Raw genomic sequence first — 72,089 nt, forward strand, 5'->3', positions numbered from 1 at the left:
GCTGAAGCCCCAAGAGGGCGGACCAGACGTGTCGAGGCTCGGAGAGCGAACCAAGCAGACTGAAGGCCTGGTGTGGGCAGACCAGTCATACTATAGAGTCAGAGAGTGGACCAGGTGGATTGAAGGGACTGAGATCTAACACCTCTAACTCCTAGAATTGCCCAACTCACAAAGAGAACCCATGGGACCAAATAAAGCTCATAACCAAGCCTTAAACTGTAACTAACAAATGAATCATCAAGGTAAGAACTTTATACCTTCAAAAGCTCCCAAAGTTGATGAAGACTCTGGACCCCTATGGGTTCGATATGCCCTTTGGGATGACTCGAACTCGGGTCTCCTTCTGAAATAACGGAGGAAAGGCTTGTGTTGCACCAACCGCCGGTTCCAAAAAAAATTAACAAAATCAAACCTTGATATATTACTATATAAAACAATATGATATATGTGCGTGATGTAAAAAAAATTAAAAATATCGATACCCCATCTATCAAATTTTGATATCCTCCTTTGGGATGACTGGAACAACACGGGTCTCCTTCTCAAATCACGGAGGAGAGGCTTCCGTTGGCGAGTTCCAAAAAAAAATAACAAAATAAAACCTTCATATATTACCATATAAAACAAATAGATATAGGTGTGATGTAAAGAAAAAAAAGACAAAACTATACAAATGGTCCATGTGGTTTGCTGAAAATTATCACTTTGGTCCAAAAAGTTTTGGACTAACACCACAAGTCCAAACTTTTCGTTTTGTTGCGAGTTTGGTCCAATTTACTTTAAAAGATTTTGTAATGACGATTTCACCCTTCTTTTTGTTTTTTTTTCAGTTTTTTTTTTATTTAAATATTTTAATAATTAAAAAAATAAAAAAGAAAATAATTATCTCTCTCTATCTCTTTCTCATCTCCTTTCTTCCTTTCATCCCTGTTTCACAAACAAAGAATGGAGCACCAGTGGTTTTGACACCGGTGGTGTTGTTGTGGTGACCACCATGAACATCCACCACCTCTTCGCCTGTCACAGAACCACCACGACCACCATAAACTCCATCGTACATGACCTCACCACCTCTTCGCCGGCATGAAAGAAAAACAGGAGGCACCAAGTGTAGTGATTTATTTCATATCCAAAATCAATGGTGGGTTTTCGTTTCAAGTAAGGTTTTGTGTGTGGATTTTGTTTCGGATCTACCCATCTTCATCTTTGTTTCAAATTTAGTACCAAGAACATACCTACCTTCAACTTTTGGATTTGGGTTTTATTTTAGATCTAAAATCAATAAAGAAGAACACCCATTGTGGATTTTGATTTGGGATGTTGGATGGTGGTGGGTCGTGACAGGGGGAGGCGGAGTAGCTGCCACAATCAACTGTGGTGGCTCTCCCGTGGGTTGGTCGAATGCTCACAAGTTTTTCTCAGTAAATAGAGAAGAGACGGGGGAGGTTGTCTTAACTAGATCTTGCTTCTTATTCTTTGCTAGAGGTCTACATGAGAGAGATGGTTGGAGATCGGGTATAGCAGTGACGAGGGGGTGTTTGGGTGATGCTCTTCGACTGGAGGAGGGGAAAAATCGGAGGTCCGATGGAAGAGAGCAAGCTACAATAGTGGCAGTCAGTGGGGTTTTGGGGTTGCATTTCTCGCCGGTATCTTTGTCGATCGAAGAAGGAGAACAACGGAAGATAATGTTTTGGGGTTATTGGGTTGCGTATCTCGACAACCCCATGTATGTTCGGCAGCTCTAGTCAACACAGGAAGAAGATGAAAGCAAGGTTTGTTGCTCCCTTTTGACCACGTCGGAATAAGCAACCACTCTGGAGAGAGAGAGAGAGAGAGAGAGAGAGAGAATTATTTTTTTCTTTTAATAATGAAAATATTTAAATAAATAAAAAAACTAAAAATACAAAAAAAAGGGTAAAATCATCATTACAAAATTTTTTAAAGTAAATTGGACCAAACTCGCAACAAAACGAAAAGTTTGGACCTGTGGTGCTAATCTAAAACTTTTTGGACCAAAATGACAATTTTCAGCAAACCACAGTACTTTGTGCAGTTTTGTCATGAAAAAATAGTTTTTCGATACCCCGCCAATCAAATTTTGATATCCCGCCATCAATTTTTGGTGTCCTTCCTATAAAATTTTGATATCCCACCATTTGTCCTAGTATACGATTTCAAAGCTACTCTCTGCGACCACTACTAGTGAAGATTAGAAATCACCAATCGAAGACCCTAATACTTGAAAGAACGTGAATCGAAACTTTATTGGGGCTATTTTCACTAGAGCCAGAGGTACAATTTCGACTGAAAAATGAAAATCATTCATTATGTATATCAAAATCTGGAAACAATTTAGATGACTTGAGTAATCGATCCCTTTTGCTTTATTATGTGCAAGTTCTGATTTGGGACTCATTATTTGTTTGATGGTTGTTGCTGTTTTCTATCTCTTCATCTCTAAATGAATCAACAATGATTGTGGATCTGATTTGTTGTTCAGCACCTACCATTTTTTGGGGCTTTTGACGATTGTACCCCTGTGATTACCCTTTCGATTTTTCACACTTTTAGGTGCTATCGGGGATGGTTGTGGTTTCAAAGTCTGAAATCTTAGAATTTAACGATTGTTTGGAGCTTTTGGACCTTCGCCTTGTCAAGTGTCTGGCTGCCTTTGTTGAAGTTCTGCTTTAGTCATATGGCTTGAATGTTCTTTTAATATTCCATGTTTGCATCTTGCTGGATGATGTTGCTTTTGGGGTTATTGACGTTTTTACCCCTGGGTTTGGTGTATGGCTTCTGTTGAGTTTGCTCTGTTCTGTTGGTGTGTTGCTGCATTGGGGGTCTTGACTATTTTCCCCTGACTGCCCTGCTTATTGATTGATGTGGCTCGTTCCTTTTTTTAACATTTCTAAGCCTTGTTTGCTTATGTTTTATTGATGGCGCTGGTCTTGATTTCTAGGCGTTGGTTTCTTGTGAGTTCGTCTTTTTCATGCTGTCGGGGTGTGATGCTGTCAAGGTTTAAGACTTAGTTTTTTCTTCCTGTTGTTTGCATTGTTATTTTTGTGGGTTTGCTTGGAGTCCCTGTCTTGGTTGTTGGTTGTTGGTTTTGCCTAAGTTTCATTGATTAGTTTTTTTGCATTATTTTTTCCTTTTTGTTAGCACCCTTTATTCTAATGATATTGAAGCCATTTAAATTTGTTGAGAGAGGGATTGCTCAAGAGTTTGCAGGAAGGGAATATTGTGAATACTACTGATCAGGTAATGTTTCATTGCCATTTCTTTTAGTTACTTATTTATTATTGCATTGTACTTTCATTTTCCTTTAACATAGCATTCAATGTTGTCTGAATAAATGATGACTGGTTCTATTTTATTAGCAATTAATCCATTCACATATGTCTTAATTTCTAGAATTGATGTTATCAAGGTTTACAAAGAAAAGATTCTAAATAGCCCCCATGTGTGTGGAATTGCTGATGCTATTTATAATGACATGATGAGAAGTGCTTTGAAAGTGATATTGTGATGTTGAAGAATCAAGATAAGTAAAATAAGGGTGTCTAAGTAAGTTTATTATATTTTGCATATGGTGTAAATGTTAATATATATCCTTATCAGGTTTGTACTAAATCATTTCTATATTATTATTATTATTATTATTATTATTATTATTAGTATTTTTGTAAAATGGAATTTTTGTTTGATGTAATTTGGAAACTGGAGTTGGAAAGTGTGACAACAAAATTAGCTAGGGATCATATGATAGAAGATGAAATGACAGTCAAAATAGTTCAAACTAGATGTGTACTATAAGGTTTTGGTAATGCAAAACATCCATGAATAAATTTTTTAGCTTGTTAATATATTTTTTAATAACTAATTAGTTGGAATATTTGCATGTTTGACTTTGATTTTTAAACTTTTGATATTGTGCAGGGGAAATTAACTCATATTCATTAGAGAATTGTTTGGTATCATGGAAAAAGTACTTGCATCCTTTCTTATGTTTAAGGTAACTATTTATGAATTTTGTGTAGTATGTTATTGGAAATATTTAAGTGAAACTTGAAATAGTGATTTATACTTTGGACTTTGATTTAGAGTATGCTAACTTATTAGTGAAATAATTGTTGTATCTCATGACTTTCAGGACCAACACCTCCATCTTTTCAATTTTAGCAGCATGTATGTCTATGTCATAGGAGGTTCACACTTGAATCACAAATGAATGCAACCATATTGATATTTGTCAGAAATGGAAAAGAAGTTGGTGTCTCTGTTAGGTACATTTGAGAATTGAGATATCTTTAGATGCATTTGAGAATTGAGATATCTTTAGATGCTTTGTAAGATTGGTTCTTAGTGATATTAATATGTAAAAATTCATTTAGAAATTAAGTTGGTGACTTTTTATTTGTTAAATTCAAAAGCTACTATATTATATAGTTGTTGTATCCTGTACAATTTGTTGATAATGGTATTTATATTCTAAATATATATGCTTTTTAAATAAATTAGTATACTAAAGGAACTAGTTGTTTATCAAGTAACCAGACTTTGATTTGCATATCAAAACAATGTTGAGAGTTCTTATAAGACCCGGTTTTTTACATGGAAACCGAGTTATAATCCATTTAAGGAAGTGGCATTGAAATTGTTATATGACCCGGTTTGGGGATTGGAACCGGGCTCTTTTAGCCATATATGACCCGGTTTTGTATGGTTGGGCCGCGTCCTAATCTGCATATATGATAAAGTATTAGTCGTTATGTTCCTCTTATATGTTCCGGTTTTATGAACAACCGGGTTCTTTTGTGTTAGATAGGAGCCGGTTTTAAAACCGGGTTCTATTCCTTTTTTCACATAGGTCTCGCCGGCTTTAGGACCCGGTTCAAAACTGGGTTATATAAATGAAATAACCGGGTCCTATAAGCTTTTTTGTAGTAGTGAGGTACCTGTTAATTTCTTGATTGACCCGACAGAAGGAAGGTCAACCCTCAGACCTGCTGCCATTTTGATTTTTGGATGGGTCGAAGGGAAACACGCATGTATGGATCTTACAGGGGTATCCCCTCTCGTGGGCCTGGGGGCTGGGGGTTTCACGGTGGGACATGCTGCTTGAAAAGAAACTACAAGCAAAGTCATCAAGTATGAGAAATCATACATGGAAAATCAACATGTGTTCATACCATTTGCATTTGATACGTTTGGTTTCCTCGCACCGGATACAATAGAGCTTCTTAAAAGAGTACAACGAATCATGCATAGTAATGTAATATCCCCTAGATCTTCGGATGTAGTCTTTAAAAGTATTAGCTTTACCATTCAAAAAGGCTTGCGGCGCATCTTGTTTCCCGTTTGCCATCTCACTCATTGTACGATGACAATTAAAATATATGAATAGTAACATTGCATAATAAAAAAAATTATGTGCCTAAAAAAAATTAGTATGACATCAGGGGTAAAATGGTCCTTATTTCACTTATATCTCAAAAAAGGTAGCAAGGTAGAAGGGGTTGTATGTTTTACAAAACAAAAATGAACTCATGGATTTAAGGGGATAATATTTTTAATTAGAAGTTTCTAGAATAAACTTGATACTCATTTGCTGAGGTATGCAGATTAATAAAAAGAAAGAAATCATTTAACTTCAAGAATTATTAATTTATTTATATCACTTAAAGGATATGCTTACATTTCACAAAACAAATTATTGGAATGGACGTTGGTTATCAAGAACTAAATAGGAATTAGAAATAAAAACTATTAAACTAAACAAATAAGCAATGGAGAAATCACAATGATTTTCATGGAATTGCTTTCAACAAAAAGATTTTACTTCTTTGTAACCTAGTCAACTACCTACACTCATTACACATATAAACATTCACATTGGAAATCAGATTTCAAATCAAATCAGAAATAGAAAATGAAGTCTAAAACTGAGGCGTGATATGTCACAACTAGGAATTTTGATGCATTGTAAACATTGAACAATGATAACAAATGTGAACCAACAATGTGAAAGCATGTATGATGCTTACTCAATAACAACAAAACTTCCATCAAACACTTTATACAAGCACATCAAATAGTCAACAAAGGATTGGAAACCCTAGAAATCCTGGTTTAAGTCCATTTTGGACTAGGATTTCCTTATTAGGCCTAATGGACTAATAAGCTTCCAATTTGACTACTTTGGGCTTAGAACTCTTATATGGGCTCTAATTTGGACCCACTTTCATTTATTCTAACATTTTGGGCCATATTGGGCCTGGAATGAAAAAAATACACTGATGTACCTTATTGGGCCATAACAAAACTAAATAGCCCTAATGGGCCATAAAGCTCATACATTGATGAATTTTGGGCCGTGAATTATCCTAAAAGGGACAATGGGCCGAAAATCATTAACTTGGGCTCCATAATATAGGTTTAAACACAAAAGTCCCAAGCATTCTAATCTTCCTACTCTCTCGGCCCAACTACAAAAGAAAGGGGAGGAGTTGACTTTTGGTGCCACCTCTCAATTGTACATGGGGTATCCATGCACTCTTCTCATGTTCCCATGCATGGTCACTTTAACACTCTCTCTTATCTATCCTCAGCCGAGAGCAAGGGAAAACACACACACACAAAACACTTAAAACTCTCTCTAAGTCTTCAAGAACATCTTCTCACTTCTCCTTCAATACTTTCGAGATTTAAGAGCTTTTCAAGGAGGATTTTCCACAAAATTCATCATCTAAGGTAAGTTGATGTTTAATCTATGATCTAACAACTTCATTTAATCAAAATCCTCTTCCTAATCTATTCAAACTCATGATCACCATCTTAGAAGCCTCTAAGTTCGAGATCTTCCAAGAAGGCTTGCTAGGATCGAATCTTCTTGATTTCTCTCTTCAAAAACCGAACCCACAACTCAAGGTGAGCTTCATACCCCTCTCTTTTTCGTTTTTATATGTTTTATGGGGGAGAATACAAGAAAATGTGTAGATCTATGTGTATGTGTATGCTATGTATGATTTTATGCATGTATGTGTGATTTTATGTGTTTTTATGATGAATATGTAAGAAAAAGGGAAGATATCTCGAGATCTAAGTAATAAGAAGGAAATCGAACATGATCTAAGTTATTTTACGCTAAATAAGTCAAGAATGATAACTTATAAGATTGTGATAAACATATTTCACCACAAAACTCATTTTTGGGCTTAAATTGTCAAATATAAAAAAGTTGGGTTAAAAGTCACCAAATCACGGTTTCTTAAAGGTCAAAAGAGTCAAAACAGTTACAATAATTATTTTTATGAACATTATGATCTTCAAAGGACTAAAAATGTAAATAGTAGCTTAATGGGCTAAATTTTGGGCCTTACGACCCAATAAGCCCAAAATTGCGAAAATATAACATTTAAAAGGGTTGAAATGGTAAACTCTTCAAAACTGGGGATGAAAAGCGTAACAAAACTATTTCAAGGGTTAAAAATGATTTTCATTTCCAAAAAGGATAAAAAATGTAAAGTTTTTAGATTTTGGGCTAAAATTGTAAAAATAGCAAAAAGGTGAGCTTCAACTGGAAAATACCATTCTGAAAGGGGCTGAAACTGTCAACAAAACAAGTTTTAGTTAAAAATACCTTTTCGACAAATCTATGATGGTGGAGAAAATTGTTGCAGAGGAATCAAAGCCATCAAGCGATTGGTACATCCTCTTTCTTAACTGTTCAACCTCTCTAGTACTTGAGAAAGATTCGATAACAAGATACCAGTAATATTAGCGCATATTGAAGTTATAATCCATAAATGGGAAAGAAATTAGGGTTTGGGGGAAGAGAAGAAGACGAAGCTCACTACCTTGATAATTGAAGAACTAAAACAGGTCTGAACTCAGATTTCCAACGATTCCCATGGTTGACTCTCTTATTATTCTTCTCCAAGCAATCCAAAATCGAGACATAAGCATAAGTATCAAAGATACAGATTTCACCGCTTTAAACATAATTTTCGATACCAAGAAGAAAAAGGATGGACTCGTTTCTAAGGATTCACACATGTACACCGACACCACCATCGAAATTGATAACACCATCTCTGAAATTGACCAGAAAGCACCTCCGTTCATCATCACCGGCGGATCCATCCCAGTCTCCCTTCTTTCCGTCACTTCGCACAATAAAGAAACAAGAGGGGTGAGTCGATTGCAAAGATGAAAGATAGAAAGAAGGTAGAAAAGAACAACACTAGTTTTCAAAATTTTGGGCATTTCGTTTTCCCTCGAATCTACTAAATGCACGTTTCATTATAATTATAAAGCGACAATTATAGAGAACACGCGTCTAAGATAAAGCGCTCTTCGTGTTTTTAATTTTTTTTTTCTTGAGACACTAATTTAAGTTCATGCAATAATGTGTGGCCTAAATCCTTAAAATTTGTTGATAGATGACACTATTTTAAGGTCACTCCCTTTTGCGTTACATAAATCAATGTGTGTCGTGGTTTACGTGTCGTTAAAGACATATATTCTACTAATGCCTCTTGATATGGATGTTTGATTTGGATAATTTCCTGAATCACAAAGAAGTGGAAGCGTCTTCCATATGTATGTTTCATTATTTTTTACTTCCTTTTCTGTACTTTTATTTCGAATTTGCTTTTATTTGTTGCTTCCAACTTCTGTTATGTCATTTTCATCTTTTAGTGCTTTTTTAATTAATCTGAAGGAAACAATTATGTTCCAATAAAAAAATTATCAAGTTTGTTGTCATTATTTTAATTTGAATCTTCATTTTAATTATATTTTGAATCTTCTTCAACTTTTCACTTGAATATATTTTAATTTTACCTTAAACCTGATGTAATCTAAATTTATTTCTTAAACAAGAATTTAATTGCATGTGGTTGGTAGTGATTTCTCATTATTATCGTTTGTAGTTATAAAATTTTCTTAAATGTTTATGTGTAAGTTGATAAATCGTATTTAAAACTCTTACTATGTACAATTTTGTTTTTGTGATGTTCATTTTAGTCATTACTATTTTGTATATTTTGTTTCCGTATTGGTGTGGAGTTTGATGTACCTATTACCAATTCAATTACAAACATACCATTTAAGATGTGGCAATGACATATTTATTCATCATTCTCCTAATTTGATATCCTCCATGATACTTCCAAGGTTTCAACATATTTAGGCAAAGAGGATACTCATAATATACACCACTTTCAGAGTATTGTTATTCAAGTTTTGGAATGGAAATGTAATTATTACCAATTTAGTTTTTTATGTAATATATCTAATTTTCTATTAATAACTTTATGTAATATATCTACTTTTCTATTAATGACTCTATACGTCAATTAAATACAATTTTGCTTCCTCATCAAGCTTATTGAACTTTCATTTACCCATGAAACTCTTATAAATGTTGTAAATTATTCTGATCATTTTAACCTATTTTTATTATGTAATTTCATATCCCGTTTATAAAATTCCTTCTAAAAGAATGCGCAAGTACAATGCACCTATAGGGCCTCCTTCTAATGTGTATCGATATTGTAATGCTATGTATATCACGATGAGAATGCATTATCATGGGTTTTTCATAGGGTGTCCTAAGAGGATGTATGCCATAGAGCAAGTTACTTATGTGGATGTTGTAAACATTCATAAGGTAGCTCATCAAACACTCCAACACATTGCACGTGAACTTGAGACTAAAACATGGTAAATTGGTTCTCACTCATATGGGGTTAAACATGGATTTTGGTCTCATATCATTGCATGTTGTTGATACACAAAAGCGACCCTCGGTAGCTATGGAGTGTATCAGTAATGTGAAGACTTGAATGGCTATGTAGAAAAGTGTTTTGATGAGAAGTGATAGCGACGAGTTGTATCATCTTCACAGAAGACTAGTAGAGACCAGAGATAAGGGAGGAAGTAAGAAGCGTTTAAAAGAGTTTTTGTATTTTGGTATACCGCATTGTCAGAAAAGTAATGATTACATTTTCTAACTATATGTTTAGGTTCGTGTTGCCTGTCCCACGGATGTGAAACATGGTCATCTTAGTCAGGATAAATAGACAGTCTTGTTATCGTTAGAAAGTGTATCTAATTCCATTTTCGTTGTAACCTTATCAATTTGAAATACAAGTCTCCTTATCAGTTATAATTCTTTGTTCAACTTTTTTTGTTCTTCATCTAATAACTTGTGTTTGACTGCAAACTAGGTTATGATTCAACAAGTATCTCTTTAACTTGCTTATATTTAATGATGTATGATGTTGTAATGTTTCCTTTATAATCCCACTGTCTTTTATTGTTAAGCTTTAAGAAATATCCATGAGATTAACTTAAATTCCACACCATAATCTCTTTATCATTAACTTCTTCTCTCAAGTATTTATATTTCGGAGCTATAGTGGATTCTTTTTAACTTTCTTAGAAAATTCATAATCTTTTCTAAAGAAAAACTCAGATTTGAAAGGTATTCTATAGCACTTATCTCATCTTTTCCTAATAAAGGAAAATGGCACAAATTTACTTATTAAATGTATGTAAAAGCATTGGAGGTTCTAATCGAGCTCCAATAGTAGTTGCAAGTGAATATCATCACGAGTCTCAAAGAATGGAAAGATACTTAAGAAGACTTGGAAAGGAAGTTTGGAGATGTTTCAAAAAAGGACCACATGTACATGTCCTTACACCCATTGTCACTAATGGAACTCAAACCAGACTAGGATATGGTTTAGTTTCCATGACCAGACCTACCAATGATGACATAGACAATATGGAGAAATATGAAATTGCTTTCTTTGATATCTCTTGTTGAGTTACTCCTAGGAGCTTTTTTTGGGTTTTGTATACTACAACATCCTATGGTGCACATACAACCCTAAATTCCTTGGATCTATGTTTTTCTCTAATTATACATGTAATAGTGTTTCTAAAGAATTAAGCCTATAACTAGCATGCAAATAACATATGTATAATAAGAAAAGTTATAGACATACCTCTTGATGTTGTTGATGTTGCTAGAAAGACTTTAGGCTTTAAGAACTTAGTGCATCAAGTGTTGCACCTCAAATGGAATCTGTAACATCCCAAAATTCAAACCCGAAAATTTCATTTTTAAGTTATTAGTTTTTAAAACATTTTACCATAACATTGTCAATAAATCAACACATTACAAAATCATAATGTTATGTCCTAAACCATGACATCAAAAATAAGGAAAATCAGAGTACAATCCCAGAAAGTATGATGCCGAATCGTGTGTGTGTGTGATGCGATGCTACGCCGTCGACTCTTTCCCCTTAGACGAAGAGGTACCTGAAACCAGAATAGAAACCGTAAGCACAAAGCTTAGTGATTTCAACCGGTAACTTCCATCAGTATCTTTCAACTGGTAATCATCATCGGTATTTTTCAACCGACAATCATCATCAGTATCTTTCAACCGGTAATCATCATCAGTAACTTTCAACCGGTAATCATCATCGGTATCTTTCAACCAGTAACCATCATCGGTATCTTTCAACCGGTAATTGGGGACTATTCCACCCCTACCACTAGTATACAATGTCAAGATATAAACATACAGTCAGGCATATTCGGGTACTAACCTACCCTTCGGTCCCAAGGACCACTGTCAGGGAAATTGATCCCTACTATACACATAACATATCATACAAATAGATCTCATAACCAAGGCACATAACTAGACCAAGATAATTATCACAAAGACAATCATCTCCTAAATATTCCTCTTTGGTGTGCCAGCATTGTAGCATTAGACCCACCCCTACTGGAAGGTAACTCACCTCGTACGAGTAGTTGCTGATAATCTGTGCGGGAAACCTTTGTCTGCTGCTGCTCCGGAAATCCTCCGGGTATAATCCCCACAAAACACTCTGTCAGAATCAAATATCTACTCTTAGGGTAAAATGACTATTTTACCCCCAACCAAGTCCAAGTCAAAGTCAGCTTCCAGTTGACCCGACTCGCCAAGTTGGGCCGTCAACTCGTCGAGTCCCTACCCTTTACATGTCCTTATCCATGACTCAACTCGTCGAGTTTGGCAACGACTCAACGAGATCCCCTTCTTTACGAACATCAATGAACCTTCATACGACTCGCCGAGTCGTATGAACAACTCGTCGAGTTCACCTTCATATGATAAACAAGTTCTAACCTTGACTCGCCGGGTTGTAAGAGCAACTCGTTGAGTTCATCTTTAAACATAAGAAGATTGCCTTGCACTCGCCAAGTTTGATCTAGCAGTCGTCGAGTCCCATGAACTCCAGGTCTAAAACTAATTCCAATGCATTGGGTCACTCTTTCTGTCCAACTACAACACTTCTAACACCCAACTGAGTTCTTTTGACCATTAACAGATATGAGACTCAAAGACTTGGACTCATCGAGTCCCAAGAACGGACTCGCCGAGTCGATAACGTCCACACCCTAAATCCTCAATTTATGATGTACAACACTTGTCCGAATGATAGATCCAAGCCCCTAAGCTCGATCTAGCACGTAAAGTTATGAACTTTACATGCATGCATGGGACTTTTGAGCCAAAAAGGCTCTAGAATGGCTCTTTTATTGCATGGGGCCTTCCTTGGGTGCAAAAGCAACCCAAATCTGCCTTGTGACTCTGCCTAAGTGCTAGATCCGAAGTCTTGACCCCCAACCAGGTTTGCAAATCGTGGTTGGTCACCACATATGGCTTAAAAGCCCTAAATCCTCCCGAAAAAGGGATCTAACAAACAAGTAAGCAAGGTACAGACTTTATACCTTTCAAAGACTGCAAATGATGAACCAAACTCGAATTCGTCAGTTTCCTCTTGATCCTTCTATGCTCTTCCTTCTTCCTTGTGAACAAAACCACCAAAATCACCATAAATGCCTTTAGATCTTCACACACTCGGCTAGGGTTTTCTATGGAGGGTCTTTGGGAGCAATAGGGGTGAGTGGTGGCTGAAAGAGATGATTAAATAGGGTGCAAACCCTCAGATTAGTGTTTTGTCCAATCAGAGCCTACTCGTCGAGTCTGGCCACCGACTCGACGAGTCCATCACTTAAGTCTCGTGTCCAATCTTACTCCTACTCGACGAGTTGGGCCTTCAACTTGCCAAGTCCTAGGCCAAAATGCAAAATACAACAAAATAAATTACATACTAGGAACCGAGTGCTACAGAATCACAACTCACCTAGGATAAAGGTGACTCTTGAGAGATAATTTTCATGCACCAAAAACACCTTCATGAACTCCAAGAACTAGAAGTAGGGATTTTTAGGTTATGGAGCTTATATTTATATGTAGGACTCCAAGAGTCATGGGTATAAACCAAATCCATACCCATGGGTTTTATGATCAATGGTACATGTGGTCCAACTCATTATGTATTCATATATAATCTTAGTCCAACATGGACCATAAGCCCAACACATATAAAGATAACTATTTTACACAATTAGTCCCCATTTATTTAATTAGTCTCTTTTGATTACTAAATTAATTCCAAACTAATTCTTGATCAGTAGTAATTAAACCATATGATTTGATAGTAATATATTAGAACTTATAATATATTAATAAATCATATATAACCTCTTCTCAAAAGTCCATCCTAACAAATTGTTATGATGTTATGCAACCCAAATGGACCATGTTACTCTTGGGTCGAGTACATACCAATAATAGTTATGGGCTTACACATCTAATCCAAGAGTCTCCCACTTAAATAAGTCTAAACTCCAAAATCCCAACAAGCAATCATAACTTTTAAAAGCCGCTGTCGAACTCTGACCTAGTCAATGATGTGTCCATTACAAAAAGGGATCATATATTCCTCCATTCTAGATATCATATGGACTGATAAATGGATTATAATCATTATCTCTATCCATATGTTGTTTCCCGATTTCTGATTTATGACGACCGACTAAATGAACAAATCAAATAAGTCCAGGCCCGGTCGAGCACTTAGGGTTGTCATAACTAAATCATCGAGGGGCCCACATATATCGCTTTTATCCACATGGGGTAAAAGGAACGGATAAACTTCGACCCAAATGCTCGCTTGTACTCACTCATCAAATTACACACAACAATATGTTTTATAAAATCCAAGTTACTGGTGCGTTTACATATGTCAATGTGCAACCGACTCGCAACTACAGCTCACACGTCTTCATTTGAAGAATATAACATATTATCGTCTCATAATCACTCGTGATAAAAACCATGAAGTGATTCAAATGAGCATGGGTTTAGTCCAATACTTGAATCTTATTCCAGGAGTTCTCATGAATACTGCAACTATGTCTTAAACACTTAGACATACTACAGGCCCATTCATGGCAGTCTTGCCTCAATACCTACTTACAAAGTATGATCGACTGTGGACGGTCTGAATAACCTAGATATTCGGGAAGTCAAAACATGCAAATTGAAACACAAGAATCGACTTAATACTTGAAGTAAAACAATAGTTATCTCATGCTACAAGCATGCACACTATATTTACTTATGGTACTTTCTTTGTGGAAAAGATCAACTGAAAACATTTCAATGATACTCATTTCACAATTCCAAATCCTTATGAAAAATGTAAGAATACAAGATTCTTTGCCATTTACTGAAATCTGTTAGATTCTAAACTTATATGCAATGATCCTCTTGTAATGACTATGCACAAAAGTCACAAAGACTTGGCAACAAACATTACATAGTATTCCAATGGAGAGCAATTCCATGGAAACGAAGTCTCACATTCAAAGTACATTCCTTTGAACATCCTTCTTGCATTAAGTTTTCTAATATTACATAGATTTAATGAATAACTTCCACCAATGGAAACATTTCCATATTCCTATTTTGACTATCACTTCTGAACAAGAGTTGCCTCTTTTCAGAATATGTCAATATGGTCCTTCAAAAATTTACACCGTACTTTCAACTGTCCATGAGCAACAAATCTTTGGTATACCTCAGATTGTCCTCGACAAACGCTTAATCATTTTAGTCATATATAGTTATGGTCCTTTTTCCATCTTAATTGTGACAACCCGAAATTTATTTCGTCATTTTTAACCCCTCCTTCCGTTAATACTCCTCACTTTCTTAAATTGTCCGTTAACCTTTTGGATTGGTTAATTAATTTGAGACTTTTATTATGACTTCATAAGGGTTGGAACAAATTAGAAACACCTAAATATTCCCTTGAAAAGTTTTAGTTTCAACCAAGTCAAAATACGACCATTTAATCGGGTGCAACCAAAAGCACCGTTTAACGTCAGTATCGGGTAGATTTCCACTGAGCCCCAAATCAAACCCCTATATAAGGGTGAGTGGAGTCCATTTGAGAGTTTCCACTCTCTCTCTACACTCTCTCTCTACAACTTGATTTCGATCCAAAATGCCCGTTTTGAGCCCCAAACTAGTAAGTAATCTATCCTAACTTGTTGTGTAGCTTAGTTAACATACACCAAAGGAATGAGCATATAGGAGCTTACGGCTGTAAACTCCTTGTTTAGGGCCGTAAACTCCCTAAAATGGTCATTTTGAGGCCTTAAACCCTTCATAAGCCCTAGATTTGAGCCTAGCATAATTCCACAAGTGATAGAAGACTTTGAAACATCCTAGAACACCCCCACCATGAGTTTACAACCGTAAACTCATGGGGATATGGTAATAGGGCCGTAAACTCTATAAAGAGTTTACTCTTGAAGAGTAAACTCCCTAACTAGGCCATACACACCCTTAGATACTACCCGAGACACCCCTAACACTTAACCAAAGTGTTTTCTACACTTTAGGATGCGTATACGAGTTTAATTAGTATTATATTTACTAATTGTATGTAAACATATGTCATCATATGTTAATAGGTCACTAAGTGTGTTCAATTCTTTACTTGACACCGAGCACCCAACCGACACCTTCACCCGATCCATTTACAACAGGTGAGTTCATACCCCTGAATTAACCTTTTAAATATTTTTACATGCTGTTATGGGGGGGGGGGGAATACAAGTTAAAATATGCTAGTTATCATACCAATCATATGTGATTGATAACCCGCATGCAAAAGGATTTATTACACTTTCAACTATTTTACCAAGTATAATACTTTAGGTGGTTTTCCAAAACGTCATTACTTGTTTAAATCTTTTCTCAAATTATCTCTCATGCTGTATGTTTTACTTATAAATCAGTTACAGCAGTGTTTTAAACAAAGGTTTTCTTTACTTATATTGTGTTATCAAATTATATTCAAAACGTGTTTATGAACGGTTTTCAGAGCTTGTTTTACATAATGATATCAAGTCGTAACTTCTTATTTTTAATGATTTTCCAAAGGTTATACCAGAGTTTTCTTTTATACTTCTAGACTTCTACTTCGTTAAATGCATGCCTGTACCCGTATAGTTATATAAATAATGTTTAAAAGACTTAAGAAGGCTAGTTCGCCCTATTTCCTTTTCCTCCTTTGGATGTGGTCTAGTGGGTATCGGATATCCGTCTAAAGGTCTTTTAATCATTAATTATATATCATGTATACGTGTATAGACATAAAGGTGTCCATCGGCCAGTTCATTTCCATTGGGTAGCAAGGGCATTCGTCCATTCATCACTCATAGATCAGAGACACTAGTAACTATTATAGGAATAGTTAGGAAGCTCTATTTACTCTTTCTAGTACGAGAATTCCAAAGGAGTCAGTTCATTGTGAATCTCTATCATCAGTCCAGTACCTACATTAGAATTCACTATATCAGATGCATCTTCAAGACACGGATCTCCCCGTTGTCGAGTTGGTAACCAGAGTCTCCTGTAGGGAGAGCGGGCATTGTGTGTATAGATCTATACGGGAATGACACTCCCGCACCCTGACTGCTAGCTACAGTCCACGGCCTACCAAGCCAAGAGGTGACAAATGTTATATTTATTCCGACGCTTGTAGGGCGTCAAGTACTCTAGCGTCGATTAGTATGGTTACGAGTATCTCTATGTTTACTGTATAATTCATGGCCTTAAGGTAACGAGAATTAACACTGTATTCTTGAAACAACAATCTTAGGATTACTCTTTGTTTTAGACTTTGCTTACTGTATCTTTCATTTGATATTGTCTGGGGTCTGTGTCTCTTTGTTTTAGACCTTGCTAGCTCTATCTTTCATTTGATACTGTCTGGGGTCTGTGTCTCTTTGTTTTAGACCTTGGTAGCCGTATCACACATTTGATACTGTCTGGGGTCTATGTTCCCTTTTGTTAGACTGAGCCAGGCGTATCATTCATTCAATACTCTCCTGGAGTCTATGATTTCTTTTGCCTTAGTTAGCAGTATTTTCTGTTGAGGCATATGTTATTTTCCCTAATGTTTTACTAGTGGTATTCTCCTACTTTCTTTAAAGTCAAATACCTTATTTTGGTAATGACAGTATTTAAGGGAAAATTACTCTTTAAAACATAACTTTGTCGAGTCTTGGTAAAAGACTGCTTTTAATTAGAAAATATATGATTTTCTGGAAAGGACGCTAATACACCGTAGATTCTAAACTACTACTTTTTATAAAGTTATTTTGAATAAAATACTTACTTACATAAATGACACTAAATGCTTATGAACTCAAGACTATTGAAAGCACCAAGTGTCTATACCTTTTTAGGGACATGGTGGGAAATTCGCCTAAACTTCCGAGATTTCCAGTCATCCATCATGAAGTGATGACACCCAGAGTCAGAATCGGAAGTAAGATGAAGTAGAAATTCAATAGGTCTATAGGAGAAGAGAACCCTAGGTAACTACCCGAAGGAAACCAACGCCGGTCCCAGTCAAAGATACGAGGTAGACAGAGGGAGCCAGTACATGGAACCCGAGAGGTGTCTTTTCCTCGTGTTCGTCACGCTAATACACCTATAAAATAATACAATTTAATGAGTTAGTGATCACACTACTCACGCTATGTGTTAGTTAAATCGCCTTTTCCCATTGCAAGTAATACGATTAGAGCGGGTCCCCACACCTTTATTGAGAGTTGTTAGCCATAAGTCTTCATGAGCCTTTCTTCCCGCGGTCTTTGTTCCGAACTGTTCTCAGATTCTTTCCAAGCCGGAGAGTGAACCTTTCCCAGTATAAAGGTAACTTAGTAGGAACGACTCCCATCTTATGGCTTTTCCGATACTCATACTCCTACCTTGAATACCCAGACTACATCATAGGGATGTAGGTCAACACTCATGCAACCAATATCCGAGGCACGGGAAAAATTTATGCCTAATATAGTAAGGATAGATACGTCTAAGGGTTAACCATCGTCTCTCACCAGCTGTGTTCCTTTCCATGTAGGAAAACCATGCCACCGAAGAAGCGTAACCAATCCACTGGCAAGAAACCGACTCTCCTATTCGATGAAGCTACATTCCAGGCTGCAGTCTCGGCAGCCGTAGCAGCTGTCATGGCTCAACTGAATGCTAACAATGCCAATGTTAGCAAGAGCCCTATCGGGAATTCCGATCGACGTAATGGACAGCAGCAACCAACCTCTGTGTACCCAGCCACCCAAGAACCTCAACCAAATCCACTGAAGAGAAAGTTCAAGATCGAGGAGGGAAGTACCTCGGCTCAATGACCTTCCGAAGGGCAATGAGCTGAGACAGTCAATACCCCTGCCCGCCCTCCCGTCCCGACTTCAAGAAGACCATACCAAGGAAACCATCCCCACTACAGCAAGTGTAGCTACCATCATCATGGTATCTATCGAGAACTCTTTTGTGCTAGGGGCAACATGAAGGGGCATACCGCTCGCGTCTGCAGAACCCCGTTTGAGTTTATTACATCAACCACAAATGTGGGGTCCAGTCCAGTTTGCCGTCTATGTGGTGAGATTGGACAATTCAAGAAGGACTGTCCATCCGAAGGAAACAACAAAGACACAGGAGGAGTCTAACTCTAATGCTTAGGGAGAAGCATCAAGGAACCCGGTAGATTTTGGTACGTCTCTCAAATCTCAAATAACTAACCCAAAACATTAAAAGGCTAACTCTAAATGTAATTACTTCCCCGTTAAGGCGAAAGTCGCAGCACTGTTATAAAAATTAAAATTTCATCAGGTAGAGCTATAATGGCCCGACATATACATCAAAGCCATGTTTACTTAAGATGGATAGACCTAGAGTGAGTGATGCTGCCACATTTCCTGTTCCTTGTTTGGTTGTGGATTTAAGGCAGAGTCGCTCAGTCATCAGTCCTCCCCACCTTAATTATACATGACTAGTGTATGTTAAGCGATTATAGAAAGGCCTCGTGAGAATCCATACATGAAAGGTACCCTATTCAGAAACACTCAGGACCCTCTACAATTCCGCGTGAACTCTATCGGTCCAAGTATCCGCGACAGTGATACACGAGACGAAACTCGAGACGCCTAGAACATGTATGCCCGTTCAACACATGGCCCTATCGGCCCTCATTCTATATCATGTCGATGTATGCCAACCTCGACGCCTATATCAATCATGTTTTGACTTAGTGCAACCATGTGTATATCGCTAGTGCTGTGTAAAAAGAACTTTCACCATAGCCATTTTGGCAAATAAAAGTTCTTCCGAACCTAAAAAATAATAAAACCTAATGGGATCTGTTAGTCTTCCCTCTTATCTCAAACCTTCCAAAGTACCCAGGAGAAGGTTACCGCTCGCTGTTAAGCAACCCTTCTTAGACAGATAGAAACCAAAGCGAAAGACACTACAGGTATTCCAGAAGACGATAACCACCCGAAGCATACTTTGTAGATCCCCCAGAAAGACCCTTCGCACCTCACAATCAGGTTCGTGAATCAAGAGGATAGAACTCATGAGACTGACTATTGTAACTCAATATATGCATAAGGGTGGTATATAATTGAGATCAAAAAGATTTAAGATGTGTGCTTCCTCCCTAATCCATGTTCCTCGTTGGGTTGTGGGTCTGGGGTGGAGTCGCACAACTGAACATCCTGCCGACCTCAATTATATACGACTTGCATACACCAAGTATTAGTGGTTAAGCCAAGTATGAGCTCTACCACGAACCTCATAGTAAAACCCTTCATCCTATTCCATAAAATAGGAGCTAGAGTCAAGAGAAACACTGCGGGTTGAGCTACTATAATGACCACAAATCCGAAATTATTGTCATCTCGGTTAAGCCGATATAGTAGCTAACACCCTCAGTTGGTAAAGAAATCTGAGTCGTAAGAGTCAAGGACATTGACTACGACCATCCATTCACGCTTAATCCCACGAATTAAGCATCTCAGCGAATATCTCGGAACCCTGGAAGCTGCGATAAGTTAAACTTTGAGAAGAGTGGATGAGAAGATTAGAAGTTCCGAGTGACGGAACCCTATACTCACTAGATTTGACCTAGATTGAGAAAACTCAGAACCACCAGAAGAGTAGTTGCTGAAGATGTTCGCACTACTCAGGCACTTCGTCCACCCCGTTACCGAAGAGTAGTGCCTAGGACACTCCGCCCCCTCACATGGAAGAAGTCACTGTCGCCCTGTAGGCAATATACTGCATTCTCCAAAGTAAACACTAGAATGCAAACAACCACAGGATAACCTCCGCAGCCAAGAATACTTGATAAAAGTGCGAAAGTAGGTTGCGTTAAGTTAGATTATAGACTTGACACCAGTCTAGGTGTTAGTCGATGGGTTATACAAGAGCACACGCTTTCTGCAACTGAAATAAACCAACGCATTAGAGAATAGGGTATGTCTTAGAGATTCATTGGACTAATAGGTGTTCCAAGAATACTATCTCACACAGAAATAGTAGAACCACCTCCCGAGATAGTCCAACACTTCAGAAAATCTCTAAGGATTGAGTTAGCCTGGAACAGAGCCTGTTGTTCATGAAACAGCAAGGCAAGTAAGAGCATGATCCTTTCCCGTTAAGGATCATATTGTGAAAGCGCTAACTAGACGATAATGTAAAGTTTAAAAACTTTCTAAGCACTCGTCTGGTGAAACCCTATCTCCCCGACCCGGTGAGTTTCCGTTATAAACATCTCAAGAATCAGAAGTGCAGGTTCATTTTGCACAAGATTGAGATAGCCACCCTGCAGCAAACAGATACCCATAGAAATCACTACAAGAAAAATACCCTTTAATGACGCGCAAACAATGACACTCGCTGATTTACGATACGCATTTTTGTGTGTACTTAAAAATAATGTCAGCCTTCCAAAATTTGAAGGATAGGGGACACGCATTTTTGCGTGCCTTAAAATTAATGTCCAACAAAAAAACACGGAGGGCACTTGTTTTAAATGTGTGTCCTCTATAAATGTCGCTTTATATTTTTTATCAAACGCGTGTTTTTAAAGGGAAAAAATGAAAACCTCTGATGAAATTCTAAAATTTTGAAGTGCCCGCTTCTTCAATCTCTCCTCTGTATCTCCTTCATTCACTCATTCCTAGGGCTTTTTCAAGAAATTTCAAAACGCTCTTCGATTCTCTATCAGTTCTCCCAGACCTCTGTAACAATCGATGATCTCACTTCAGGCTTACTTCTTCTCCGGTGAGCATAGGATCACCTCCCCGCGTCCATCCTCCTCGTCATAAAACCATCCAACTAGGGATTTTTTTTTCTCGATCTCTTCAGGTCCGTCCTCCCAAAATAGGGAAGAAACTAGTTTAATTTCTCCCCTAAAACCTGGTACGACTTCTCCTAATTCCAAATTCACTCTTCACTATTTAGGTTATCGGCTCAAAAACTTCTCCCTAAAATCTGGTTTGATTTCTCCAACATTCCAACTAACCTGTTTTTCAAATGAAACCCATATGGGATTTTGTTTTCTCCCTCATTCTCATGTCGGAGTTCAATTTCTGCCATATCCTCATAATTTCTGCCCTAATCTTCAAATTGTTTTCAGATTTGTTTACATGAGGTATAGATATTCAAGCCGTGAATGTTGTCATCAATTTTGACTTTCCAAGGAACGCCGGCATCGTGGGTTGATACTTTGCGATCCATATGTGTATTTTATTAACATCATTCATTAACCAACTTGGAAATAATCATACGTGTGAGGCAACAAAAGAACCCGTGTACCTCCCCTCCTACATATACTTAATCAACATCATCCATGAATTTGAGCCCACATAAATACTATTGGTCTGGATACCATGAACTATTCAACATCATCCATGAATTTGAGCTCAAGTTACAGGTATCAGCATTTCCTTCATCACTCTTCTTGATTCTATTATCATATGAAAAAAAATCTAATTTTTCCTTCAATTTTAAGGGTAGGGTTAGCATTTCATGAGTATGGAGGGAATGATTCTATTTCTATACCCCTCCCTCAATGGGTTGTTGAAATTGGGAAAGACAACAAAGATATTTTCTTTACAGATCGTGAAGGAAGAAGAAACACTAAATGTCTATCATGGGGTATTGATAAAGAAAGAGTCTTGAAAGGAAGAACTGCTGCTGAGGTGTATTTTGATGTGATGAGAAGCTTTAGAACAGATTTTGATGACATGTTTGTTGAAGGTCTTATTACTGGTCTTGAAATAGGACTTGATGCCAATGGAGAGCTTAAATATCCTTCTTTTTCAGAAAAATGGGATGGAGGTATCCTGGTATTGGTGAGTTCCAGGTGTGTATATATATATATATATATATATATATATATATATATATATATATATATATATATATACACACGCACACTTAATTACCATTTTGATTAGTGTAACTAACAACAAATTAATATAATATTAATACACAAATCTTTTTGCAGTGTTACGATAAATACATGCAACAAAATTAAGTCAAATCTTAAAGTCTTTGTGGTCAAACTTTTTGGGGTAGAGGACCTGAAAATTGTGGTGAATACAATTCGAGTCCACAAGAAACTGGTTTCTTTTGTGAACATGGTGATTATGGAAGCCATTATGGGAGATTCTTCCTTCAATTGTATTCCCAATTCTTAATTGATCATGCCAATACTATCCTCTCTCTTGCAACCCTAGGATTTGAAAAAATACAGATACTTGTTAAGGTAAATACTTTAGTAAAAATCTTGAAATTTAGTATATTAGATTCAATCATATGATAATTTTATAAATTTTTTGTCTAGATTCCAGCTGTTTATTGGTGGTATAGATCTAAAAGCCATGCATCTAAGTTAACAGGTGGATATTATAACCCTGATAACCATGATGGATACTCCAGACTTTTTAAGGTTCTCAAGAAACACTCGGTTGTAGTGAAGTTTGTGTGTCTAGGATCGAATCTTAATCTTTCTAGTAAAGAAAATCATGATCCAGAAGGGTTGACTTGGCAGGTTGTTTGTTGACTTTTTTTTTTTATATTTATAATGATGTTATAGAATCTTTATTGATTTTGATTTTTACAGGTATTGAATTCAGCTTGGGAGGAAGGTTTATGCGTAGCTGGTGAAAATGCGTTTCCATGTTTTGATAGGGAAGTGTTGATGAGATTACTTGAGACTGCAAAACCGAGTAATGATCCAGATCATCAGCATTTTGTGTTTTTTAATTATAAATCACCATTTCCCATTTTGCCCTTGTTTGATACAACATTATGCTTCTCAGAACTTGACCAGTTCGTTAGATGCATGCATGGTACATACGTGGGACAAAACTCATAAAGACTGAAATACCCTTTGCGGGATTGTCCCTAAAACTCAGGAGACTACAGAACGATTTTTCAGCACTCACGTCATTTGTCGATTGTATCATCTCACGGCATTGGTAACCCCTTCAGGCGGTTTCTGCGGTCAGTGGCTCACTGCGTAACACTTAGGTACAATTTGATTCTGATTCAGTATCATTTTTTTTCAATATACAATACAATAACAAGTTTTGTAGTTTCCCCTTGTTGAAAACTGTATTGTTGGATTTAATAGCTCCGTGTTTGCATATGGGCAGGTATAGTTTGTCTTCCTTGTGCTGACTATAAATGTAATAACTTTCTTTCATTTTGATGGCTACTTATACTAATTACACACCATAAACAAATTTGAGTAGCCTGGGAGTGGAAAGACCTACACAATATGGGGTCCATCCAATGCATTATTGGAAGAGGAGTTACCTAGTGATCAACAAGGATTGACACCTCGTGTGTTTGAAAGTCTATTTTTTTTCGCATGAATGAGGTGAGATTGTATGTTAAGTCTATATAGATATTTACCTTGATTTTCACTTAAATCTTTCCTCATGCCTTAAAGGAAATTTTGTATAGGAACAAAATAAACATGCTGACAAACAACTCTTGTATCAATGCCGCCGTTCTTTTCTTGAGGTAACATGATAATTTATTTATCATGGACAATTGAACTTCTGTTGTTACAAGTATCTTAAATCCTAATTCTGGGAAACTCTATTTACAGATCTATAATGAACAAATTACTGATTTTGTTGGATCCAACTCAAAGAAATATTCAAATAAGAGAAGATACTAAAACAGGTGTATATGTTGAAAATTTAACAGAGGAGTCTGTTAGCAGTATAAAAGATGTGACAAAACATCTAAAAAAGGTTTGGATACTTGACTCTTGTTTAATGAAAGGTTGCCACTATAATAAGTGCCAGAGTCATCAGAAAATGTTCATATTGAGATTCTTTATTTTACTTTGTTTTATGTGTTTCTTAATATGATAGTGAGACAATTTGTAGATAAAGCAGAATTTCAAGATTCTAGTGTTGAAAAGACACTAAACTTGGTATTCAACCACTGTGAAAAGTGAGGAAGAAGGTGTCTAGAATGTGGTAGCTGAGTGTCTGGGAAAAATTGTTCTTCTCAAGCCTTCAAAACTTGTTCTTGCCCTCAAGGTACACATGTTTTCAACTTTCTTTAATGTTTTTAAATTAATTAAAGTCTAATTTTTTTTCATATATATAAAATTTGTAGGAGCGAACAACTAGTCCTGCTGCATTCACCAGAGCAACGGTTGTTGTTGCTATGATTGAAATTTGAGCCATACCCTAAGCTTTTTCTTCCCTTTCGATTCAAGCCATACCCTAAGCTTTTTCTCCATGTCAACTTCAAGCCATACCCTAAGCTTCTAGTGAATGAAATATCATTTTTTGTCTTCCCTTTCGATTCAAGCCATACCCTAAGCTTTTTCTCCATGTCAACTTCAGTCCTTCGGGTATTATTATTATTATGCTTCTGAGCAGAGTGTAGAAAGTTATAAACACATCGGGACCTTGCTGACAAACCAGAGAAGATCGATGCAGTCCTGTACCCGGAATTTTCCTCCTTTCTTATGCTTATCAAGGATCAGGATCGGGTAAGTATCTCTATATATGCTGGAATTAGGAGAGGAATGGAATTCTTAATTCCATTAGAATGGAAAGAAAACTTTTTGTTTTGGCTTTGAGTATAGCTGGCCCCAACAAGCCAAATCTCATCAATGGCCTTCTTCCAGAAGTCTTGCCACTTCTTTATGCAGAACTCAAAGGCGAGGTTTGGAATATTAGTTTTAGATATAATTATATTATTTTATCTATTAACACATGTTCATCATCTAAACCTGGTATGCAATATTTCAATTGATAAATATATTTATCAATATTTTGAGTTGACCATATTTTTTTAACATTTGACTTTATATTTTGCAGGTGCGTTTAATAGGATATTGTGTGGAGGGCTCCCTATTTTTGGTGTATGAGTTCATTGAAAATGGAAACTTGAGTCAACATTTACATGGAACAGGTGAATTTAAGTTCAAACATAACAACTAATTTCTATAATGAATACATCCATACAATAGAAATTTATGTTCTTTATAATGTTCATTTTCAGCAAGGGACCCACTATCCTGGTCAACCTCGGGTTAATTTTGTCTTTTACCAAGAGGCCTTATGCATAGTTGTATGGTCGGAATGATCATCACGAATGATCATCTTTTGATACAAAAAAATAATATTTTATATGATTATCTTTTTAAATTCTTTTAATATTCTAAATTAGTTTTCTATTTATTCGAGTCAAATTGCTTCATATTCTGTGAAGTTAGCTTCCTTTTTTTTTTCAAATATGAATTTGAAATTCCTTGATATTTAAAGAGGAGAATTCAAATATCTTTCTATTTTATGTTTCCATACTAATCTTCCTATTCTATTTATTAAATGAAAACAAGTGTTAAAATAAAAAAAAAATGATTAAAAAAAGGAATTAATAGGGTCCACATGTTATGTTTCATATAAATAAGGTTACAAATTTTTATTTGCTAATTAATTTGGTTGAATTAAATTAAATCCATTAATTGAATGTAGTTGGATGTAACCGGCAGGCCGGATGAAAGTCTTGCAGTTGAAGTTATTGGATCCATTGGTGAGGAGAATGCAATTGGGAACATGTTGTCATTTTCTCTTCAGAAGGGGTAGTTAAGGGCTAATGTTTGCTATCAGCCTTTTCACTTGGCCAGTCTAGAGGTACTTGCTGCTCTTCTCTTCTCTTCTGTGCACCTATTTGATTTGAATCACCAATAACTGTAAATAAATATCTCCATCTTGTAACTTATTTGTTTGAATTCCCGCTTAAAATAAAAGAGATAATGTCTTATGATTGCCTCTACTAGTTTGAGATACAAGGTTTTGCTGGACTACACTTAAATCATTAGATGTGTCTTATAGCTTGTCTAACATTTGTGATTGTCATTCTTGATATCAGGTAATTCATATTGTAGTGCATTTATTCCTAATTCCACATTCTTTGGATGGAGAAAAGCGTAAGTTTTTCTTTTACAACTAACATTCCATGTTTGATTCTTCTAATAATTATATTAGCATATTAATTTTTTAACTTTTATTTGATCAGGTCACAAGAATTATCGAAGCAGGGGTTCATTAGTCTTGAAGAATTATGAAAGGCAAGATGCAACTCTACTTAGTTGGAATTTGATGTTTATCATCTTTGTGTATATTTTTTTTTGTTTGTATAGCATTACATTGTAGATGGTGTCCCTTAATAACAATGTAGTATTAGGTTAAAACTGATTATTTTAGTATATATTTGTTTATATATTTTTTGTATTATGCGTAAATGAGTATCGTAAAGACGCATCATAAATGCATATCGTGAATGGTTACTAAAGTTTATGACATGCAAATGCGTCTCATCTTCATTTATGACAGGGGCTTCCTTGATACGCATTGTGTGTCATAAACACGTGCGTCGTAAGGTTACGACACACAAATGCGTGTCGTCTTCCTTTATGACAGGGCCTTCCTTGATACGCAATGCGTGTCATAACTACGCGTCGTAAATGCGTGTCATAAATGTGCGTTGTAAATGCGCGTCGTAAATAGCCGACGTGCAAATGCGCGTCGTCTCTCGTTATGACAGGGCCTTCCTTGACACACATTTGCGCGTCGTCTGAGCGTTTTACGACACACATTGCACGTCGTAAAAGGCTGTTTTTCTAGTAGTGCATGCAATCCACCCGATGATCTAGAAAACCTCTGAAAGCCAATTGATAGGAAACACGAATCCAAGGACAACCCGAGCTTTCTAAGAACCAACCTGAAGGACTACACTTCCAGTATGAGGGAGAACTTTTGGAACTTCGGAATGGCGATCACGCCAGTGATGATCTTGCCATAGAAGTACACTATGTTCTAAGTATTGAAAAGCTCTACCCTTCCGAGAGCTTAGGACCATCCGAGATTCTTTACAAAGATTGGTCTAACCCTCGTCAGACCTCAACTACTTTCGGAAATTCCACAAGTTTCACTCTAAATCAACCCACTTCTTAGACTTGATAAGTGTTTACCGACGTCACTCTTTGTATCCCACTCATCTTGATGGAAACCATTAGGAACCCTAACTTTGTAGACGAACCGGTAGGAATCGCTAACTGCACGAGATAGAATCTGCATCCCATGAGTGAAGGTTTGTTAGAATGACAAGAAAAGGCCAGAGTTCACATGGGAGTGCGAGGACCAACTGAATAGGAAGTACCCTCATACCCCTACCTGATTATTTATGCCACTTCCTTGCCTAAACCTGAATTTCGGGACGAAATTCCCTTTAACGGGGGGATGATGTGACAACCCGAAATTTATTCCGTCATTTTTAACCCCTCACTTTATTAAACTGTCCGTTAACCTTTTGGATTGATTAATTAATTTGGGACTTTTATTATGACTTCATAAGGGTTGGAACAAATTAGAAACACCTCAATATTTCTTTGAAAAGTTTTAGTTTCAACCAAGTCAAAATACGACCATTTAATCGGGTGCGACCAAAAGCCCCGTTTATCGTCAGTATCGGGTAGATTTCCACTGATCCCCAACTCAAACCCCTATATAAGGGTGAGTGGAGTCCATTTGAGACATTCCACTCTCTCTCTACACTCTCTCTCTCTACAACTTGCTTTCGATCTAAAACGCCCGTTTCGAGCCCCAAACTAGTAAGTAATCTATCCTAACTTGTTGTGTAGCTTAGTTAACATGCAAATTCGTGTTTAAGACATCAATTAGGGGCTAAATCATGTGTTTACGGCCCAAGAACACTCTTGGACTGTGAACACCCCTAAGTGGGGTTTTGAAGCCCCAAAACCCTTCCAAATCACTCCTAGGGCTTAGATATGACTTGTGGAGTTACACCTTCGAGCTTAGAACGCTAAAACCTTGCATTTTGGAGAGTAAACATGAGTTTATGGCCCAAGAACACTTTTGGACCATAAACCCCTCTTCATAGGCCGTGAACACCCTTTAAGGTGTTAGAAATGCCCTCAAACCCCTCCTATGGCATGGGAAAATGTCTAGAAGCAACCCCCATTGAAGTATAGGCATTAAACCAAGGATTTAGGATTTTACAGCCATAAACCCCCCTAGGATTGGTCTATGGGCCGTAAACTCCCAAAAGGAGGCCAAATGATACCCAAACTTCTTCATTTGACTTGGAAAAATGCATAGAACTTTATTCTCTACCATTTAAGACCTTAATACACCAAAGGAATGAGCATATAGGAGCTTACGGCCGTAAACTCCTTGTTTAGGGCCGTAAACTCCCTAAAAGGGTCATTTTGAGGCCTTAAACCCTTCATAAGCCCTAGATTTGAGCCAAGCATAATTCCACAAGTGATAGAAGACCTTAAAACATCCTAGAACACCCCTACCATGAGTTTACGGCCGTAAACTCATGGGGATATGGTCTTAGGGCCGTAAACTCTATAAAGAGTTTACTCTTGAAGAGTAAACTCCCTAACTAGGCCATACACACCCTTAGATACTACCCGGGACACCCCTACCAATTAACCAAAGTGTTTTCCGCACTTTAGGATGCGTATACGTGTTTAATTAATATTATATTTACTAATTGTATGTAAACATATGTCATCATATGTTAATAGGTCACTAAGTGTGTTCAAGTCTTTACTTGACACCGAGCACCCAACCGACACCTTCACCCGATCCACTTACAACAGGTAAGTTCATACCCCCTGAATTAACCTTTTAAATGGTTTACATGCTTTTATGGGGGGGGGACACAAGTTAAAACATGCTAGTTATCATATCAATCATATGTGATTGATAACCCGCATGCAAAAGGATATATCACACTTTCAGCTGTTTTACCAAGTATAATACTTTAGGTGGTTTTCCAAAACGTCTTTACTTGTTTAAATCTTTTCTCAAATTATCTCTCGTGCTGTATTTTTACTTCTAAATCAGTTACAGCAGTGTTTTAAACAAAGGTTTTCTTTACTTATATTTTGTTATCAAATTATATTCAAAACGTGTTTATGAATGGTTTTCAAAGCTTGTTTTACATAATGATATCAACTCGTAACTTCTTATTTTTAAAGATTTTCCAAAGGTTATACCAGAGTTTTCTTTTATACTTCTAGACTTCTACTTCGTTAAATGCATGCCTGTACCCGTATAGTTATATAAATAATGTTTAAAAGACTTAAGAGGGCTAGTTCGCCTATTTCCTTTTCCTCGTTTGGATGTGGTCTGGTGGGTATCGGATATCCATCCGAAGGTCATTTAATCATTAATTATATATCATATATACGTGTATAGACATAAAGGTTTCCATCGGCCAGTTCATTTCCCTTGGGTAGAGGGGGCATCCATCCATTCATCACTCATAGATCAGAGACACTAGTAACTATTATAGGAATACTTAGGAAGCTCTATTTACTCTTCTAGTACCAGAATTCCAAAGGAGTCAGTTCATTGTGAGTCTTTATCATCAGTCCAGTACCTACATCAGAATTCACTATACGAGATGCATCTTCAATACATGGATCTCCCCGTCGTCGAGTTGGTAACCAGAGTCTCCTGTAGGGAGAGCGGGCATTGTGTGTATAGATCTATACGGGGCTGACACTCCCGCACCCTAACTGCTAGCTACAGTCCACGGCCTATCAAAGCCAAGGGGTGACAAATTTCATATTTATTCCGAAGCTTACAGGGCGTCAAGTACTCTAGTGTCGATCAGTATGGTTACGAGTATCTCCATGTTTACGTTATAAGTCATGGCCTTAAGGTAACGAGAATTAACATTGTATTCTTAAAACAACACTCTTAGGATTACTCTTTGTTTTAGAACTTGCTAGCTGTATCTTTCATTTGATACTGTCTGGGGTCTGTGTCTCTTTGTTTTAGACCTTGCTAGCTGTATCTTTCATTTGATAATGTCTAGGTTTTGTGTCTCTTTGTTTTAGACCTTGCTAGCTGTATCTTTCATTTGATACTGTCTGGGGTCCGTGTTTCTTTGTTATAGACCTTGCTAGCCGTATCGTACATTTGATACCGTCTGGGTCTGTGTTTCCTTTTGTTAGACTGACCCAGGCGTATCATTCATTCGATACTCTCCTGGAGTCTATGATTTCTTTTGCCTTAGTCAGCAGTATTTTCTGCTGAGGCATATGTTATTTTCCCTAATGTTTTACTAGTGGTATTCTCCTACTTTCTTTAAAGTCAAATACCCCATTTTGGTAATGATAGTATTTAAGGGAAAATTACTCTTTAAAACATAACTCTGTCGTGTCTTGGTAAAAGACTACTTTTAATTAGAAAATATAGGATTTTCTGGAAAGGACACTAATACACCGTAGATTCTAAACTACTACTTTTTATAAAGTTATTTTGAATAAAATACTTACTAACACAAATGACACTAAATGCTTATGAACTCACCAACATTTATAAAAATGTTGAACTCGCTTTCAAAATAACTTGTATTCTCAGGTCAACAATACACAGGTACACCCGGGAGCTTTTGTGAAGCCAGCCTAGAACCGAGCTGCATCTATACTAGTTTATGTATTACTTTGATGTCTCTATAAAATGTAACTTATGTAAAACTATTACTATTAATGCAATGTTTGTTGTACTTTGATTACTATACTGCATATGTTGTGATACTTCACATGACATCATCCACCCCAAAACGATTCCGCCTTTCCGGTTTTGGGGTGTGACATTAATGCCCTAGGCATTTGGAAAATTCAGAACACATAGAAATATTACAACGTATGCAAGCGATCCTATACCTGAAGCATATGGTATACGATTCATAATTTTTCATATCATCCATGTTCTCAAAATTCAGACTATATCCTAAGTCATCGAAAAAGAGGAGGCCTAGCTATGATATGAAAAGGCTCCACGGATGACTGGGGCTTAGGGCAAAAGAAAAGGAAGATCGTCTTGACTCTCTTAACTATGGTAAAATAGTTAGAATGTAAACGAAACACATGCTTCACTCTCGCTTTCAGTATTTTGACAAGAGGGGATCCGCCGAGTTGATTGAGTTGTCCTCTCAAAATCATAATCGAATATTGAGAACGAAATAAATATTTCCATATATAGAATTTCCTTATGTTGAACCATTCCAGCATAACATTCAACTAAATTTGATTAAAATCTCAATTTAAGCTTTTAGTATTGGAATGAAGTATAATTTCCTCTCCCTTAATTATAGCAAAGGAACTTTTCAAACCCTGCAACTTTGCAAACTGAAACTTTTGTTTTCTATAATTAACATTGTTAACTTGCAACACTTAACATAATAATCACGTTCTCACTAACATGATAATTATATTCTTATCAGTATAACACTTATGCTCCCATTAGCTTTGACATGTATCCAGAAATCAGCTGGACTTCTAGAAATCAGTACTTTATTGACTTTCATTTCCAAATTTCAGGTTTCTGATATGAGATGCTTTGATAAGACTTTTTCTAAGTTTCCCAAAATCATAAACCTCTCCTCAGATAGCTCACATGTGTGTCTAAACAATTTTTAGAACTATGAAAAAAGGATGTCATAATCATAGTCTCAAATGTTTAGACGTTTGCCATTACTCACAATTCGAATTATGAAAAAGAATGTCATAATCATAATTGAATTTGAGAATGCAAATATCACAATTTCTATCTCCTTAAAATCTACTTAGTGAAAGCGTTTCCTCACCATCATTTTCATGACTCGAAGAGAAACCTTATGACACTTAGATTTTATGGTGTATGTGTTCCTATCCATGTGAATTTGTCAAAAACATAACCACAAGAAGAGGTTAGTGACAAATCCAAACTCATATGGACTGAACTTGTTCAATCTTAACTTTTTGCCACCTGGCAGCACAAGGGACTACCATTGCTTCCAAGTAGTTATGCAAGCAACTGATAACACATAGAACTCACATGCATAGTCAACTTAACTGGGAAGGGCACAAAAACAAGAATATGTCTACACGATACGTCACAAACCTCAACTCGTGTGCTACTCTTTAACAATAGGTTTATTCTTGATTAGTTCTTGAAACTTGTCAAGATCTTTAAGAGTCCCACTGACCTCTTGACATATAAGATTCTCTTGTCAAGAATCATTCCTTGACAAAGAAAATATTCAAGAGTTAGTGCGGATTCTTATCAAGACAAACACTTCACAAAATTGGCCTTTATTAGTCTTTGTTTTATCCAAAACATCACAACTCACCAATTTCAAATGTACAAGAGTAGAAAACATTTTACTCTACATTGCATAAATGTTTTAAACCATCTTAACAATATGTCACTCAAGGCTCGATCTTGGAGTGTTACTCTAAGACTCAATTTTGGAACGAAGTATGATTCATCTTTTGATTTAGCCATTTAAACAATTCACGATTCCTCTTCTTAGTCAAACAAATGCACAAAGATATCCTTAGAGGATCAATTGTGATATGAGTTTTCATAATCATTCAGATGATCATGAAACATCATACTGAAGTACTCCCCCATCTTTTTAGATTGGAGAAACTTTTATCTTTCTGCCTAATTTGATTCTTCTCAATCGCCCTGCCATACATTGAAACTTTTCCAATTTATCAGAATTATACGTAAACTTGTAAGCATAACCATATTTCCTAAACTTTATTAAATCATGACGAATAGCCTTATCGTTCTTTGTGGTGGACCTGATCAGCGCACAGCCAAGTGTACCCAATCTCCTAGCCCTTTACTTGACTCACATATACACACGAACAAGGAATTAGTCTTAATTTCCAAAGATGAAAATTCTGATTCATCACACAAGTTGCATGATTCCAAGTTTCTATCCAACTAAAACTTGGGTGATGAGAGTCTTTCCTTATTTGGCAAATTCTCGACACTACCACAAACGAAAGATTCAAATCCATTTTCCAATATTGCTATCAATGGAATCATATAAACAACAATTTTCACAAATCCCATTGTAAGGATACTTCAAATAAATAAAATCAAAATTTTCCTTTTATTTTAAAATTGCGGAAAAACTCATCCTTACAATGCAAGTACATATGACAACTATGTTGTTATCCATTCATAGGCAATCTATCATAACTCTTAGCAGCATCTTAAAATTCTGATCTTCTGATCATGCGATCGAAATCCATCTCTTCATGATCAGAATTAACTTAGTCTTCCTTTAAGCTTCCTTTCTTTTCATCTATTCTACAAAATATCAAAATGTGACCTAATCACATCATGTAATATGAATCTCCAAATAGGAACTTAATAGAGTTAGATAGTGGACTTTACCTGGAGCAAAGTCAAATTTTTGACTTTTACCATCCTTGTGAACTTTCAGGTAAATAGGGCATCTTCGCAACCAATGCCCCTTCATTTGGCAATAGAAACATATGTACTCTTTAGTAATGGTACATGGGACTATCTTAGACTTAGCCTTTCTCTTTACCATTTGGTCAACCAGGTCGACTATGGTCGACCCCTTTCCATTGGGAAGAGAAGACTTTTCTGGACTTCCAATGTTTCCATTGTCAATGTCCATGAAAGTTTGGGAAGTAGATCTTCCAATCAAATTTGCTTCACCAGTGCTCCAAATCATTGTTGATTCAGCAACAACAAGCAAATAGGTAAGATCATAAGGGTCACGTCGTGGTCTGTCACATAATAGTCCTTAATGAACTCACTATATGACTCGGAAAGTGATTGAACAACGTAGTCAACAGTCAACTTCCTTGAGACTTTGACACTCAACTCTCCTAGCTTGTCAATATGAGACCTCATCTCCAAGATGTGAGTACATATACACATTGCTTGCCAATAGGGATTGAGTGAACTTGAACTTTTCAAGAACTTATGGGTTAGGGAGAATAATTGGAGGAGGTGAACGAAGTGAAGTATGATTTCCACTCCCATTAATGCACAAGAAAGGGATTAATCTTTCACCTTGATCGCCATTTGGGATATCATCTTCATTAGGAAGGCTTTACCCAAAAGGATGAGGTAGACCATAGTTGTCATAACTAGACATATATGAGGGAGAAATTCAAGCTTAGTTGATTTAAGTCCTTAATATAACACCCAATTTCCACCATGAAAAACTAAATTTAAAATTAGGTAGGTAATCTTTCACCTTGATCGCCATTTGGGATATCATCTTCATTGGAAGAGGGATGTCGTAATCAATGCTATAAAATATTTGAAGGTAGGTAAATGACGATTACCAATTTCCACCATGAAAAACTAAATTTAAAATTAGGTTTTAAATGAACTGAAACTCTTAAATTTTTTGAGATTCGTTGAACTATTCAATGACATGTTAAATCTCGATTGTGCCCTTCAAGTTTGTGACTGGGATGCTGAGGATCACAAACAATGAGTCAATAACCATGCAAATTAACTTGGTACACTTAATGTTACAACCACCTAATCAATGTGCCGGTTAAACACACACGCTCCATTGATCTATGATTAACATCAAGCTACCCTTTTCCACACATTATCAGTCTGAGATTAGTGTGTCGGTTAACCACACACGCTTCACTAACGACTTAACAAGGTGCAAAGTGCAATTTCATGGGTTTGCACCAAATTCACATTTTCCTAAAGTAACTAAGATTGGGAAATTAATAAAGTTTAGTTACTTTATATTTATCATTATACTTTTAATGAAGGGAGAATTAATGTCTTGTCCTACCCGTTCGTCTAACGACCCTCCACCAGTCAAGGAAGCGGTGGGTAAGAATGGACACCCATTAAACTACCATTTTATATGTAGTAATCTTATACCCCCTTATAGACAGGCTTCGTGAATGAGGCCTACTAATGGTAAGACTTACTTACTCTTATACATATATGTAAATATTAAACCTATAATATTATAATAGTATAAGGGTTGAATTTTAGACTTTTAAAATTGTAAGGGTTGGAATTAAAGTATACATTGGGGGGGGGGGGTAACTTTACAAATTCCAAAACTTGAGGTTATGTTTTGAACAATTCAAAAACTTTTGGTTTCCATAGCTTATGAGTTTAATATGATTTTTATGGAAGACTTTTCAAGTTCCATAACTTGAGGACAAGTTATGGAAGACATAAAACTATTTTATAATGACATTTAAAAACAAGAATTTTCATTTTTCATAACCTATGAACTTTAATGAATCTTTTAAAAGGTAAAACTCTTCATTTTCCATAACTTGTGAACAAGTTAAGGAGTTCATAAAAACCATTAAAATCAATTATTCCAATTAACACAATAATCAAATATTGTTTTTATGATCTAGATCAAACTCATAAGTAAAGATAATTCACATCAATAATTTTCAAAAAATTAGCTAATCACATAAACTAATACAAATGTTGAAACTTTGGTAATTATCCTTTATTTGGATGAGGATAATCATTACCATAGCATCAAAATCAAATTGATGAACAAAAACATTTTGTGGTAATGATCCTAATCCAAAACAGGCCAAAAAACTCGAAAATCTGCACTCAGGACAGCCAACTCGTCGAGTCCCTTGATGAACTTGACGAGTCCAATAGTATCTTCGAGCAACTCGTGGAGTCACCCAGTGGACTCGGCAAGTCTTGCTGAAAGAATGTAGAAAATTCAATTTTTTTGCTTCGAAAACCAATAATGACATCAAACATAATAGAAAATAACCCAAGCTTTGATACCACTGTTGGGTTTTGTATACTAAAACATCCTATAGTGCACATAGAATCCTAAATGACTTGGATCTATGTTTTTCTTAAATTATACATGTAATAGTGTTTCTGTTGGGTCAAAAATATGGTTTATACTTTGCTTTTCCAGGAAAATATATTTTTCTATAATGTAATATGTAACTTTGTGGTTGTGCATGACAGTACTTGTGTGTACAGCCACACACCTATGTACGGCTGTACACGGGTGTACGGCTGGTGTCTCATATATATAGGGTGAGGAGTCATGTGAGTGGAAGGCTAGAGAGGAGGAGCATGTTCTAAAGAGAGAAACTAGAGAGTAGAATAGTTTGTGTGATGGAATCTATTGTAAGGAGCATCATTCATATTATTCAATACATCATTAGATTCATCTTAATTCTTCTTGTCCTTCTCTTCTATTTGATCTGACATCATCCAATTGATTGGGATTCCGCACCATCAATTGGATTTGATTGATACACAAGTAGATCAGGGACTTACATGGAGCCACCTAGTACGTTGCGCGTACCAGAGGGTACGTTGGGCGTACTAGGAACAAAGGGAAAACCCTAATTTTGGGTGTGTTCCTATAGAAAGAATAAGATGGCCTCATTTCTGGCCACCATCCTTAGATTTCAAACCCTCCTAATCCCTAATCCTTCGTTCATGGAGTTTGTGGATGCATTTGAGAGCTGTGAGTGTATTATCTGTTCTTGAAGTGAAGGTGAGCCTTTGAAGAAGAAGGAGTGAGAATCCAAGCCCTTAGATCTGATCATATCTATGATGGAGGCTTCATACAGAGGTATAAATCCTCAAGCTTTCTCACTCTTTTGTTTTGTGCATCATAGTGGAGTATTTTAGGGTCTTTGTCCCAGAGTTAGAGACTTTATGAGTTATCGAGCTCCAGATACTATGACCAACCCCTTTGAGTGTATATAGTGGTGTTGTGTCATAAAAATCAGGTATTGGATATTGAAATCGACCCATGCAATAGTTATGTGCATTTTGAGCTAAGAAAATGTGTTTTGGGTGTTTGTGACCTATCCAACCATGCAAAGGCTTAAAGTCACTAATCTTATGGAGTAAGAGCCATTAAGGAGTCCAAATCTGGGATTTGAGTTAACGTCTTAACTGATTAAGACCAAATGAGTAGAAAGAGTGAATCTGGGGAGTATGCTGAGCGTAATTCATGTACGCCTCGCGTACTGCCCCAGTGCCCCCGATGGCCAACCTGGATTGTGAGTAGGCTGAGCGTACCAAGGGAGGTACTCCCCACGTAACCTCACTGTGGACTTTTGGGCTAAGTCGCATTTTGGGCCTTGAGTGTTAGGCCTGGAGTTTGGGCTTGTTGCAATAGAGTATTGGACCAGAGGAATATATATATTCATGCTTGGGCCCTTGATTTGGGTTTGCCATTTAGTTTTGAGAGTGGGCCTCGGGTGAGCCATTTATTATTGGGCCTTGCTGAGCCCAATGGGTTTTAGGCTATTAATGGGTTGGTTAGTGGTCTTCCTTTAGAACTAATGAGTGAGAGTCCGGACTTAGTTCCTAATTGGGTTAGTTGTAGTTTTGGCTTAGAGTTTGAGGCCGGTGCGTAGCAACAATGATTATACAGGTTGTTTATCATCGGAGGAGAGTCTTCTCACTATACTTACCATTAGTGATATCCTTGTGTGACCGAGATGTCTTATGTGCTTATTTGTGTATTGTGATATTATGCATAATGTCATTGTGATTTATGTTGGGTATTGTTATTATGTGTTACTAAGACCGGACTAGAGGGTCCAACGAGCTATGAGACCGGAGTGTCCTTACTTAGACCGGACTAGAGGGTCTAAATAGCCATGGGACTGGAGGGTCCCATTAAGAGACATAGATTGGTGGGTCTTACAGAGTTATAGCCTCGAGTGGCTAATGTGTTATATGTGGTATTTTAGGGAACTCATTAAGCTTCGTGCTTACCGTGTTATGTGTTATGTGTTTCACGTTTTTCTCAGGATCGTGGGAAGGCATCGGCTCGATTATACACACCAGAGAGAGAATTATGTTTGAGGAACCTGGATTATTAATTAAACAATGTAGAGATGCGTTTTGTAAATTAACGAAATCAAATTTTTTGAAATGCACTATGAGAATTTATGATTTTAAAAAGAAAATTTTGTTTGGAAATTTACGGTGTTACAAGTTGATATCAAAGCCTTGGTTTAAAGGGTTTGGATGCACCTTCGGGTATATTTGGACTAAAACTGACGATTTGAGAAAAAATTTCAAATGAAATAATTTTTCTAAAACAAGCAAGAGTTTCTAAAGGAAAAACTAGAAGAAGTAGTGTGTACAATCAGCCAGAGCCCGAACGGTGATTTCCTAAAATACCCTTACTTATTTGTGTTCATGAGTTGTTATTGAGATATTATAGATGCATGCTAGAAGATGAGCTAGGTATTTCATATTTTAGGGCTAGAGCTGCCTGACTTGTGATGCCTTAGCCTAGGAATTTTTCTATATATGATGTGATTTGAGTATGTGCAGAATAAGAGTATCCTACAGAGATCTTTTAGAGAGAACTTGAGTAGACAAGTAATCTAGGAGAGATGCCTAGATGAGCATTTGAGGATCCTACTGAGACAGTAGTTAGTTACCCGCGAGGGGGTAGAGTTACTTGAGTTTCGGGATACCCTTTTTGAGGGAGCAGAGCAAGTGGAGTTGTAACTAGAGTGGGTTTTTCATGCTAATAGGGATTATTCGATGCCTGAATGTTGCCTGCTTCGTGCTTTGTTGAAATCTTGATGATAGGAGTCAGCTACTAAGTGAATATGACCATATTCAGGAGGTAGATGACCGGCATCATAAGGAGTTCTTCAATAGCTAATGGCAGAGAAGTGAGGGAACCTAGGAAAAGCCTAGGGAGTGGCCTTAGTCAGATGAGTACGCTGATAGAGGAGATTATTCACTGGGAAGCGACCATGTTTAATAGGATTGGTGATCGATAAGGTTGAGAGCTACTTAGGAATTATGGGACGATTTGTGTGGAAAGTATGGGTGGATGTGGCAGGTAGTATGGGCTCATACTAAAAGCAAAGGACCCATACTCGAAACAAGGAGAATACTAGAGGTTCTAATTAGAAAATCAAGAGGAGATAACATGGTTCGGGTACAATGATTCATTGCAGATTGAGAAGTGATCTCATGGTTCGAGTGCCATGATTCGTGGCGGTTAGTGCTTCTGGTTTTACAAGTTGTCCCATGGTGGTTGATTAGTCTGAGATCAAGTGATAGAGGGTGCGACCAGAGGGCCATGTCGAGCAAGTTTTAAGGTATTATACCTTGAAAAGGAAATCAAGTTCGTTTCCGAGGGATTTTATTGATGAGATGTTAGTTGGAGTCGCAAGGCTCGAGGATGAGTCGAGATGATGCTTATTGGAGGATCAAGGTCTGAGTCTAGCCATCGGCTGATGGATGAGACGTCACCTTCTGTGGCAAGAGTTGCGTTGTTCCTATTTTATGGGAGAAGCGAAGGAGATATCGAGTTTCCGGTTTCAGAGTTTTTAGGTAAACCTCGTGGGGTAGCATTGGTGGTGACCTTTTCATTAGGGTATGTGAGCAGTTTGTCTGTTGTGAGGTATTTCTGGTACCATGGAGTCATTAGTGGAGGCTGAGATGGAGGAGACCCAGGAAGATGCCTTTTTGAGTGTGGCCTGGTTTTAGCAATAGTTTCAGGTGGGTAAGAGGAATAAATTGAGGCGATGGACCTTGTTGTCATGTTATGTATCGATTGTGAGAGTGAGGTCTCGTGCTTTGATGATTCCCGTTTTGGGAGGCTGGTCGAGGAGTCAGAGACAAGGTGTGTGATAGTACATTGTTTCTGGACCATGGGTTAAGGTTATTTTAGAACAGTTGATGTATCCGGCTGTGTGTTAGTCTGAGGTTTCGAGATAACCAGAGGCAGTCAAGTTGGGAGGATTCTGAGGTTCTTGTCCGGGTTACAGGATATTTGGTGTCGCTTGGTTTCCATCGGGAAGATCCTTGAGTGTTTGTGTGCTACATTCCAAGAGTCAAGTGTGATGTACCTGGTGATAGTTCGAACCCTGAACGAGGGAGAACTGGGTATTCAATTGAGAAGATTAGCAACTCATTCAAGTGCAACTGATTATGGAAATTTGCGGCGCGGACACATGAAATCTGGGATATTGGTGGATGCGGCAAAGTACTAGGCGGGATGATGTATAAGTATATGCTTATGGAAGGATGAGTGAATCCACGGTAGGTGGCCGTTGGTCGGAGGATTTATTATGGCTAGAGATTTTTCGGTTTTGCAAATGTTGAGTTCGAGGCGGATGGGTCGCTGAGTTTAGGGTGCAGTAGCTGATATTTGCGGGTATAGGTATGGATTTTAATCTATACTCTAGAAAAGGGAGGCAGTTGGTTTTCGACAAATTTTGGAGTCGGTATGAGTAGTTCCTAGGGGCGGTGATCAGTAGAGGGTGGAGCTTCGTATTTTTGTCAATGTGTATTCAATCGTTGACGCTTCCTCCGTGTATCAATTTGGGAGATAGGAGTATTTTGAAATTCAAGCCATGTAAGTGGAAGATTAGTGGCAAAGGCAAGACTGCGTGATACGCTGTGATGGTGTACCGAGGTACCCGAGTATGATGTCCTAATTTTTGGTCATGTTAGGACTCGAGTTGGGAGATGGTGAGTGGAGTACCGAGTGATTTTGTTCCCGTGGGAACCCATCAGTTAATTATCGCTGGAGTGAGACTGTCTAAGGGTGTATCTGTGCGGAGACTAGTACCTTGCCTGTGAGAACCTACATCAGGAGTGGTGGTGCATAAGCTGGATGGGAGTAAGCACCTATCTATGTTGAGCTACGGAGCATGAGTTGGTGAACTCGGTGTGGTGATGCTTGAAGATGAGGTTATGGGGTGATAACAGAGCAAGTGGATCCGGGTAGGAGTATTCGCTTGGGATTATAAGGAGAAATCGTGGAGTGAGTCCATGGTGAGTCAATGAGCGAGAGAGTGTTGTAAGACTACGGGGAGTCGTAGCATCCATGAGTCAGCAAAAGAGAGTGTCGTGATACTACGGGGAGCTGTAGTATTCATTGGATAGTGGGATAGGGTTGTGATACTGCAGGGAGCCGTGGTATTTACTAGTCAGCGACAGGGTGTCGTGATACTACGAGGAGACATAGTATTCACTGGTTAGAGAGAGTGTTGTGATACTGCAGGGAGCCGTAGCATTCACAAGTCAGTGAGAGAGTATCACAAGACTATGGGGGAGGCCGTAGCACTCAATAGTCAATAATGGTAAATATTGTTCTGTCGGGAGATCCAATATTCACTAGTCAAAGTATGGCGAGGAGGAGTTCTTAGGCTTGGGTAGCCTTACCGCTTGAGTCTTCGGGAGCCTGGTTGTTGAACCAGGGGCGAGACAAGGGTCTCCGTGTCAGTCGGGTATTGTTATCCCAGGTTGAGTATATATTATTGTAATCGTTATGAATTGAAGAAATGGTGTGTGCATAAATCCGCGAATATTGGGTCATGAGTTGAGTACCAAATTGGAATTGAGTGCTTCCAATTCTGTTGTTGAGTCAGACTCTCGAGCTCGAGTCTAGATCCATTCATGTATTGAATAGGCATCATGAGGTTTCAGATTCGTAGATGGGTTTCATTTTGAGATAGGTATTGACCTCCATCTGATATCTTAGGCAAGAGTGGATCAGTTTCGTTGATATGAGAAGTACTGCGAGATGCAAGGAACCAGTGGGTGGTAGACGACAGAGGTCAGAGGTAAGACGATTTCAGATGAGTTGTAGCATTCGCTTGGGGTAAAGTGAACTTTGTGAATTGTGTGTCGCAATGACCCGATATATTTATCGTGAGAGGGAAGTCGGTGAGACGTTTTGGTTTGCAATGAGTAACCTTTGGGGGTTCATCTTTTGAGTCAAGAGCTGACCTGATGCTCATTGTTCAAAGGGATTATTGAAAGGAAGTTGGGGCTTATGTCTATAGATATCAGAGGACACTTCCACGCTAGCATCATCTTTTCTTGTGTTTGAGTTTTGGGGTTCTCTCCTTCTGATGAGTTCTGATAACTGTTCAGGCGATGGCTCTTTAGGGGATTATGACCTTTCCGTTCCTTTTGAGTTGCGATCGAGATCGATTAGAGAATCTTAGTTGGAAGAGTGTTCTTAGAGTCTGTTAGTCGATAGGAAATTAGCAGGATGAGGTTTTGAGAGGGTGTTCTAGCAGGGAGATAGACCACTAGAGTTTCAAGTTCTGGAGAGTCAGATCGAGTATCACAACGGCAGTTGGGTCTGTGCTTCTTTGGGGTTGGGAGCCCCTGTCGGGTTCAAGTGCTTTTGGAGTAGATTTTTTTTCATATATGGGGTCTTTTTGGTGGTGCTTCTCGGGTTTGATTTCGATCTATGTATTAATAAGGAGTGATTTCGAGGGCAAAATCTAAGTCTAGTAGGGGAGAATTATAACATCCTATTTCAGATCGTCCATGATCAAGGTTCGTGGGCAGCAAACTGGGCATCAGGAGGTCTCGAGGTAGGGAGGAGTTTCTAGAAGCTTAGGGCATCTTGTCACCTTTCTATGGGTTTGAGGTTCATGGAAATCGGGGTTATGTTGAGGGAGCAATGAAAGTTTGGAGTTGTGGGAGGATAAGTCCCTTATGTGAGATTGGTGGCAGCTGACTATGCTGGACGTACATATGTGTATGCTTAGCATACTCGTGGGCGTGATTTTCAAGCGGAGCCGCCTAGTATGCTGGGCGTACCAGAAGGTACGTTGGGCGTACTAGGCACAGAATGAAAACCCTAATTATTGGTGTGTTCCTATATAAAGAATAAGATGGCCTCATTCCTGGCCACCATCCCATATTTCAAACCCTCCTAAACCCTAAACCTTCGTTCATGGAGTTTGTGGATGCATTTGAGAGCCTTTGAGTGTATTAAGTGTTCTTGAAGTGAAGGTGAAACTTTGAAGGAGTGAGAGTCCAAGCCCTTGGATCTGAGCATATCTATGATGGAAGCTTCATATAGAGGTTTAAAACATCAAGCTTTCTCACTCTTTTGTTTTGTGCATCATAGTGGAGTAATTTATGGTTTTTATCCCAAAGTTGGAGACTTTATGAGTTTTTGAGCTTCAGAGACTATGACCAACCCCTTTGAGTGTATATAGTGGTGTTGTGTCATAAACACCACGTCTTGGATATTGAAATCGAGCCATGCTAGAGTTATGTGCATTTTGAGCTAAGAAAGTGTGTGTTTTGGGTATCTGTGACCTCTCTATCCATGCAAAGGCTTAAAGTCACTGACTTTATGGAGTAAGAGCCATTAAGGAGTCCAGATATGGGATTTAAGTTAATGTCTTAACTGATTAAGACCAAATTAGTAGAAAGAGTGAATATGGGAAGTACGCTGAGCGTAATTCATGTATGCCCCACGTACTGCCCCAGTGACCCCGATGGCCAATATGGATTATGAGTACGCTGAGCATACCAAGGGAGGTACCGCCCGTGTAACCTCACTGTGGACTTTTGGGCTATGTCGCATTTTGGGGCTTGAGCGTTGGGCCTGGAATTTGGGCTTGTTGCAATAGAGTATTGGACCAGAGGAATATATATATATATATATATATATATATATATATATATATATATATATATATATATATATATATAGTTGTGCTTAGGCCCTTGATTTGGACTTGCCATTTAGTTTTTAGAGTGGGGCTTGGGTGAGCCCATTTATTATTGGGCCTTGGTGGGCCAATGGGTTTTAGGATATTAATGGGCTGGTTAGTGGTCTTCCTTTATACCTAATCAGTGAGAGTCTGGACTTAGTTCCTAATTGGGTTAATTGAGTTTTTGCCACAAAGTTTGAGGTCGGTGTGTAGCAACAACGTTTAAAGGGGCTGCTCATCATCCGAGATGAGTCTTCTCTCTATACTTACCAAGAGTGGTATCCTTGTGTGACTGAGATGTCTTATGTGCTTATTTGTGTGTTGTGATATTCTGCATTATGTATCTGTGATTTATGCTGAGTATTGTTATTATGTGTTACTGAGACCGGACTGGAGGGTCCAACGAGCTATGAGATCGGAGGGTCCGCACATAGACCGGACTAGAGGCTCCAACGAGCCTTGGGACTGGAGGGTCCCACTGAGACACATAGACCAGAGGGTATTATAGAGTTATAGCCTCGAGTGGCTAATGTGTTGTATGTGGTATTTTGGGGAACTCACTAAGCTTCATGTTTGCCGTGTTATATGTTATGTGTTTCAGGTTTTTCTCGGGATCGGGGGAAGGCACCGGCTCGATTGTACACACCAGAGAACGTGTTATGTTTGAGGATCCTGGATTATTAATTAAACAATGTTGAGATGCATTTTTGTAAATCAACTAAATGAGATTTTATGAAATGCACTATGAGAATTTTATAATTTTAATAAGATTAATTTGTTTGGAAATTTACGATGTTACACACACATATTTGTGTGTATGAGATCCAACAATCCTTCACCTCTTTCAAAAGAACGAATGAAAGGTGATTTGGTCATCTTTTCCAATAAACAAGACTCACATGTATCATTTGAGCTTAAGTAAAATGATTCAAACACTCCATCCTTTTGGATTTGGGCCATGCGTTTCTTGTTAATGTGTCCAACACGACAATGCCACAAGCACGCTTTGTCTATACCAATTGATGATTCAATCTAAAGAACACTATTACCTAAATAGTCAACAATCATCACAGTTTCATAGACACCATCACAAGGTAAAGCTTCAAAATAAAAAAAGACACCACTTTTATAAGCAGAAATATAACCATTTTCATCATTAAAAGAATATCTAAAATGTTGTTTAAATAAAGCAAGAAATTGAAGTATGTTTCGTGTCATCTCTGATGAGTACCAACAATTTATTATATCTAAACCTAACCAACTACTAAGCACTAAGACATAAACTCCAATCGTGGTGATAGGTGAAGATTGCATATTCCCCATGATCAAGTTCATCCTTCCATGCACCACGGCCTCACTTCTTTTTAGCCCCTGCAAATCAGAACATTTGTGAAACCCACATCCTGTATACAGGACCCAAGAACGAGAATATGTTGAGTTATTAGATAAGATAGTGTAAATACATGTCGATGTTGGCTTCAACTTGCCATCCTTGATATCGTGAAAGTATTTCAAGCAGCTTCGTTTCCAATGCCACTTGTCATTCCAATAGAAGCAAGTGGCCTCTTTGGGGACAAAAACAGGGGGAGCATTAGAAATGGATATTCCTTTTGGTCCTATACTTGACGAATCGTCTTGGGACTTTCCTTTCCAGTTTTGCTTTTAAGGACCTTTCCTCTTTTTCCAATTCCCTTTCCCTATGGCCAGAACAGGTGCACTACTAGGACTGGAGGCAATACCTTTTCCCTGCATTCCTGCTTCAGTTGTTTGCAGGAGGTTGTGCAATTGTAACAAAGTAGTTTCGTTGTCATTTAAATGATAGGTCAATATGAACTTATCATAACAACTTTACAAAGAGTTCAAAACTAAGTCGATTGCCAACTCTTCAACAAAATTCACATTGACCTTGTTTAGCTTGTCCACATATCGTTGCTTTCTCTGAACATGGCTACTAATAGACGCAACCTCATTCATCTTGCTAGCAATGAAGGACTTTACCACCTCATACTTTTCCTGACGAGCTCGCTTATGGTATTTATCCATAAGGTCCTTGTTCATCTCGTATAATTAGTAATCCTCATAACACCTTTGCATATCTGGAATCATTGTCGCCACCATGATGCACACAACTTTTGTGGCCACATTATAGTGTTTCTTGTACGAGACCATTTCTTTAGGAGTGGTCTGCTCCTTGTCGATCTCATCCAATGGTCTCTCGGGGACATATTCCTTGTCCTTAAAACGAAGGACCATTTTTATGTTGTGCATCCAATCGTTGTAGTTGGTGCCATACAATTGCACCTTCAAACAGATGTTCAACAATGAGAAGTTGTTGTTGTTGTTGTTATTGGAGGAACCAGAAGCATCAGTTCGAGTAGTAACCTTGAAAGAGAAGAAAGATAATTTTAATTAGATAAGAATAATCCTCAATATAACACCCAAAATGAAATATCAAGGCTAGGATCCAAATAAATAATTCTCAACTTAGAAAAGGGATGTCATAATCTAATTGTATATTATATAAAGGTAGGTAAATGACGATTTACCAATTCCACCATCGAAAAATGCTAATTGAACGAATTAGGTTTTTCGTGAAATTCCTAGATCATTTAAGATTCATTGAAACTCTTCAATGACATGTTTAATCTCGATGCCCTTCCATTTGTGACTTGGATACCAACGATCACAACCAAGATGTGAATAACCATGAAAATTAGGTTGGTACTTTCGATGTCATTTATCATCTCATTTTAATGTGTCGGTTAGACACATGTGCTCCCTTAATTAATGATAATTTTGGAGACACATCCATTTGTCTCTATTAGTGTGCCGGTTAACCACACACGCTCCACTAACAAATAATAAAATGCAATGTGAAATTTCATGGGTTAGCATACAAACTCACATTTTCCTAAAATAACTAAGATTGGGAATTTGAAAAAAAAATTGTGTAGTAGCTTTTTAATTCATTATAATTATTAATGAGGATTAGCTTCTCCTACCAAACTTATTCGGCTAACGATCCTCCACCATACAAGGGAGCGGTGGGTCAGAGTAGATACCCAATGGCAGTCATTTTATAGGTCGCTACCTTAAACTCCCATTATAGTACGGGTTCGTGAAAGAGGCATATTAGCAATTCGACTGACTTGTATTCTACATATAATATTATTAGACTTTTAATGTTACACATAATATAAGGGTGTATTTTTTAAAAACTTTTCAAAAAATACTAGGTTATATTTTAAATTTTGAAAAATTAAAAATTTTTAACCGATCATGAATTCAAGATAAGGATGTCAAATTACTTAGAAAAATATTCAGTTTTATAGAATTAAAACATTATTAGAGGTAATTATCCTACTCAATTCATGAAATAACTATAAAACCGAATTTTATGGATCTGACAGCCACCATGTTGTGGTGACAATTACCATGCCGTGGTCGAACAAAATCGTAGAGCACCACATTGTGGTGGCGGAACAGATGCGATTATGTTTGCTTTTCCTCTTTCAAGTTCAATGATACAAACATTTTAAGAGAAAACTAAACCTGACTCTGATACCACTGATGGATATTATGCAAAACATATAAATTCCTATGTGTGCATGAAACCCTAATTCTTGATCTTTGCTTTCTCTAATTAAACATACAACTTTCAACAACAAATAAGAAACCCTAGAACAACTAGCATATTATTGAAAATGCCAAATAGGGTTAGGAGAAACATACCTCGATTGCTATTGACTAATAACAATGAAAATCCTTGAGAGCAAGAACCACAAATGATGTGCCTTAAGTGGTTCACACCCAACACTAGCAAAGGATGAATATAAAGAGAGAGAGAGAGAGAGTGAGAGAGAGAGAGAGAGAGAGAGAGAGAGAGAGAAAGAGAGAGAGAGAGAGGGAAATAGAGGAGGGAGGCTCAGATATTCGGCCGGCTCTTCAAAACAATTGGTGGCTGAAAATTCTAGGGTTGTGGTTCTCTTTATAGTGTACTCAGGAAACCCTAGATAAGCCCAAATCCAAGATTATCTTTAACCGAGTATTTATCCACCTTCATGATTATCCACGAAGGATAATTCTACAAAACAGTCAAGCTTCAACAAACTGTCCAAGCCTTATGGAGGGTTCTATAATGCCTCTTCCTCAACTATTGATCAATTGCACTTCAATCCCCACACTTTTAATTAGTTCCTTTAATCCCAAAATTAGTACTAATTAATTTATGATTAAATATTAATTAATAGTACTATTTCTAATTAATATATTATTCTCATATTATATTAAAAAATTATTTATTTCATATTATTAAGCAAATAATAGATCAACCTTTCTCTCCAAAAATCATCTTGTCTAATTGCTTGTCTTGAGAGCAACCCAAAAGGAATTTGCTACTATCAATTCAAGTATATAGAAATTATAGTTATGGTATTAGACACCTAATCCAACATAAACAAGGAACGGAAAATGAGGCTAAATCGGTTATTCTAGATCTATATGATCCTAATTGTATACAACTTTGAAAGCATACACTTAACAATTAATTGAGCTGATATCAATTCCTGGTAATATATAGCATCCAATCCTCCTAGGCTATAGGGCATCACAAAAATCAAGTAATTCTCTCATATGATTCCTAAAGGTATCCTTAGCCCTAATCTTGCACGCAATTCTCATATCAAGCATACTAATCATAATACATAGGTATGGGTATTTTTTGGAACCACTTACTTGAGCTCGGTTGATTGCATACATCGCACCCCTTTTTTACTTAGTAAAAATCTTTTTAAAACTTCAATTTCTTTTTTCCATTGAAAAGATTAGCATCTCCTCAGTTTGAGTTCTGACAAACCCGAAAGTTTGCCCGAATCTCTCAAACCAAGGCTCTGATACGAATTTGTAACAACCTAAAAATTGTGATAAATTTTTTCATTGAAGGACTATGGATTTCATTCATTAACATGTTTCAAAAACTATCACCAAATATAATATCCAAAATATCAGAGTACAATTATTGAAAATGCTGAAATCATGAGGGGAGGATGTTGTGTCATCACGTCGGACCCTTCCCGTTCAAACCGGAAGTACTGAAACCATAAACATAAACTTTAAGCGCAAAGCATAGTGAGTTCCCCAAAGTACCACATACCAATCATACAACTGGGCTTAACCCTGGGATGTGTTCCAACCTAATACACATATATGGGCCCAACCATGGGGCCTCGCCCTGGGCTGTATTTCAACCCAATCAACACATATAGGCCCCAACTTAGGGTATCCTTCATTGTAATAATACAATAGTAGGCCCCACCTCAGGATCTATTTCAACCCGAACATATGATAGTGGGCCCCGCCCTAGGCTTTATTTCAACTCGAACATGCAAACACATATAAGCCACAAAACAGTTATGATCCTACATAACATAGTAATGGGCTGGCATAGGTGCCTACGACCCATTGATACATTGAGAAAACTCACCTCACAGACGAATAATAAATCGAACCACATGCTACTCTGAAACCAACTCTATCGGTCACCTTTACGAATAACAGTGATCAAAACTTAGGCTACAACTCAAAATACTCAAAATACCGCTAAGTAAAACTTGGTCAAAATCTCAGTCAATGTCATAAGTCAACCGAGTTAAATCCATCAGACAAAACCCCAATATCTAGTCTCACGTCGTGAACAGTCCTTGGTCACGTCGTGAGAGTCTACTAGGTCCGATTCTAGCAACTCCCTCGAAACTCATACAACACAGTCACAGATTCCTACTAGACAGACCTCATGACGTGGTAATCAAAGAGCCACATCGTAAGCTCCATGAGCTCAACGATTTACGAGGTTTATCGTTGTCACGTCATGAGATCTTATCTCACGTTGTGATTTCGGTCTAGAACCAAAAGTCATGGTGTTTAGTCCTTATTCCATTAATTCGTTTAATCCATCTCATCCAGAAGCTAAAGAGGATCCCTAAGGTCCATAAAAATTATTGGTTTATCGTCATCCTTGCACCATGCATAACCCAACCCATTCTAGGTCAAAAAGTTGAAAATATGCATCAAACTCTCATGCATGGCTCTTATACCTCACCAACTTCCTAATCTATAATATATAATGATCAACGAACCCTGAGAATCCATAAAGTTGTTACCTTTATGGATTTACTTCACTCAAACAATGCTTAACATGAAGAAATATGGACAAAATCGTAGATCTATACACAAAATGCAATAAATTGTGAACCTTTGATACTTACAAAGGTCCAACAGCAAGAAGAGATAATGACGATGATGATAATTTGCCCACTCCACCATTAGAGCAATTCTTTACTCTTCTTCTCTCATTCTTCAAGCTATAAAATGAACCAAAAATGATTGATGTAAGGGTTTCTTGAGGCTTTGAGTGTGAGGTGGGTTGAGGGTGGAGAACCCAAGCATTCTCATTCCATTAAATACTGAAAAATTAGGGTTTTGGTCATCAAACGACTCTCACGCCGTGAGCAACAAGGTCTCACGTCGTGAGAATCAAGGAATGCAGGTCAACCTTCGTTCATGACGTAAGGGGGATTGTTCACGTCGTGAATTCATCCAAAATGTTAAAGAAACTTCGAAATCATGCACCTTAAAACTAAATTTTACATATATATTTTTAAATTGAAAATCAATGTTAATACCATTAACTAAATCAACAAAATTTTGAAAAATTAAATGTGATTATTATCAACAGAACATACATGTAGTCATAAGTGAAAAATATGTCTCTAATCATAAATGAATACATATAAGTAAAATATAAATAACATATGAATTCTTACATTTGTAGTTATATTTACAAATAGATATATACATATAAAGTAAAACTTATAAAAACCAATGAAAACTTATAAAATACTATTATAGAGTAAAATTAATGATTATGTAATAATAAAAGAATAAAATTATCATTTGGCTATTATAAACACAGTTTTGATCATTGAAATATGTATAAGTTCTTATGATCAAGTAATGATAATTGAATGAATACAAAACACAATAAAATACGAAGTAAACAATTTATGCAAACAAACCAATTAACAAAATTCACTACAACTAATTTACTACGTATAGACCATCTGTAATACCTATCACTAACCATTATAGTGGTGGGTGTCATATCATCATGACATCTAACCACTAAACGCATGAGGTACCTATCACTAACACACCACTGAACATCATTTTTCTTAATTAATTTTAATTCCAAAATGCAATAAAAACATTGAACTTTTTAACTAGTTTTTCATTCAATAAAAAAACATTACATTAATTTTTTTAAAAAGTACAATTCTTAAAAAAATACAGAATAAAAAAAGGAAAACAAACAGAAAAATTCAAAACATTAAAAACAGCTAATCTCCGTTCATGTTTCGTTGGTACAAATGCTCATCGATGTCTTCTCGAATGTTGAAACACATTTCACTGTTATGAATGTCAACTATTCGTGCTAAAAATTCAGGCGTTTTGGGTAAAAACTCTTTAATCGGGATAACTATGCCGTTTGGATCATATGTGCAAATCGATCTACCTTCATTTTCAATAATCATATTATGCATTATAACACATGTTGTTATCATTCATTTAATTATATCCATATCCCAGAGTGATGTATCGTATTTCACTACATGTCATATCTCCTTAAGATCTCCAAATGTCCTCTCGATATCATATTGTTACAACCCGAAAATTTAGGTCAAACCATGGACAACAAGTCAACTCCATCAACTCGACTTGTACTAATACATTGAGGTTTAAAACTATGCTCCTGATGTACGTCTTACAATTATAAATACAATGTATATATCTCTCTCTACTTCATATCTCTCCCAAATCTTTCTATGTATCTCAAATCACTCCTAAATCTCTCTACGTATCTCAAATCTCTCCCAAATCTCTCTTTGTATCTCAAATCTCTCCCAAATCTCTCTATGTATTTCAAATCTCTCTTAAATCTCTCTATGTATCTCAAATCTCTCCCAAATGTCTATATGTATCTCAAACCTCTCCCAAATCTCTCTATGTATCTCAAATCTCTCCTAAATCTCTCTATGTATCTCAAATCACTCCCGTTTCTCTGTATGTATCTCAAATCACTCCAAAATCTCTCTATGTATCTTAAATCTCTCCGAAATCTCTCTATGTGTCTCAAATCCCTCCCAAATCTCTCTATGTATATCAAATCTCTCCCAAATCTCTCTCAAAATCTCTTTCAACTTTTATAAACACCAACATCATCCTATACCTTCCTTAGTCGAAAACAACTCAAAATGGAAGCAGAAAACTCAAAAGAACAAGCCCATTCCAGAATACATTATTCATTCTCGGAGCCTCTCTTCTTAGTCCGGAACCCTCTTGATCCGGAACAACTCCTGATTTAGAACCTCTTAAGTGACTCCAGACCTTCTAAAGGAACTGGACAATCTCGCAATTTCGGACCTTCCCAACCGGACAATCTCGATCCGGACATTTGTTGATCCGGGACTGCTGACTTCAGAAAACTTTTTATCACTCCGGAAGGATTAGCCAACGAACCATCTCGCACTAGAATCCTTCGCACCTTAAAAGAAGGCACTCCGGAACCGAACCCTCTCTGAAGCACTAGTCACTCCGGAAGCTACTGATTTGGCTCCGGAACTTCCTGACCCACTTCGGACCCTCGCAGGTTCAAGACTCCATTCCGGATTTGTGTCAATTTTGGACATTTTCTACTTTTTAAGATATTTTGATGTCGGCAATCCCACCAAACTCGTGTTTTTCATAACATAGACCCCTTAAACCCCTATTTTATGCCAAATTTGAATATTTAAAACATATTTATATAAAATAATATTTTAGATATATAAAGGTATTATTTTAAATCATAAGATGTGAATAAGACAAGGATAAGGGATTGACGTTATGATTTGATGTAATCCCCCATTTCCAACACAAATCACAGTTTCCTATGCATTACCCACCATATACCCATGCAACACCCCCATTAATCTACAAATATCTATGGACCCACTTTTTTGAATTCCCTCATAAAGTCACGACCAAAGAACCCCCTTCATTTACCATTCTTTTTTTAACTTCTCCTCTCTACTCTTCAAAATCCTCTCAAGAGCCATAGCCAAGATTCCTCAAGATTATCATCATCAAGTGATCCTTAGAAATTGAGTAAGAATTTCGTGAACCCTTAGTGATTTTTACACATTATTATATTAATTTCACCCTATTTACACACATTATTGTGTGTTGATATCCTTAGGGTATCATAATCTCGAATAAGTACATCAAACACATACTAGTGTTTAGGCTTGAAATCTCTTCACAACACTTCAAGCTACACACAAAGATCCACTCAAGGTGAGTTCATACCCCCATATTTTCAATCTTTTTTCTATGTTTTAGGGGGGGGGGGGGGGGGAGGGAGGGAATACAAGTCAAACTTTGTTTATCTCAAAAACATGATAAAATCTTATTTATATAAGTTACGATTTATACTACTTTTTGGTATAAATATTAGTGATTTACATATTATCTTCCTATTGAAGATAAAATCTTATTTATATAAGTTACGGTTTATACTAGTTTTTGGTATAAATATTAGTGATTTACATATTGCTACTACAAACATGATCTATGTTATAACATCATAAGAAAAGTTATGATTTGTAAACCTACACGGCTTTTGGGAACTTATACTAAAAGATAACTTTACTAGTAGAAATAATACATTCTAGTCACTTGCTAAACTAATGGGTTTTAACACCAAAATTTTGTGTTTTGATTTCATATTTTCATGCTAGAATACACCTTTATATTTATATAAAATAGTATATAAACAATTTCGAACCAAAAAGATAAACTATACTCGGTATAGTTGGAAGTCACGAACTACACTTCTCAAAGGCATGTTTAATTATTTAAAGGTACAACTATCCTGTGTTTACAAGAAAATGAGTCATAGTTCGCATAAATCAGTTAATGCTCTTGTGAGACTCCTTTAGTCGTACCTACCTAGCGTACGCGATAAGTCCTGTTAGTTATTTATAACCATGGTCTTCTGGAGGGAGAACGTAGTAATTGTGTATAGATCTATACGGGGTTGACACCCCCACACCTGAGTTGTTCAATACAGCTAGACTAGGCCAGTCTAGGGTGACAAATATCTTATAGAAACCGACGCCTGAAAAACATCAAGCCAAGCGTTTGGGTCATTAGTATGGTTGTAACGACTCACATAGGGATAAAAAAAATGATTTTGTTTTACGGGAAGCTTGTACTTCATTGGTTTTATTGAAAGAAAAGAAACTATAAACTATTTTCTATATGATACTCACTTCCATCGGGGTCTTAGGGTTTTAAGCCCACATTTCATCTTTAAGGAAAATATTGCATTTTCTGGAACTATATATCATTATTTTACAAGGAAAAGATACCAAGGAATTACTTTCAATTTCAGTTCATATTAATGAAAATATTGGATTTTCTAGGGACACAAGCTTTACAAGTATCATAAAAGAAAACAAATGGAACACATGCATATATTCACGGTTTTAGAACGAGGCCTACAAACGTTTTTTTAGAAAATATCGGATTTTCTGAAAGTACTACGAGAACTATTCTAAACAAATGCAAAACTATTTTATACAAAAATGCTTATGAAGTCACCAACTTTTTAGTTGACATTTTTCAAAACGACTTTTATTCTCAGTGATCTAGCAGGCAGGTACTCAACCCTTCTTGAGGGCCGGCGTCGTCATTTCATGTTTTCCTATTTTCCAGTTATTTATATTCGACTTTTGAACAATTGTGTTTGTAAACGATGTAATACTTGAAATCTAAATCACTAAATGTATGAATGTTTGAGTTGCTATGTTTCATTACTATTCAATTGTTATGATACTGTACATTATATCACTCAATCTGCCCCCAGACGTTTCCGTCGTTCTGGTTTGGGGTGTGACACATATCTAGCGGATTTCTGAGTTTTGGTGAACAACTTTGCATTTTTAGTTCAGGGTACCATGTATGCCTTCATAAATGTATAATAATTATGGTATACCTCATCAGAACGGTAGTAACCATATTTGTATGAACACCTGTTCGCTATGAATGACAGATCAGGTGCTTTGTTGGTCCATATATTGTTGAAAATAGGAGACTAGACAAGAATGTTACGGTCGTTCTTAAACCCCACAATTTCGAAGAACGAATGTCATATCCACAAATCCTAAGATTCAACGGTTTCTAGTTTTATAGTCCGTTGACCTATATCATCTCGAGTAAATTGATTGTGCCATGAAGTTACACATTTTCCCACGCGACATGCATATAATCAAGACTACCAATCCTTCCCAAAGAATCCATACCTCTCTTCATGAGCCAAATATAATATCGCAATATCACGTGTAGTAGATTTTCACAAATATTCTTCGGGATAAACTTCATACACACACGCACAAAACCATTCTACGAAATTAATTGTGGTTCTCTCGGATACCTTCAATTAATCGTCTGATGCATCGAAGGCTATACCGTATCCTAAATATCTAAGTGCAACCGCATATTTTTTTTATACTACTAAAGCACATTCTAATTCTAGCAACGAGTTTTTGCTTAAAATAATCATAACTGACCTCTAAAGCATTAATAATATGTAAAAGTAAAGTATTATTTAGACAGAAACGATGATCGAATGCAACATCATTATAAAGACAATTATTCGTAAATTAATCAGATACCAATAATTCATGTGCGGCTTGGGGATCTCGAGTGAGAATCACTCTTGTACGTCTAACATCCGTACGTTCTTGATTGAGTATGTGTGCACAACATTGAAGAACGTCGAGATAAATTTTCTGACGTCATCCTATTCAAAATTTTTAAAGAAATCCATAAATTTGAGTTTTTTTTGGAGAGTATAAGATATAAATGGTTTAACCGTAGGCAAGGTTTATTTATTTAAAAAAAATGAGTCGTTGAATGGCTAGTCAACGGTCCAGGAGGAAAAGTGGATTGATTGGTCATTGTCAATTGTGGAAGAAACCACAAATGACCATGACCACGACACATAACGAAACACCATGATGGTGTTCTTGGTCGTGGTTGCTGGCCACATAAACCACGGATGCTTTTGTTGAAGGTATTACAGCTGGTCTTCTAGGAGAATAAAACTTCAACCACACTATTGGATTCAAATGCCATTTCTCTCAACTTATTGTATTCACAAATTCCTTCATCTTTAAAAAGAATACAACATTAATTTAAAAAAGGAACATAGAAATTAATAAACCTAATTTCATTTAGGAGCAAAGTCAATCTAGGTAACTGGTGCCTCATTATCGGCGCCCGCGACATCCCGTCTTCAACGACGACTACAAATTCAACGATTTTCGCTAGTCCTTTTGCCGGTATTCTGAATAATCATTCACCATTTGTAATCGTCAAGTAATAAAAGCTTCTTATCTGTATCATAAAAAAGATATGTATATCATTATAATCAAATAACAAGTTCATATGATTATCAAAATTGTGAAATTATTTTTGAGACCTTCAACTTCAACATAGATAACGAAATAGGAGCCTAGGAGGAAACAATTTCAGAAAACAAATTTACCTAACGAGTACCAAAAGAAAATCCACGTGGTAAAGATTTCAAAGATGAGATGACCGGTGGCCTTTGAGGAAAAGACCACCAGAGTAGGAGCAGAGGACCGATTTTGCGATGAAAATACTTGAACCAAATTCCAAAATCCTGTCATGCATTTTAATTTGGCATTGAAAATCGATTTGATTTTGTTTTCTACCGTTCCACGCTCATGGTTTGACTAAGGTGAAGTCACCTCACTGACTTAGTGGTTTATTATTAATTTTCATTTATGTTATTTATTTTTCGTTAAAAAAATCAAAAATTTTTTATAAATATATGCTCAGTTTTAACGTGTTTAATTTTTTAATTTATTTTTTTTTAATTTTTTCTTTTTTTTATTATTTTTTCTTTTTTTGTCTTTTTTTTTTAAATATCATTAATACATAGTTGAAGGTACTAGTGTTTTTCTTTATTTATTTTTTATTTTTTGATTTTTCTTTTGTTTATTTTTTGATTTTTTAAACTAAATTTTGAGTTTTTTAATTTTTAATAATTATAAAATTTTAAATAAGAAGAATATTAGGATCATAACATTTTTCATTCATACTTTTTCTGAATCATATTATTTTTCGATCATAAAATTTTGTATCAAATTATTTTGAAGGAAGTATTTTGAATCATATATTTTGGATCAATAATATATTCAAATAAATATAGTTTTTGTTCAAAAAAAAAAGTTATGGATCATTATATTTTGAATCAAAAAAATATAACTAACGATTATAAAATATTTGAGTCTAAATATTTTTTGATCATAACAAATTAAAGATTATAACTAAGTTGAATCATACATTTTTAAAAGCTTTGGTTTTTTGTACCAACTGATGTGAAATTTGCACATGCACATCTTAATTTGAAGACATTAGGCTTTACATTTTTGTACATCAATCTAAATAGATTATATTTAGGACATTAGAAATGTATGCTTTATATATATATATATATATATATATATATATATATATATATATATATATATATATATATATATATATATAAAAGCATAAAGGCCTTCGCAATAGTAAATTTTGTATGATTTAGATTTTAGCCACATAATTTACAACAATTTGTCACTTTTTGTCTCTGCGATTTACAAAATTTGTGGAGTTGGCACTTTTGGTCCCTTAGGTCTCTTGATTTATCTCTCGGATTTGTTATCTTCAAGCAACGCGTCCTCACTGTATTGCAAGACCCCGATTGCTTTCCATTCTACAAAATTTGTCCAATTCGCGTCTTCTCCATTTTACTTCCGAAAAACTGCCGAAATTCAATCTTCAACTCATCGTCTTCTCCACTAAACACACATCATCAACTTACACCTCCGATAGGTGTCCTTCTCCGGATTGTTCCTTCTCCTCGGGTTACCGTCTTCTCACCGTGTTTCTATTCTCAATTTCATGCGTAGATTAAACTTTGGAATAAGCAGCCCCTTAGAAGTTGGTTTTTCAAAAGACTCAAGACGATGAATGAAGGTAAGAGTGAGGAACTTTACACGGTTATGTCGACATCCATCTGCTTTCTCTGACTCAAGAAAGAGCCGCCCGTACCAGTACAAATAACAAATAGAATTCTCATTCTCCACATTTTTTCTATGAGGACCTTGGCGTTTTTTGGGATGTTGTTTTACATTTTTTCCATGAATTATCAGTTTCTTATACAAGGGTTTTATTTGTTCTATCCGCTTACCGCTCCTCTTTCCATTCTAACACCATATGTGGTCATATCAATAGGTGGTGAAGGTCGTGGTAATGGTGATAAGCAGAGCCGTCCTCTTTTGCTGTTTTTTTTATATGTCATTAGGAAAAATTTCTCATGAGATAGGCCGAATTGTTAGAAATTGATTTGGATTTTTAGGTCATAATTGTTAGAAACTAATTTAGATTATAACCTAATAACTAAGGAAGAAGCCACATATCAGGGCAGGGCGTTCTCATATTTTGGTTTCTACTCCAAATTATGTCCAAACTCCACAGGTTCCCTGATGAATGTCATCAGGTGTTCTTGCATCACATGGTAGAGAAATGGTCTTTTCATGGAAAATGTCCCAGGAATTGAGGCATACTTACTTCTAATCCTCTTTATTCGACGTTTATTACCTTAAATTAATTAAAAAAATTTGTTTAGTGCGAAACTACTTAGAAGTTTTGATCTTTCGTAGCTGAAAAGGTAACTGGTATCCATTATGATTGCAAGTGTTATAAGGAATGACTTTACATAAATGTTTAGTATGGTATCTAACTGAAAAAAAAAGGTTTAAGCTCTTCATGCCATTCCAATCCTTTCTCCTTTTAAATTAGCTTTTCCTCTGGGTTATATGAAATCTAAAAACTAAAAACTAAAAACTAGAATTTCACAAATGAAAAATTAATAGTAGGACACCATGTCCATCAAACCAGTCCGGATCGTTGTCTATATGAAAAATGCAAGTGATTGTTTTTTTTCTTTAAACTTATCAATTTCCTGAAGGTACCATGTTCGTTATATTTTGAAGGTATTGGTGTATACATTCATATCTTCATTATTTTTTTGTAATAAGGAAAAAAAAATGTTGAAGAACGTACATATGAAGGGTATACCATCTAAATTGAATTATAAAATCAATTCGTTCACCAAGAAATCATCTACCAAATAGCAGTTTACTCTCTAATTTCATGTTATTTAACATTTATTAATTTTTAATATCTAAATAATTAATTTTATAGGTTTTTAATGAAACAAAAGAATCAGGGTGATGGCAACAGCTTGAGAAACAAAGGTGAGGATGGTTTCCAAAGAAAGTACCCTTCGCCAACAGGCCACTCTGAGTACCCAAGTCTTCAATGTTCCATTTATAGTTCAATAAATTCACTGAATTAATTTCCAATTTCTCCCTTCATGAAAATGTGACGATATTTATAAAAATCATAACCCCCTCGTTCGATATCCGTTCTCGACTGGCTTTATATCGACGGATGGGCATTGACGATATCTTCAACCCTCGATTAGATTGTTTTTCCTAACAATCAACCGCTCTCAATTTTAGTTTATTTGTCGCACACTGCTACGCTGAAATTTCTAAAAATTATAACTTCCTTACATGAAGTTAGATTTGGATATTCTCTATATGCACGCACTCGGTTTTACGATTCCTACAACTTTTGTTTAGCTTATTTATCCTAAATAATCCTCTATCAACACAAGATTCTCAATGTTATCCTTGACAAGAGTTTTCTATAAGATCTTGTGCTTTAATCTCTCACTGGTTCTTATGACAATTTCGATTTGGTTTACCATATGATTAGTATGGAGAAGACATTGACGGAATCTTATACCATCTCTAAATTTGCAGAATTCGTGTTGATAAGATGTCTTATCCAGTTCGAGTTATAGCTTTTGAATGTTGGCTGAAAGAAGAGGAAACATTCGAGTCCTAAATGTAAATGAATGGCTTCGACTAAAACTTTCCATTATAAGGGAATAAAATCGGTGTATCCTCTGTTCGACGCAACCACAATTCAAAAGAGATAAATTGCAATTAATGTAACGAAAAGGATCATAGGAGACAAAGTGCCGTATGTACTTGTGAAATCTTGGAGATGGTAAAGTCAAATGTTTGACTCTACATCAAGTACTTAATAATCAATCTCCAAAAACTTCGAAGTCGTAGTTCCTTGATGCATGATGTGGTAGTCACATTCTGATGGCATTATAGGATCTAAATTAAAGAAGGAAGTCCAAGCATCTAGAACGAAACCTAATCATCGGAATGGACGAATGTCGCAATGATTGAGGATTTGGAGCTTGTTTGTAGTAATGGAGTTAGGATAAACTATGTAACATCCCAAAAATACGAGCCAAAAATTTAGTTTTTAACACATGTACTTAGCAAAACATTTAGGAATAAATCATTCGATGATCATTTCATTTCACAAAAGATGTTGCACGACGGAAAACATTGATTTAACCATAAAAGTGTCAGAGTACAATTTGCCAGGAAAATATCAGAATGCGAAATACAAGCAGGTGTGTGATGTACCGCTACCGCACCAGCTCCTTCCCCTTCAAGAAGAAGTACCTGAAACCAAAACTGAAAATTGTAAGCACGAAGCTTAGTGAGTTCCCCCAATATACCACATACCATATAATCACATATCATACATACTGCCGGGCAATTCTAGGGGGCCCGACCTACCCGATACGGCCATTCTAGGGTGTCGACCTACCCGTGTCAAGCCATTCTATGGTGTTGACCATTCTGGGGTGCTGACCTACCCGTCGGTCCTAACAACGACCCTCGGGGACTATTCCCCTCCTACTACCACTATCACATATAACAGATCATACCAGCATATATCATATCATCACATACTGTCAGACATATCTAGGGTGTCTGACCTACCCTTCGGTCCTAACAACCGAACCCTACTACTATCACATACAACATATCATGCCAGCATATAACGTATCAGGTAGTAGCAAACCTAGATGTTATCACAAAGACAATCATCCAACATACAACTCCTACTGGTGGGCCAGCATTGTGGTCGTAGACCCACCGCTACTGGAAGGCAACTCACCTCGAAATAGCTGCTGATCTGTGTGGGAATTGACTGTCCGCTGCTGCTGCCACTCCAGAAATTCTCCTGCTATAATTCCTACAAAATACTCAGTCAAATACTGCTAACCGCCTTCAGGGTAAATTGACCATTTACCCCTAACAAATCAAAAGTCAAGTCACAGTCAACTGCCAGTTGACCAGACTCGCCGAGTTGGCTTGCCAACTCGCCGAGTCCCTTTCCCTTAGTCTGACCATAAATCCGTCTCTACTCGTCGAGTTAAGCGTTGACTCGACGAGTTTTCCTTCAATACCCAAGGCCAATAGTCTTTCATCCTACTCGTTGAGTTGTATGAACAACTCGCCGAGTTCATCTTCATCCAAAGAACACTATAAGCTGTGACTCGCCGAGTTGTATGAACAACTCGCCGAGTTGTTCTTGAGACAAGAAGATTGCCTTGAACTCGCCGAGTCATGGCATTGACTCGCCGAGTGACTTCATGAGTGAGTCTAGCTTCCAACCCACTGAGTCACACCCAATGACTCATTACCCCAACCCGAAAATGCGAAAGGGGGAAAACTCGGGGACTCGCGACTCGACTCGCTGAGTCAGATGAACGACTTGCCGAGTCGGCCTCATGCAAAAACTATACACGTGATTCTGCTTGGATCCAGCTCATGCCATTCATAGATCTGGGTTTCTAGGACATGAATAACACGTAAAGTTTCCAACTTTACGTGTAAATAATCACCAATAAAGGTTTTAGGGCTCAAAATGCACCAGAAGAGTAGATCTAGGGCTTTCATGCAATATGGCTCCATAAAGATAGTAGATCTAAGCTCCTGAAGCTCAATCACACCTAGATCTAAAGTCTAACAACTTATTACAACCCATAAAGCACAACAAGCTTGGGGAAAGGCTCAAGAAGGACTTCTATGGAGTTAAAAGGGACTATAAGCATGAAAACAGAGGGAAAACGAGTTATACCTTAAGGGACACACTGAGATAGCTCAAAGATGCCTGTCCTCCTCCTCTTCCTCTTGATCTACTCTCCTTCCCACTCCAAAACTTCAAGACAACACACCAAATATCTCAAACTCACAAGGAACAAGGCTTGCACGAAGTATAGGGCTCTGAGGGTGAATGGGGGCGAGCTTGGGGGCGGAATGAAGGGTTTAAATAGGGTGCAAACCCTTGAAATTTAGGGTTTCATCAGACAGCGGTGACTCGCCGAGTCCAGAATATGGACTCGCCGAGTCGCCAACTTAAACGTGTTCCGGATCTCGTCTCTACTCGGCGAGTCGGACCTGCAACTCGCCGAGTCCAAGTCTAAAAATGAAACACACTAAGATAAATTTTACGTACCAGAAACCGGGTGCTACAAATCTCCCCCACTTATTTTAGACTTCGTCCTCGAAGTCTGCTGCTCGATCCTGAAACAGCTCGGGGTAATGCTCCATCATTTCTTCCACCGGCTCCCAAGTCCACTCGGACCCCTTTCGGTGCTGCCACTGCACCTTCACTAACTCCACCCTCTTGTTCCTTAGATCCTTTGACTTCCGGTCGAGGATCGCGACTGGGCGCTCAATGTAATTCAGGCTGTCATCAACCTGTATATCTTCTAACGGCACCACCGTTGAATCATCCACGAGACACTTCCGCAGCTGGGAGACGTGGAAGGTGTTCTGGATCTGGCTGAGCTCGGCGGGCAGATCTAGCCTATATGCCACCTTGCCCACCCAGGCTACAACCCTGAACGGACCAATGTATCTCGGGCCCAACTTGCCTCGCTTCCTGAATCGAATGACGACTTTCCAAGGCGACACTTTTAGGAGAACCATATCCCCGACCTGGAACTCTAGGTCTGATTGATGCCTGTCGGCATAACTTTTCTGCCGACTTTGCTCAGTTTGAAGCCTGCTCCGAACCTGCTGGATTTTCTCGGTCGTTTTGAGCACCACCTCGGTGCTCCCCATGACCCTCTGGCCAACTTCACCCCAACATATCGGGGTCCTGCACCTCTGTCCGTACAACATCTCGAATGGAGGGCGATCAATACTCGCGTGGTAGCTGTTGTTGTACGAGAACTCAGCCAAGGGAAGATCGGTGTCCCATCTACCACCGAAGTCTAGCACGCATTCCCGCAACATATCCTCTAAAGTCTGGATGGTCCGCTCACTTTGACCATCCGTTTGCGGGTGAAAGGCGGTGCTAAAGTGCAAATGAGTGCCCAACTCATCATGAAACTTCTTCCAAAACCTGGAAGTGAACCGCACATCTCCATCCGATATCACTGACACTGGCACCCCGTGCCGCGCCACTATCTCCCTGATGTAAATATCGGCCAACTTTTCGGCCGAGATGCTTTCCTGAATCGGGATAAAATGGGCGCTCTTGGTCAATCGATCCACGATGACCCAAATCGAATCTACTCCTCGCACCGTCCGGGGAAGCTTTGTGATAAAATCCATCATAATATCCTCCCATTTCCAGAACGGGATATCCATGATGGGTTTTGGCCATATGAACATTCCTATGTGCACATACAAACCCTAATGCTTGGATCTAGGTTTCTCTAATTAAACATGAATTGGATCCAAGACTTCTAATGGCTAATAGAGTATAAGAACAATACAAAATCAGAGATAGAAGCTTACCTTGAAACACTTGTTTGATCTTCTTGTTCTTGGAGCTTTAGAGTCACAAATGTCACTCCTCTAATGGCTTACAAACACCAACTAGCAAGAGGATGATTTGAGAGAGAGGAGAGGGAAGAAATCGGCCAGGGTTTCTTTGCTTTTGCAGAGGTGCCGATTTCCCTTGCCCCAAGGGTCTATTTATACTTGTAAGGCTCCTAGGGTTTCACCCTTAAACCCTAATTGGATAACTTTTACTCAAAGCAATCCAAATCCTTTCCAAGATAAGCCCTTGGACGATTTGTGGCTTATCCCAAGCCCTAGAAATCGTCCAATCCTATCCATGAAGGATTTACAGCCCAAAGTGTAACTATCAAACAATTGACAATTTATACCCTCTTATTTAATTAATCTCTTTAAGTCACCAAATTAATTCTAATTAATTTATGACTTATATTAATCAAATAACAATATTATTATTCCTTATATTATTCTCATAATATATTAATAATATTTATTCTCTCATAATAACTCATCCTGTGAAGTTGCTATGGTGAAGGCAACCCAAAAGGACCATGCACAATCGGGTCAAATACTTGCCTAATATAGTTGCAGCCTTAGACACTATTCCAACAGTCTCCCACTTGGATAAGTCTAGTAACTATAGGCACAAGTACAATTCGATTTGCAATCATAGCTCTCAAAGACGCTGTCAAACTCCAATCTAATCAATCTTGTCCTTTAGATAAGGGATCGTACAGTCCTCTGTTAGATATCATGCTGACAATTCTATTGAATAATTTGTCTAGCATTTGGTTTCTCGATCTCCGATTCATTTGACATAGAACTTAATCGAACACATCAATTCAGTTCTGACCGGGCCCGACACATAAGTCAAATCAAATCATCGAGCGGCCGAGATATCGCTTTTACCCTCTTGGGATCAAAGTAACAGATAAGCTTCGACTTATATGCATTTACTTATTCATTAATCAACTATACACAACAATGCGTTTTATAACACCGAGTTACTGATGCGTTTTCGCATTATCAATGTACAACCAATTAACAAATAACAAACCATATATCTAGGTTTTAAGACTATATGATATTATCGTCTTGCGATCACCCTTCTATATCATATTCCATAAGGTGATTCCAGCAAGCGCGGGTTTGTTCCAATGCTCAAAACTAGTTCATAAGCACTCATGAACGTTGCAGCAACCCTTTGCTATGTCTAATACCATTTAGACAATCTACACACCAATTCATGACAATCTTCATTCATATCTACTTCCAACATATGAACGATTGTGGACAATTTGAATAATTCGATTATTCTTAATAAATTCAATTATTCTGGAAGTCAAAACATGCAAAATGAAACAATAGTTAAACAATTAACATAAGACAGTAACATTACTTATAAATAATACTCTTTTATTTAATCATCAAATGTTAATCACATTTATCTATTACACGTTTCTACTATTATCTAATCTATGCTAATATCATCCTTCAGTCCAATACTCCAAGCATGCTGCAAGTGCTTAACCCTACTCAATCCCTTCGTAAGCGGATCTGCTGGGTTATCTTCTGATGATATCCTCTTCACTACGAGTTGTCCTTCTTCTACACGATGTCTAATAAAGTGATATTTTCTGTTGATATTTCGTGATCTACCATGATCTCTCGGTTCCTTGGTCAAGGAAACCGCTCCTTCATTATCACAGAAAATCTCCATGGGCTCCTTTATGGCGGGTACAACTCCAAGATCACCGATGAAGTTTTTCAACCATATCGCCTCCTTCGACGCTTCGCTCGCTGCAATGTACTCTGATTCGCACGTTGAATCAGCTACGGTTTCCTACTTGGAACTTTTCCAAGTCACTCCTCCTCCATTCAGGGTAAAGACCCAGCCCGACTGCGAACGGTAGTTGTCCCTGTCGGTCTGAAAGCTGGCGTCACTATACCCTCGCACCTTCAAGTCATCACTCCCTCCGAGGACTAAGAACCATTCCTTCATCCTCCGAAGGTACTTAAGGATATTCTTAACCGCAATCCAATGGGCTCTGCCAGGGTTCCCTTGATATCTGCTAACCATACTCAAAGCAAAGGCTACATTAGGGCGAGTACAAGTCATAGCATACATGATTGAGCCAACTGCGGAAGCGTATGGTACTCGGCTCATTTCTGCTATTTCGGCTTCGGTACTCGGACTTTGAGTCTTTCTCAACTTGGCATTACTTTGTATCGGTAATTCTCCCTTCTTTGAGTTTTCCATACTAAAACGTTTTAGTACCTTCTCTAAGTAAGTGTTATGACTAAGTCCTATTAGTCTCTTACTTCTCTCTCTTACTATCCTTATTCCCAAAATATAGGAAGCCTCTCCGAGGTCCTTCATAGCGAAGCACTTCCCGAGCCAGGACTTAACCTCCTGCAGAGTCGGGATGTCGTTTCCTATGAGTAGTATGTGATCGACATACAAAACGAGAAAGCTAACTATGCTCCCACTGGCTTTGACATATACACACGATTCATCTTCGCTTCGTACAAATCCAAACTCTTTGACTTTCTCATCGAAGCACAGATTCCATCTGCTAGACGCTTGCTTCAGTCCATAAATGGACTTCTCAAGCTTACACACTCTATTCGGATGCTTCGGATCCACAAACCCCTCTGGCTGAGCCATGTAAACATCCTCAGCCAACTTCCCATTAAGGAAAGCGGTCTTGACATCCATTTGCCAAATCTCATAATCATGAAATGCGGCAATCGCTAGCATCACTCTAATAGATTTTATCTTCGCAACTGGTGAGAAGGTCTCATTATAGTCAACTCCGGGAGTTTGAGTAAAGCCCTTCGCGACCAATCGCGCTTTATATGTGTGTATGTTTCCATCCACACCAGTCTTCTTCTTGAAGATCCATTTGCACCCAACGGTCTTACGTCCGGGCACATTATCAACCAAATTCCAAACTTGGTTATCATACATGGATTGGATCTCGCTATCCATTGCCTCTTTCCATTTTTCAGACTCCGGGCCTGCCATGGCTTCCTTATAGCTATTACGTTCATCAAGGTTTATTAGTGTACCATCACTAATATACGTGTCCCCTTCGGTAGTAATATGAAAACCATGAAACTGGGGTTGAACTCTAACTCTTTCGGAACGTCTAAGAGGTAAGGACTCGTCAATTGGTTCAACCGGAGTTTCCTCCTCGGGTTGAGTGCCAGCGGTAGAGGTTCCTTCATCTATCGACTCTTGAATCTCTTCAAGCTCGATTTGCCTCCCATTGTCTCCTTGGCTTATGAGTTCTCGCTCTCGGAAAACTCCTCTCCTCGCAACGAAGACAACATTGTCCTTCGGTCTATAGAATAGATATCCAAAGGATTTCTGCGGGTAGCCGATGAAAATACATCACTCACTATGAGGTTCGAGCTTGTCGTGAGTATCTCGTCTTACGAAAGCCTCACAACCCCAAACCTTGATATGTGCCAACGAGGGAGCTTTCCCTTTCCACATCTCGTGAGGTGTTTTGGCAGCCTTTTTAGTAGGGACTCGGTTAAGGATATGGGCGGCAGTCTCTAAGGCATACCCCCAAAAAGAGATAGGTAGTGAAGCACGACTCATTATAGAGCGAACCATGTCCAACAAGGTTCGATTACGCCTTTCTGCCACACTATTCAATTGTGGTGTCCTAGGTGGCGTCAATTGTGAAACTATTCCACACTCCTTGAGATAATCGTGGAATTCAAGACTTAGGTACTCTCCTCCTCGATCGGATCGAAGCATCTTGATTTTCCTGCCCAATTGATTCTCCACTTCATTCTTGAACTCTTTGAACTTTTCAAAAGTTTCTAACTTTTGCTTGATTAAGTAGATATACCCTTATCTACGATAGTCATCGGTAAAAGTCACATAGAAGCGGTTCCCATCCTTCGTGGTTGATCTAAACGGTCCACATACATCGGTATGTATTAGGTCCAATAGACCTTCACCCCTTTCACACATACTTGTGAAGGGTGACTTTGTCATCTTTCCAAGTAAACAAGATTCACATGTGTCATCTTCCTTAAGGTCGAATGACTCCAACACTCCAACCTTTTGGAGTTGGGCTATGTGCTTCTTGTTGACATGTCCAAGACGACAATGCCACAAGGATGCTCTATCCATACTATTGGAAGAATCCATGCATAAAACATCATTTCCTAAGTTATCAACAATCATAACAGTTTCATAAATTCCATTACACGATATTGCTTCAAAATAAAAGACACCATTCAGATAAGCCAAAATGGAACCATTCTCATTATTAAAGGAAAATCTAAAACCTTGTCTAAACAAACCATGAAATGAAATGATGTTTCTAGCCATTTCTGGCAAATAGCAACAATTGTTCAAATCTAAAGATAAACCATTCTTAAGCACTAAAGAATACACTCCAATCTTGGTCACAGGCGACGATCTTCTGTTCCCCATGATTAGATTTATCCTTCCATGCTCCACATCCCTATTTTTTCTTAGTCCCTGCACATTAGAACAAATGTGGTAACCACAACCGGTATCAAGAACCCAAGAATTAGCATGAGATGAATCGTTAGATTTAATTGTGTATATACCTGCGAAAGACGGCTTGATCTTTCCTTCCTTGATGGCTTGCAAGTACTCTGGGCAGCTTCTCTTCCAATGTCCTATCTTGTGGTAGTCGTGGCACTCTGCCTCCTTTGGGTTAGGGCAGGGTTTAGCACGATCAACTTTGGTCCCACTAGAAGAGGCACCATCTCGGGGCTTAACCTTGCGATGGTTCTTAGACGAAGCCTTCCTCTTCTTTCCCCTTCCTTGTCCAATAGCCAACACAGGAGCAGCGGGCGGATTGGGAGTTGGTGCAACAGACTTGTCCTTGAAGTTGCTCTCAACGACCCTCAAGAGACCTTGGAGCTTGCTTAGGGTGACCTCTTCTTTGTTCATGTGGTAGGTCATCCTAAATTTATTTTAGCTTGGAGGAAAAGAGTGAAGCACCATGTCGATCGCCAAGTCTTCCCCAAAGTCAACATTCAACTTGCGAAGACGGTCGACATACCTTTGCATCTTTTGCATGTGCACAGTAAGAGACTCTCCATGACCCATTTTAGCGGAAATCATGTTAGTGAAAATCTCATAACGCTCTTGTCTCGTGTTTTGGTGGTATCTCTCCAACAAGTCTTGGTGCATCTCGTACGGGTACATGTCCTCATAGGACTTTTGGAATTCGGAGTTCATAGTGGCTATCATGATGCAATGTACCTTCGTTGCATCACGCTCGTGAGTTTCAAAAGCGGTCATTTCGGCCGGAGTAGCGATTTCAGGGTTGATTTTCTCGAGCTTCTCATCGAGGACATACTCCTTATCCTCATAGCGAGCAATAGTGCGAATGTATCTTATCCATTCGCTAAAGTTTGTCCTATCGAAAGTGACCTTTTGACAAAGGCTCATCAATGTGAATGAACTAGCAGCAACGTTGTTTGCGGTCGACATCTACAAATAGAAAGGACAAAGATAGATTAGAATATGAATCCCTAATTATCACCCAATAAAAAAATTAGGGCTAGGATCCAACAACGATATTTACATATTAGAAAAGGTATGCCGTAATCTAACATGCAAACAATTTGAAGGTAAGTGAATGACGATTCACTAATTCTCCACCACAAAACATAACTTTAACTACTAAATGTATTGAGAATTCCTAGGTTTAGTTGAGATTCATTGAAACTTTTCAATGGCATGTTTAAATCTCGATATGCCCCTCTTGTTTGTGACTGGGATACCGAGGATCACAAAGCGGGTGTGAATTACCATGCAAATTTACATGGTGCCTTCAATATAACGATCACCTATTCGATGTGCCGGTAAACCACGCACGCTCCATTGAACTATGATAAACAATGAATCACCCTTTTGCCACCTTTGCTTAGAACCAATTAGTGTGTCGGTAAACCACACACGCTCCACTAACTTCTTAGCAAGGGTGCAAAGTGTAATTTCATGGGATTACATCAATTCACTTTTCCTAAAGTAACAAAGATTGGGAAATTTTGAAAAAAAACATGTAGTTACTTTGTATATCATATTATACTTTTAATGAGAGGATGAGGTTGTCCTATCCTACCCGTTTGGCTAACGACCCTCCACCGATCAAGCAAGCGGTAGGTGTGAGTGTACACCCATTAAGCGCCATTTTATAGGCAGCAACCTTATACCCACCTTATAGACCGGCTTCGTGAATGAGGCCTACTAACGGTAAGACTAGCATTTTAGTTCTACATATATATATATATATATATATATATATATATATATATATATATATATATATATATATATATATATATATATTAATCTTGTAATATTATATTAGTATAGGGTTGGATTTTAAACTTGTAAAATTCTAGGGTTTGAAATTTAAATTGTCTAAATTAAACTTTTAATCACAAAACATAAATTTCAAAACTTGAGGGCAAGTTTTAAACATTTAAAACATAGAGGATCAAATAACAAATAATCTTAATTGATAATTAATTCCACAATTATCCATATTTGATTTATTTAATGATTTCTTGCAAAATAATTTACCAATTTAATCAAAGCAATTAATTAATTATCACATAAGCAAATTAAATATTTTATTAATTGATAAATATCTTTAATTAGATCAAGATTATAGTCATATATATCAAAAAATCGGATTAGGGTTGATCTAATATGATAAAGGCAAGTTTCCATAAGATAAATATAAAAAAATCCCGATTTTGGCCCTTCCTGACGCTCGGACTCGCCGAGTGCCCAAATGGACTCGCCGAGTCCATGACTCGGAACCACAAAATTCGAATTTTGCAAGCAAGAAACAAACAATCATGCATCAATTTAATAGAAACCAATCTAGGCTCTGATACCACTGATGGGTTCTGGCCATATGAACATTCCTATGTGCACATACAAACCCTAATGCTTGGATCTAGGTTTCTCTAATTAAACATTCATTGGATCCAAGATTTCTAATGGCTAATAGAGTATAAGAACAATACAAAATCAGAGATAGAAGCTTACCTTGAAACACTTGTTTGATCTTCTTTTTCTTGGAGCTTTAGAGTCACAAATGTCACTCCTCTAATGGCCTACAAACACCAACTAGCAAGAGGATGATTTGAGAGAGACGAGAGGGAAGAAATCGGCCAGGGTTTCTTTGCTTTTGCAGAGGTGCCGATTTACCTTGCCCCAAGGATCTATTTATACTTGTAAGGCTCCTAGGGTTTCACCCTTAAACCCTAATTGGATAACTTTTACTCAAAGCAATCCAAATCCTTTCCAAGATAAGCCCTTGGACGATTTGTGGCTTATCCCAAGCCCTAGAAATCGTCCAATCCTATCCATGAATGATTTACAGCCCAAAGTGTAACTATCAAACAATTGACAATTTATACCCTCTTATTTAATTAATCTCTTTAAGTCACTAAATTAATTCTAATTAATTTATGACTTATATTAATCAAATAACAATATTATTATTCCTTATACTATTCTCATAATATATTAATAATATTTATTCTCTCATAATAAATCATCCTCTCAAGTTGCTATGGTGAAGGCAACCCAAAAGGACCATGCACAATCGGGTCAAATACTTGCCTAATATAGTTGCAGCCTTAGACACTATTCCAACAATCCAACGGCTGCATCTTGCCGTGCGGTCTCTGATGCTCGGCCTTGACCTTCCTATAGGTCAAACACCGCTCGACGTACCACGCCACATCCCGCTTCATGCAGGGCCACCAATAGTCTAGGTGAAGATCCCTATACATCTTTGTCGCCTCTGGATGAATAGAGAATCAGGATTTGTGCGCTTCCTCCATCAAGATCTGGCGCACGCCTCCATGATATGGCACCCACACGCTACGATGTAGTGTCAATAACCCCCGGCTATCATAATCGAAGGAGGTGACTTGACCCACTATTCGCTCACTCTTCCGATGTTCCTCCTTCATAGCCTCCTGTTGAGCCTCCCGAATCTGCTCCAACATGGGAGTCACCACAGTCATCCTCATGCAA

At 37.5% G+C, this 72,089-nt stretch overlaps 1 pseudogene; it reads left to right on the forward strand.

Annotated features, from left to right (window-relative positions):
* The first annotated feature begins 22,148 nt into the window (after positions 1–22,148).
* On the forward strand, positions 22,149–25,009 carry LOC145066384 (beta-amylase 8-like; annotated as a pseudogene).
* The last annotated feature ends 47,080 nt before the right edge of the window (positions 25,010–72,089 follow it).

This window comes from Lactuca serriola, chromosome 1 (assembly GCF_051521515.1).
Source record: "Lactuca serriola cultivar US96UC23 chromosome 1, Lser_US96UC23_V15, whole genome shotgun sequence".
In the NCBI taxonomy this organism is placed as follows: domain Eukaryota; kingdom Viridiplantae; phylum Streptophyta; class Magnoliopsida; order Asterales; family Asteraceae; genus Lactuca; species Lactuca serriola.